The sequence below is a fragment of the Anoplopoma fimbria genome, chromosome 21, assembly GCF_027596085.1.
Source record: "Anoplopoma fimbria isolate UVic2021 breed Golden Eagle Sablefish chromosome 21, Afim_UVic_2022, whole genome shotgun sequence".
NCBI classification, from domain to species: domain Eukaryota; kingdom Metazoa; phylum Chordata; class Actinopteri; order Perciformes; family Anoplopomatidae; genus Anoplopoma; species Anoplopoma fimbria.
Window position 1 is genome coordinate 17,561,410 of NC_072469.1, and position 72,089 is coordinate 17,633,498.

General features: G+C 41.5%; 2 protein-coding genes across 2 annotated transcripts; both read right to left on the bottom strand.

Moving 5' to 3' along the window:
* Positions 1–1,439: 1,439 nt before the first annotated feature.
* bloc1s5 (biogenesis of lysosomal organelles complex-1, subunit 5, muted) lies at positions 1,440–4,853 on the bottom strand. The gene is made up of 5 exons (XM_054623259.1): positions 4,634–4,853; positions 4,239–4,321; positions 3,340–3,460; positions 2,045–2,103; positions 1,440–1,799 (listed from the first exon to the last, which is right to left on the bottom strand). Exons 1-5 carry the CDS (start codon positions 4,650–4,652, stop codon positions 1,626–1,628), a joined length of 456 nt encoding a protein of 151 aa, XP_054479234.1. The 5' UTR covers positions 4,653–4,853; the 3' UTR covers positions 1,440–1,625.
* An 18,505-nt stretch (positions 4,854–23,358) lies between these two features.
* Positions 23,359–30,395, bottom strand: eef1e1 (eukaryotic translation elongation factor 1 epsilon 1). Its single transcript, XM_054623148.1, has 4 exons — positions 30,282–30,395; positions 29,253–29,450; positions 26,338–26,433; positions 23,359–24,698 (listed from the first exon to the last, which is right to left on the bottom strand). Exons 1-4 carry the CDS (start codon positions 30,363–30,365, stop codon positions 24,555–24,557), a joined length of 522 nt encoding a protein of 173 aa, XP_054479123.1. The 5' UTR covers positions 30,366–30,395; the 3' UTR covers positions 23,359–24,554.
* Positions 30,396–72,089: the final 41,694 nt, after the last annotated feature.

The following is a 72,089-nucleotide window of genomic DNA, read 5'->3' on the forward strand; positions in this document are numbered from 1 at the left end:
ACACACACACACACACACACACACACACACGCAGACGGTCATCTTGCTGGCATGTCCGTGCCCTCTCTGATCTCTGACGCCAGCCATCACCGACTCACACACATGGACGCACAGGCAGAGCAGAGGAGGGGGGACAGGTCGTTGCTAGCCAAATGGAAAAAAAGCTGCAGTTTCTGTGAAAGGGGATACAGAAACGAGTTTGCTTCAGCTGCATTGCCCCACAGTGGAGGGACTCATCTGCTGGCTTGTTTTGTTTTATTCTGCATTGCCCCACAGTGGAGGGACTCATCTGCTGGCTTGTTTTGTTTTATTCTTATTTTTCTCACAGGAACAGTTTTACTCGCTGATAGATGAGGCGAAGTCCAAATCTGCTATTTCAGATGAGACATTCGACAGCTGAGGTGTCTGGGCAGTTTTAAAGGAGTGAGTGTGTGGTGGTGAACTGGGGGGGGGGGGCATGAATAATATTTGCTTTATTACGTTGTTTGAGATTAATTCTGTTCTCAGCCATTCCAGGAATGTGCTCAGTGTGTCCGCCAATCCATTAACCTGTCCAAGAATCCACCATTGTTTGAGCAAAAACAAAACACTTCATTAAAAGTGCAACGAGTCTCACATCAGCCTCAGAGGTTCTCGACTTCAGGGACAAGACCCACACTGACGATTTACATGTAACAGCTTTTATATATTATTTGCTTTATAACTGATAAATACTTAAAATGTAAGCATTTCCACTGTAGCATATGCCTCTGTGTGCAATTAATATGATAAACGGAGAAGCAAAAAGTAAATGAACACCTTGAGTTTGTGTTTATCAATCTTTTTTTATGTAAACATGACCAGAAAAATAATTAAAACTAGAAAGTTATAATCTGATTTATGTTTTTTTTCTGTTTAAACAAGTTGGATTTGTGACTCATTTAAATCAGATTTGAGTTGGCAAAGCAAACAAAAAACAGCTGCAGCTGATCAATCATTATTGGTTTCAGCAAAGACCTTTTATTATGAAAGCTACTTCATAGACAGTTGGTTTACTTGAAGTTAATGTCAGAGGTCAAATGTTCCAAACACGGGCGAGCTGGTGAGGGATGACTTGTTCTGGAAACTGTTTTGTTTGAGCTCGTTTCTACAACACTTGACTTTAAACACACCTGCTCAGAAGGGCTTTTCTAACATTTAATGATCTGGCTTCCAGTGCGTAAAAAATATCTCGCCTTGGTGCCAAACTCCAGGTTCCTTTCAACTTGAGGCCTACGCAAATTTATCATCAGCACCCTTCAGGCAGGCATCCATTTAAATCTTGAAATGTTGAAAACTTCACGGCCAAGGAACAATCAAATGATTGCTTGTATAAAAATGACATATTCCAGACCTTTTATGTAACCGTGAAAATTCCATGTGCTAAAGACAGAAACTTGTGAGTTTGATGGCCTGCGAAATTCCACGTTGTTAATCACACTTTAATATTTACGATTTGGAAAATGTTGAGTCTTGTGCAAAACCTTTACATTTTATGCCAACCAAGTTCATCAATCAAAGCCAACTGCTTTGTTTTGCACGAGCAGAACATACGTCTGTGTGCATGGAATAAGAGAGGTTTGTTCACTCACACCTTCACAAACTAATTAGAGGGGTGAAAACTTGGACAAGTCGTTCTTCTTTTCGCTGTACTGGGTGCTGAGTTGTCCTACAGTCTTGGCGTGCTCCTCATCCACCTCCTCCTTTAATCTCTGCTGCTCCTTCAGAAACTCTGCCCACTCATCTTTCAGACGCTCCATGTTCCCCTGCAGCGTGGTGCTCTGGAAGGACACAAGAAGACGAGAATGATGATGTTTGTGTCAATTTTCCCTCTTGTACAACTTTAGCTGTCACACCCTCTTGCATTCATACACTAAACTGAAGATGCTGATAATATAAGGCAGTGTAAACAGTCTCAGTGTGGTGTGTGGTTAGCATTCATCCTAAATTTGCTGTTTATACTCAGAGAGCACACAATATCATAAATTCCTGTACAGTCTGCAATTGAGCTTTGAGTGGTTTTTACCTGCTGTGCCTCTATCTCCCTCTGCTGGACTCTCTCTGCCATGTGATTAGCAGCCTCCACTGTGGGAGTGAAGCAAAAAAACATAAATAAAAATAAATATTCATATTGAAATTTTACTCTAATACAACAAACAGACATATAACATTTTTAAATTGCCATTGTTTGTCAAAGTAGATTTATTTTATCATTGTACCATCATAGGAATTCAGAATATAGCACACTTACATGAAACACAGTGTGTTGTTGAATGTCTTCAAATTAAAGTTTACATACATTGTGGCTAAGATGCCTTTGCAGTAGCAATAGACACGGCAATCAGCATATTATTTGATAATGGTACAGACTTGTGGGAATTTTTAAACTGACAAACACAAAATAAACTTTATTGCAATGTTTGGTAATACTTTCTGCGATGCCAATGTCTATTATGCATTATAAACATACTTAAAGTGCGTTATAATTTGCTCATAGCAGTGTATAATTTGGTTATTATCACTCAAAAATTGCTATTTTGCTTTATAAGAATAATAATCATAACACATCATAAAGTATTTTATAATGACTTATAAGCTCAAGTATCATAAAACTTCATAACTGCTGCTCACTTGAAAGGATCATCATTTATTATAATTTCCATAGTTGTAATACATTATAATACATTGATAATTCATTATAATCACTGTTTTAATCCATTATAATATAAATATAAGTTAGTCTTAGTGGCCACTGTTTGCTTTAAGTAAAGTGAAAAATGATATCAATAACCATTTGGAAGAAAAACACAGAATTAAAAAAAAATGTTTTACCTTTTCTTAGAGCAACCAGTGGCCACAAGTATAATAACTATTATAATGCATTTGCATAGTGACGATAATGCATTATAAAAAAGATTATAATGTATTACAACTATGGAAATGATTATGCACAATGATCCTTGCAAAAAAGGCAGTGAGTGATCAGCAGTTATGAAGGCTCATGCTACTTGACCTTATAAGTAACTATAAAATGCTTACATTTAATAGTTGCTTAATCCTTATTGATATTTGATAGTAAACAGAACTATATTTATACAGTTCCATAAGAAGGGTATAACACATTATAAGTCTGTTTATGATGCATTTCAGACATGGGCGTCATGGAAAGAGTTTTGCCCAACATTTTTCTAAAGAAATGGCAACAAATCATAGTGTCTGATTAGATGTAAGGTCAAGCATTAAATGTCACAATCTTAGCACAATCATGTGTGTATAAGTGTGTTACTTCTATAAAGTGTGAATCTGAGAAAGGAGACTTACAACGTTCAACAATATCAGACAGCATGCCCTCTAGATCTGTCGGCAGCATTTGCTCATTTGTTTCCGGGACCACTTTATTGAGGTTCTTCAGCAGTCTGCTCTCCCTGTGTCCACGTTTTTCCTAAACAGCAGCAGATGAAAGCTCAGTGTTACCACAGGCATACCACCAATAAGACTGAAAACATCTAGCACTGGGTCATAATATAGTGTTTCCATTAAAATGAGTACGAAAAATTAAATCATTTCCGGCATTGTCTTTTCAAGAACAAGAGAAAATACTGTATTTTTAAAGGATATCGATCACTAAATGGAGCAGCAGAGATGTTTACTGGTTTGGGCTATTTCTGTCAATTGCACTAAAACATTAGATAGATTCTCGTTCTTAATGGCAAATACAAAATTCTGTTAGTCATGAAAGTCATGGTAGTGAAAATAAATACACTACACAATGTTTTTTTGGGGTACAGTGTTAAAAGAGGATGAGGAAATACTTCAATGTGTCAGATTGGTGTTTGCACATCTATTGTGTTCCCTGCCCATCCACAATTTTTCTGTTTAGGCACATTTTTGTATGTATTCATAACAGGCATTCTGATGATGACTTTATGCACTGACAGGATTTGTGGTTGATTATTTTCTTATCACTGGCAAAATAGTCTCGGCACATAACTTAGTGTGAATTGTCTTGATTGTCTTATGTAGATTCTGAGTTTCTAATGTTCAGTGACAGCAGTGTTGAAGGTTAAAATCGAAATGATGGTCACCAGTGGCACTGAAACCATAAATCAAAAAGCCAAGACACAGTTGTTGCTTAGTCATCACATCAGTCAGCAATGCTAGAGTTTTTAAAAGGTTCGTAGCCTGATGATTGAGACACATCTGTGCATCCTGCTCAGTACCTCAAACTCTCTCACAAAGTAGCGGACCTCTGCAGTGATGACCGGTCTGTGGTCCAGCAGTCGCGAGTGGATGTCACCCACATCTGCAGCACCAAACACAGCACACGTGATACAACATTTATTACAACATTACTATGACAAGCAAAGTATCACGTTTTAATAAATAAACTATAAGCACACCTTGACTGTAATGTTAGTTTTTTACACCTCATTCACTCGTTACATGTTTATAAAAACGAACAAATCCTATTGTCTTTTACCCTGTCAATCAAACTGAATGACATTTGTGAATGATCCTCGTATCTAGCTGTGCCTTAGCTGCAACCTGACAGTGAGCCAAACACGCCAACATGCAGACAAAGACAATGCATTTTCCTGCAGTGGATTTCACTCACCTTTCGCAATCTTGTCCATTTTTTACAAACACAACTTGACACGTTAATTGTTAAGAGTTAAATCAAAGCTCAACCAGCTCAACCAGCTACTTACTGCTGTTCACTTGCTAGGCCTTAATGTCCCAAATGTTCATTGTGAAAGCGAAAGAGCTGTTTAGCTGACCTACACCACCCGTTATTAACGTAGCCTAGATATGAATCATTTGGTGACAATATAGGGGGAAAAATGTAGTGGTATTTTGCTAATTGCAGTCATGTGAATGGAAGTCAGCTGATTGTAAAGTAAATATTTACTACTACTTCCGGGTACGAGGCTGTGGACTGAACCAAGTGGCTGGGAGAGGGGTGTGACGTCCACCTTAATAAGAGAGAGGAGAGAGGGCCTCTCATGGTATTTTTATTTTGTTTTTATCAGTCCACTTAAAATGACGTCTTCTGTAGTCTCGGAGTAAGCTAAAGCGACGTGCTTTTTACTCTGGAGGTTGTAAAAGTCTCCAAAAGCTTGTGTGACAGTCTGAGGACAGCAGATGTCAGTCTTGCTCTGTGGTTGAACAACGTGACTTCAGAACCTACTTTTTAAACTTGCTTCCACACATTGTTTGTTTATTTAGAATACATCCAACAGAGCAATCATATATATATATATATATATATATATATATATGATTGCTTAAAAATATATCTTTAAAATATATCACTATATATATATATATATATATATATATATATATATATATATATATATGATTGCTTAAAAATATATCTTTAAAAATATATCACTATATATATATATATATATATATATATATATATATAAATATATATGATTTTAAAAATATATCTTTAAAAATATATCACTATATATATATATATATATAGTGATATATTTTTAAATATAGGCCCTACATTTTATCCTGACTATGTGACTTAAAAACAAATAGTAGGCTATAAGATAGTCTGTTTGCAATCTTCCCTCAATTGGTTCATTTAAATCATACCACAACTTTATAATATTTAAATACATGGCAACTAATGGTCTAGTCATGGTTGAGAACTCATTTACTTATGCTTTATCAATTATAGCCATTAATAAGAATATTTTAGAGATTGCCAGATTTTGAAAAATCCCTGTAGAATTTTTGTTATAACTCTAGACTTGTCTTATTAGAAGGTTTTAAAACCCACACGTATATATAAATACATTTCCTACACTTCTAATTGCATTATTACCAAGCACCAACCAGAGGGATTGCTTCACAACCAGGCAACCCCAAAGTGGGGCTATTCATTTCTTATAACTCATATGTAAAGCATAAATTGATGATTATTTACCACCTATATAGCCACTTGTCTGTTAGAAACCCCAAATAAAGGGTAAAAATATAATCATATGATAATAGGGGTAGACTGTGTTATATCCATAACACCTATTAGTTCCTTTTGGAATAGAAAAGGCATTATTGTATGTAGTGATAATACAGGCAAAAAATATACCATATCTTCTAACTAGACACAGGAGAAGGCTAAGTTCCCAAAACATTTACAATTTATCGAGATTTCTCTATAGTGAAATTAGCTATAGATATCAAATACAAGAACATTTATATTATGTTTCTATAAAAACACCACAGTCACCACAAGATGGCACCGAATCTCTCACATGAGTTTTGTAAATCCAGGGCTGGTTAAGCCTCTGTAACTGAATTATGTTGGTTGGCAAAAGCTTTCATTACATTTTATGGAATGCAAATATATTGGCATAAATGTTTTAATAAAAAACACCACCAGCAAAGTAGATGCAAATATTCAGTGAGAGTGAGAAGAGGCATTGTTTGGGGCAAACATTGCATATTAGTTGTCAAAAGTTTGTTTGCGAGCCCTAAATTCATTAGGACTGTCATGCTCAGTTAAGAGAAAATCATTAAAGCACCACTTAAGTCCCCCAATGTCCACATTGTTTAGTTAAACACTTATTACATGCACCATTAGTTTTGATTTGGTCCTATTAAGGAGATTAAATGATTGATCAACAGCCGAGGGATAAAAACAAGCCCTTCACTGCAGCCTCGTGTTTGTCTGAAGAAGCACGAGAGGATCTCTGACAACAAAACATGTCAGATCCAGCAAAGACCTCTGTGACAGGAACGAGCATCCTGTTGTTTTGTTTATTCATGATTCTGCAGGGTGAAATTAAAAACATTTAGATCAACCCTGAGAGTGGTAGAGAGTCTAGTTAAATGCAACATTTATTATCATGTTTAGATGGAAATAGAAAAGCAGAGTAACAATTGTAGTTTTCAATATTAACTGATAAAAGAAAAGATATCAAAGAGATACTTACTATACATTTTATCATATATTTTGTAGATCATTAAAAGTGTCATAGTTTAAGAACTAAAAATTTTAACATTTACAAATTCTAAAATTATGTAAAAATTATAAATGTCAATGATGATGATAATAATAATATTATATTATTATTATTATTATTATTATTAATAATAATACAATTATATTTATTATATACTACTACTACTACTACTACTACTACTAACTAATAATAATAATAATAAATCGGTACTTAAATATTCTATCATATGTATTACTCCAAAAAGCAAAAAATAAATGCACTTTAAGTAAGATTTTGCACATTTACCTTGGGTTGGAATTAATACATTTTACATAGTATTTTTGAAGAGGTTTAAACATCAACTACTCTGAAACTCATCCAAAGTTGAGATTTCCACAGCATTATAGAATTTGGAAGGCAAAGCCAACATCAACATAACGAGGAAATATCTGTCCTTCTGCATCATTATCTCCAAGCGTTCTGATGCGTGGCTGCAGTTTGCATGCGAGAGCTTTTTTGCATGAGAGCAGATCATGTATTTATCTGTTTTTGTGTCCCACTGGTCTATTAAGTGAATTCTACTTTTTTATTTGACACCCCTGCGCAGAGCACAAAATCTTTCTGGGACACTCCAAAATTGTCACTAAAAAAGAAAAAGACAATTTTCAAAGTTATAAAAAAGAATTGAAATATACATGGTAAATAGGCCATTGTTTAATATCAGTAGCTGTCTACATTAGATGAGATAAGATCAATTAAATTGTTGTAACTTAAAAAGCATTTCATGATAATTTTATTGAGTTCGGTTCAGTTAATTACAATGCAGCAATAGTTCATTACTTTATTATAGAGCATGATACAATTTACATTACCCTATTTCTATGTAAATGCCCAAATTAATATATTATCATGTATTTTAAACATGTAATCATATAAATGCTAGTATGAAGTTCAGACTTTTTTGAGCTCTGCAAATGAGATTACATTTTTTTAGTTGGAAAATATGAATGAAGCTAAATAATCAATAATATATATATATATATACATATATATATCATTTCCTAATGCAGATTCTGTATCAGCTTGAAACAGCTGTAGGTTAGTACTGAAGCCAACCCACTGAAGATTTTTATTGTGGCCGATGTACCTGAGCATACACAATACCCGCTACATCTTTTTCCTTATCATATAAGATACACTATTTCTCCCTCATCTTTTTATTACACTTAAACATTAGATCTATACACAGTATGAAGGACCAAAGCAGCAGTGTTCACCCCCCTGTGAGCACATGCTCGCCAGCATCCAGATGATCTCCTGCAGCACTTCCACATACGGAGCTCCAGCAGTGCAGTGGGAGGTCTGTGATTGTGGTTTACCAAACATGCCCACTGGCCCTGCGAGCTCGCCCCGGTGACGCTCCTGCCTCCGTGTCTCTCTCCTCCCCGGCCCGACCACACCGCCCCTGAACCGACGGCGCTCACATTACCCACTGGGTATAATTATTCTGCATTTCGCTGCCCTCTATTCTCTCTCTCTCACATGTTTGCTATGCCTCTCTCTCTCTCGGCTTGGCTGGGTCTTGACACTGAGGTCCAGGCGGAGGGCCGCAGGGCCGCTGCTTTGTGTTCACAACACGCTGAACGCCACTCACTGCACCGTGGCTCTGAACAGGTGGGGGTGGTGATGGGAAAGGGGAAAGCGAAGGGAAGGAGGGGGTGTTACTCACTGGATGCCAAGGCCTCTGGGCCTGAGTGGTGGTGGGGATGGAGGGGGGGGATAAGAAGACCTGCTGCCCAGCAACCCACCTACCCGCTTCTGCCCTTCTCTCTCTCTCTCCATATCCAGTTTCTTATTTAATTTACCGTCTCTCTCTCTCTCTCAGTCCCTGGGCTGCAAGCAGGTCGTTTGTCCCGGCGCCACCACGTTCTTGTCCCTCCGCCTGCTGGAGGCGGGATGCTTCAGAGCTGTCCACCACCGAGAGAAGAGGTGGAGGGGGTGAAAGCAGAAAATAGAATAAAAGTCAGTAAACACATGAAGAATGGAGTACAGCAGGAAGGTAGAGACCCAAATAAACACACTGAAGGCCTTTATGCAGTGGCACTTTACAAGTCACTGTGTAGCGTGACACTATCCTGCTGTCACTCTGTCCCAAGGCCTGATGGGAAGACACAGTGGCGGAACATGGCTCACAGCCTGAAAATCAACATATGTACTCATCATCCTGCGCTTTTCAGGGAAGGGAAGATATTTTGTCTTTCACAGCAAAACAGGACGAAACCTTGTCAGGCTCGTCTTGCGATGACTGGCCCTTTTCCTTGGAGCTTGAGATCGGCACTGAGGCATTGAGGGAGGACTGGAAGTGTATGTGCAGGGGGAGACCAGTGTGTCGGCTACAATTAGCGTTCGCGGCGGGCCCCTGCCGCCATTTCGGGGCTCGTCCCGGAAATTAGCGGGAACCGGGCTGTCATTTCTCCCATGGGGGTCTGTCCCCCTGTCCTCTCCCGTCCGAACACGGGGAGGGATTGCCTCTTTCTCCAAGAGGCGGTGTCAAAGTCGACTGAGGGCAACAGGCTGGGGGAGGCTACGAACCTGTTGAGGCAGAGCGTCCCGCAAAGTGCCCACAATCAAAGTGACAGATGTGGGGTGGAGGGAGCGCTGAACGCGGATATCTCTCTGTTTGTGGTGAGCAAAAATTGCTTCTCCTGGCTGTAGTATTTCAAACCTACACACATGCACTTAAATAACACACACACATACATGCACACACACTACAACTTGAGCACAGAGGAGGAGTTGAGACTGTGAGGTGGAGGGAAGCTGCGACTGAGCTCAACTTGATGGTTTTTGAAGTTTTTCCTCAGTTTGTGTGTGTGTTCGGTGATGTTTGACGTGGGACGGAGCAGAGGAGAAAGGCAAGGAGTAAAGGAGTAGGAAAAAAGGGGGTCTGCCCTGAGGTCACACACACACACACACACACACACACACACACACACACACACACACACACACACACACACACACACACACACACACACACACACACACACACACACACACACACACACACACACACTTCTCGGGCTGCTGTGGCATGTTTGGAGCAGTGCCTCGTCAGATTAGGGCCATGCTGGCTGTGTTTGATGGCCAACCTGGACAGACAAGGCCTGCCAGGCACAAACTGCTCAGGCACATGATGTCAGGGCGGACACACACACACACACACATACACACACACACATGCACGCATACACAAAAATTATCCCGCGCCAGACCAAAGAGACAGATGACACCCAGCATGAAGCTAAAGCCAAATCTGTAAGCATCCGCTGCGATCCAGCTGGCTAGCCCTAGGGTACCTGTCTCTGCGAAGTGGAATCAGCGTCACCCCGTGAGCTGTCAAATTAGCTCACAGGGCTGGAAATGCTGAAGAGATTTGGCCCCTCGTTGTGGAAGAGCAAAAAAGAGGGGAGGGGGAGGGAGGGAGGGAGGGTAGCGTTAAGAAATGTTATTAATTCATCTTCCAGTTGGTAAAAAATGGTTAAAACTCCCAACAACATGAATCCAGGAAGGTAGACTTATTAGTGTGAACCTCATGAAGACACACACAGGACACATGCATACATACACACACACACACACACACACACACACACACACACACACACACACACACACACACACACACACACACACACACACACACACACACACACACACACACACACACACACTGTGTTCCAACACCAACGGACACACACATACATGCTGATACTAGCAGATGCACATGCTCAGACACAGGGAAAAAAAGGCAGTTATTGCATGCACACATGCCTCATGACTTGCACTCACATACACACGTATGCACCCCACATGCTCACACACACACACACACACACACACACACACACACACACACACACACACACACACACACTAACACACACACACACACACACACACACACACACACACACACACAGTGCCAGGGGCAAGTTTTCAATTACTGCCAGTGCTAAGCAGTCACCTGGGAGAGACGTACCATGTTTGAGTGGAAAGGCATTTCCACCAAGATTCTTTTTTTTTTTTTACCTCTCCTTGTCCCAGTTGTGAGACAGCTGTGAATGTCAGGCACATGATCAAAAATGACATTAAACAAAACATTAAATGTTTCCTCAGTGAGCATTTACATCACAGGAAATGATCAAGGAGGGCCTGCCTGAAAAGTGAGATTTGAAACAACTGTTGAATGTGTATGATTGAAAGCCCTGAGGATTAAGTTGTCAATCTAGTCAAAATTAGATCACGTATTTGACATGAAAAACTGAAAACACAGTTCATTTAGTTTCTAAGTTGTGCAGCGACATGAAGGGAGACATCACACGCTAAATGAACTTAGATACACAAAAGATGTAAATGAATAAAATACTTATAAAACTACAACTTTTCTAAGTAAGAGCTGTTGCTGTGTTCACCTCATCGCTAAGGTTTAATGTACTTAATGCTTTTAAAAGCATTAAGTACATTAGCACATGGATTGTGCTAATGTTTTATTATTTTCTTTAATTACAAAATTGGTACGATTATTTTTGCCATTGATACCTCAAAGTGCATTGCAAATATAGTAATCTAATTAAATTTTAATATGTCAATAGATAATCCTTTTCACACAGCCATTGGTTGTAAATTGCTTTTGTGGCCCTCAAAAAAGACAATTCTTATGAGAACTTTTAAAGAAAATTTTGCATTAAATCTCTCAAGGGAGAAATTAAATAACATATCTTGTATGAGTCCTTGGCAGCAGCTGAGTTATATTTTCTATAATTAATAACAAATTACATAGTACAGATTAACGAAGAAAGCTCCAAAATGAATAGCCTGTTATGATTTTCATTGTACTTCGTTATGTAAGTATGCACTGTGGGCCTGTTTTGTACCAATTTTTGTACCATTAGTACAAAAAATGTTTTCTTCATTTTTGTCCCTGAGTATTTTTTATGCACTGCCTGCAAACTGGGCAGGAAAAGGACCTGCTCACGTATTCTAACAAACATATAAAGACGGATGACTCATTTTAGCCAAGGTGAAGCCCTTCTGGGCCCAAAGTGTCCCTGCCATGCTCGCACGCTAATAGCCACAGCAGGTTTTCTGTGTGTCAGGTGACATGGACAATAGTGAGGAGGAGGGGACTGCCAACAACAACACTGCTCCCTGGTGTGTGTGACAACACGTTGACCCCTTTGGAGAGCCTGTCCTGCCCTGAGAAAGACCAGTGTGTGTGTGTGTGTGTGTGTGTGTGTGTGTGTGTGTGTTAGGGTGTAAGATGGAACCTGACAGGAGTTTAGCGCTGATGACCACCACGGCGAGAGATGGCAGCACTCTTCCTTCAGGGAGATACTGTCACTCTTCTCTGTTTGTATGAGTGTGGGTGTGTGATTGTTCTTACTTGCAGAGCTTCTTCAGGCTTGAAAAGTGAGTTCTTGTTTCTCAATTTGTCTGTTTTTCTTGTCACTTGAGTAGAGTTGAAGTGGAGGTTTTTTTTTCTTCAGGACATTACCTGGCATTACAGCTTGGAAATGTAAAATATCACACCAAATATAAAAGTGAACATTGGGTGGAAAAACCTTCCCCAGTCTAAAAATATATATATTTTTTTCTCTACAACCATCTGTCGACCCCCCTGAAATTGTGTCATGACCCCTTTAGAGGTCCCGACCCCCATGTTGATGATGATATGATATGACAATTAACAAACTCTGTGACAACTGAGCAAACTCCAACCAATGATGAAGACTATGCGATGCAGTTGAATCTTGTATTAAGACTTTTAGCCATGCTGTCAGCAATGGTAGTTGGTCCGTCCACAACTTTTGTCCAGACTGAATTATCTCAACCACTGTTTTACACTATGGAAACAACGATAATATTTCTTACCTGGTTTCTCCATCATTTCTCTCTGAAAGATCAAAAAATAGAAGTTATATACTGTAACTCTGGCAATTCAAAGGTTTTTTTTCTTTCATTGAATTAATTTAACCTGTAGTTCCACTGAAGTTGGAAACCTCTTTTGCAAAGGAACCCTGTTCTTGATGGCGGCGCAAAAACGTTTTGCAAAAACACAAAAAAGAAAACTAAAGCAGACAACCAATAAAACACTAAAACAGACAATGACACTCCAATAAGGCTAGAAGTAGTCTATGAACAGACTAAATTAAGAATAAAAACAGATAATAACCTTCTCTTCTGTCTGTGAAATCTCAGAAAACATCTCTTTCTTAACTTCTTCCTATCATTGCAGGAATGCCACTGGACACATTTTGTAGATGTCAGTGTCAGGATCAATGTTTAAGTTAGCTATCTAACTTCATAATTTCAAGAAATAGAAATATCTGCATTCATTTTCTCTGCTTGTATTATTTTTCATTGCATACTAAGAACGCCATGTTGAAACAGCTTCACAAAAGGCACACTAGACACTGTCATCTTTGAACGTGACCAAAGTTATGGAGTGCAGCTATAGGGCACTTTTGCATTGCCATCTTCGCTCTTCTGTCCTCCTCTCCTCTCCTCTCCTCTCCTCTCCTCTCCTCTCCTCTCCTCTCCTCTCCTCTCTGCTGATGTTTTGCCCCTGGAGGAGCTCTCTTAATGTCTTTGACTAAACTTCAGCCAGTCTTGGCAGTGACGGTGCCCCATAGGAACACAGTTGAGAGGAGACCAATATGATTGTAATGGAGGGTTTGAGGGCAGGGTCTATCACACTGTGTCACCTATAAAAAGCACAAAAGCCAACTGGCGGGGTGCTCAACACTCCTGGCTACAGAGATAAAAAAGTCATATCATCCACTGAACAGTACTATTGAGCTGCTGTAGAGAGAGGGGACATTTTCCTTTTGGTCTTGCTGTTGTGTCACACTCACCAATGGAGCATTGAAGGGGATTTTATTTTTCTTAAATCAAAACCTTGTGGAAAAGTGACTCTATTTTATTTTTGTGTCATAATGAAGAATGTACTACTTTTGAAAGCGTGCAAGGATGATTTAATTTGATGAAATCCTTTCCCCTAATGAATGCATTGCCTTTATTTGCAGTGACTAAAACCCTTCAGACACACATGATTGATTTTGTTCAGATTGAACTGCATCAGAAAGGATCTAATTTGCGTTATTGACATTTTACAGACAAAGTTTCCCACCATAATCATGCAATTAAACCCATTTTTGATCAAACTTTCTTTTCAAAATAGACCTATTTCTCCCACAGCATCAATATTGATACAAACCCTGATATAATTAGCGCTAACACACAAGAAGGTACTTGATAACCATATAATTAGCATTGCACTGGCTGAACAGTGTGAAATGACATTAGGACTAATAACACACCACATTAACACCATGTCAGCACTTGGCGAGTCTCTTAACTCTTTGCTTGTATCTATGCATCTGTGTACATTAAGTATGTGTGTTTGTTTTGTGTGTGTGTGTGTGTGTGTGTGAGAGGCATCGTCACATGCTCCTGTCCCTGAGGTTAGTAGATGAATGAAGGCTGTAAAGAGGAGCATGACAGCTGTGAAAGTCACAAGGGGAGTCCACCACCGCCGTAAAGAAGGCAAAGTTTCCCTCCCTCTGGGCATGACCTGAGTCTTTGCGGACATACATGTATATATCTCTGTGAGAAAGCATAATCGTCATACTGTATGTGTGCATGTTTACAAAAATAAGCCAGTCTGAATATATGTACGTGTTTGCGAGTGCTTCTGTTTGCATGTGCGAAGCCGATCCTGAAGCTAAATGCCACACACTGGAGTCCATTGTACCTCCTATCATCACTCTATCAGTGCCCGGCATCCTCAACAGCATCTTTCATTGCCGGCTCACCCTCCCACCTTCACCCTGGAGGCAGGCAGTGTGTGTGTGTGTGTGTGTGTGTGTGTGTGTGTGTGACGGCGTGTTTGTATCCTCAGGATTTTACTTCAAAGACTGGTGGTTTTGGATAGCTGAGGCCTCTTTGAGATGAATTGATAGTTCACACTATGTACGTGTGTGTGTTTGTGTTTGTGTGTGTGTAAACCTCAGCAGCACAACTTTAGATGATCAGGAGGTACAGAGATGACTTTGTGTTTTCCTGTCCAAAAGTCCGTCCCCCCCGTTTGCGGCTGCTTTTCATAGAGGCCAGTGATCAGCTGTGTGTCATGTGCTGTTAAATTTAGCCGGAATGAGGAGTGTTTTTTTGGTTTTCCCGCAAGATCAAATGCTATTAAAACACGCTGAGCACAAATCAGTGCCTGTCCCTCTGGATCACTAACTTGAGGCAGGATCTTAACCTTTTGTTAGTGCATAAATTCTCTTTACGACATTTGAACTTAATCAGTAATGCGTATTTATCCTACCACCGTGCCATTCACTGACTGTCTATTTCTGAGATGCAACTGCCACTTGGATTTGACGGTTTGGAGTCGAAGCCCCTGGACCTTCACTTTGACGGAACAAGGCCCACTGGCTATTGTACTGTACACACATGCTGTAATTCATTTCATGGGACACAACCAGTGAAAATAAAAGCGGCCCTTAACAGCGCACACTGTGAATTGTAGAATAAGCTTGTCTTTTACCTTTCAGCAATCTGTTTGTCTTCTGCTTAGCCATGGCTGTCACTGTTAAACACACATGCCTGCATGCTCAAAACACTCAATCTACCCTTAAGCTGAAGGTTTATGGCATGCAATACATTTGTACTGAATAAGCTTTTTATTATGTAACAAATCAATGAATTTACAATGATTTGTGTTGCTTCACCTGCTGGAGCTATTAATGAAAACCTTAACTTAACTTTGACGGACATGAAACAAAGAGATGAATATGAAGGAAAACTTCCTCTCTGCTGCAACTTAATTTAAACATTCGGTCTCACTTTACAATTCAGCAGACAAATTGAGAGTAGTGTCTAAGGAAAGAGTGAAACTTGATTCAGGGTCGACCTTAATTAATTTTTAATCTGAACAACTTGAAAAATTCTAAATTGTTCTAGTGTGTTAAGTTTCAACTAACGCAACACATGGGTTAAATATGTCTCTCATTCTTTGAGAAATGTATTTTAATTCACTTCATTACAAATAATTCCACAAGAATATATATATGTCCCAGCAAAATTTTGTATTGCATATTTATCATAAAGGAATACTTTATATCTCCAGAAATTCATAATGGCATGTGTGTGTGTGTGTGTGTGTGTGTGTGTGTGTGTGTGTGTGTGTGTGTGTGTGTGTGTGTTGGCGGGGCTCTGTCAGATTGTAGCTTCATGCCCTTAGTCCAATAGATAACCAGCAGTGGAGCCACCCTCTTAACACAACACACACACACACACACACACACACACACACACACACACACACACACACACACACACACACACACACACACACACACACACACACACACACACACACTTGCAAACATAAAGAAGAGTAAAATGTGTGTCTCTGCTTCATAATCACGTCCCCTTAAGAGCATTCGGCGTAAAAGTTATGCCAAATCAAATTTGCAGAACATAAAAATCAGATTTTCATATGGATAGGTTGAGGCCAGGGTTACCAGCTAGATGGAAATAGATAACGGGAACAGACGGAAGAAGAAGAAACTTTAATCATATCAAGTTTACCATCATAAATATCTGTTTCTGTCTCTGGGTGTTTGATAAACATTCTCTTGCTGGTTCTATGCAGCTGTAGATAAAGACAATATCATCCCTCATTAATTTCCCTATTACATTTAAAATGAGTTACAGTCTCAGACAAGTCACTGGATGATCATGAAGTGTCAGAAAGATGGTCCTAATATTTGCATCTGAGAGTTTGAACTTAAGCTCTCTGCTCACTTTTGAATTATTTACAATTATTTTTGTCACTTTTCATTAGCACAAACAAGCCTAACTACACTTTCAGGATACACAGTCAAAAAGGTTGCTCCATTATCTTTATATTAAAACGATTATCATGCCTTGGTCTTCTCTATGACGGCAGGCTTTTTTTGGATAAGGCGTTTGGAAAAGCTTTAAATTCCTCTCATGTCTATAAAAAACAAGAAATGTAATAGTGGTTAGATTCATCTTCAAATGGAACAAAGGTTTATACAACATTGTTAAGAAAAATACTTTGTATCTGTGCTGCTGGATTAATCCCTGCAAAGGGCAAACTGGTGACTTTTGAGGGAAAGTTTACATTTAAATTACAGGAACTTAAGCGCTTCCCTGAATTGTCTTCAGATGGACTTTCTTCTCTTTTTGGGGTAAAGCAAAATCTATTGTTTTCATGGTGAAAATGATTGTGCCAGGTCATTCCTTACAGCCTTCCTCTGTGTCAGCCGTAATAACCAGGCACCACATCCATGTCCTCATTAAAAAATAACTAGCTGGTTTTCACACAAAAATAATAATATAAGGGAGGGGGTCATTAAATTAACAACTCATATTCAAAGTTAATGATATGGAGCCTTGTTTATGTTCCTTGTTCGTTGTCATCAGCCCCTTGTTTTTTTTAATCATTAGGGAAATGAGCTGCGTTACAAAGAGAAAGTGCTCTACATTTAACTCCGGGTTTAAATAAATTAGTCATCTCAAATTCAAACCAAACTGTTATAATAATAAAAGACGGATGATAAAAAAAAAAAAATGCACCGTCCTGGTGACGTATGCAGATGAGTTTGAGAAATATGCAAATAGGGATACTGTTGCTGTTCTTTTTTTTCCCATAGAGGTCGAATTACAGTAAATGGCTGAGGGCAGTGCTCTTTGCTCTCTGCCCACCCAGGAGTCTGTCTATTAGCTCCTCTACACCCCCTCCCCCCAGCCCCCCACCCCTCCAAATATCCTCTATGCTTATTCCAAATGCCATCATCCCTGTGCTTTTTTTTTCTTCTTCCTCAGAGTACAGCCCCCTGTCACAGGGTTTCAGCTGCAATTACTTTTAGTATCACTTCTCAGTGAGAAGTCAACTTCCCTGGAGGCTTTCTATCAGAACCTATTACAGCAGGGGGGCAGGCTGAAGTTAAGTGGCATGACCTGTGGGTTGGATGGAGCAGGAGGGGGGGAATTAATGTATGGCTAATTTGTGGAACATTTGAATAAAGGGACGAGGATTGTGACAGGACCACTCGATGGGACGGCACGGCAAATGAGAAGTCACTTGAAGGCCAAGAGTACCGTATCATGGAACCATTTTAATAGCAAATTTAAAAAATATATATTTTTAAACATTTTCCAACTACCACAGGCCCGTTTTTCTAAACTCATGCAGCTGAGTGGGTCTACTCTCTTCTTGGCTTCTTTTTTTTTTTTTTTTTACTCTTTCACCCCTAATTCACTTCTTACCCCCAGGCCAAAACCATAACTCCATGAATGACCACACACACACGCAGAAATGTGAAGAAGCTGCAGCTGAGGTAGATCAGCAGAAGGGGTGAGGAGCAATCGAGGCGGTTAATTCAACAATAGTAATCCTTGTGTGTGTGTGTGTGTGTGTTTGAATGTGTGTGTGTGTGTGTGTGTGTGTGTGTGTGTGTGTGTGTGTGTGTGTGTGTGTGTGTGTGTGTGTGTGTGTGTGTGCAGAGAGGAACTTAAGGTGCAATCTTGTGCAATCTCCTTGCCCCAGGTTACACATATGTACTTTAGCACCAACGTGCCGAATCAGCCACCCATCTCTCTGATTGATGAGCTGAGTGGTTGCATCTCGTAAAACTCGCTGCACACCTGGGATCCTTACCTTATGCAATCCAAGGTGAGGCTGTGTCTTGCAAGAGATAGAGAGAGAAAGGCGGAATAAAAACAATCGAGGAAGTTCTCTTGGCATAAATGCATACATATGGCAAACTGGTATTTGCAGATTCACAATAGTGGTATAAAAGCCTTTGAGGAAAGCAATCAAACAGATGTCCAATTCAGTTGTTAAAATAATGAAGTGCTTTCCCACAGATGGTGAAGAAAGAAAGGATCATCAGCATATACATACATCCATAGGATGCTGAGATAGGTGTCGAATCAAAAAGTTAAAAGAGCATTCTACTTTACATGTGCGTTTACACTGTTCCCTGCTATATTCGATTCATACAGTCTTAGCAAGCTGTGTGATCCTGTAAGGTGAAAATATTTTTTTTAACATACCTCATTAACTCTCATCAAAACTTGTTGGAGAAAACACAAGCAGCCAATGATGGAGTCCATACATGGTATCTGTGTAGCCGCTGTAGCTCGAAGTACGTTTTTTAATTTTTGACGCACATCTGCTTGCTTCAGATCCTCCAGCAGATATGGCATAACCCCTTATCACAGAGGAATAAAGATGTAAAACAAATATCACTTCACTGCATTATTAAGGTTGTCAATTCATCCCTTTACATTATAGATGTTTTATTAATGCACGTTCAGAATTATAGCAGGAAGGCCTGGCATCCTAGTTTAATACTTAGCATCAATCAATGTGTTTGACACTAACACTACCCAGTATATTTATAATGTGATTACACAAATCGCATCAGAAAAAAAACAACAACTGAGAACTGTGTATATTTGCTCATTTTTATGAAGCTTGCCTTTTTGCGCATAAGTTTTGTAAGATATTCTGCACTGGAGTATTGGACTTTTTTAAGGGTGTTATGTGAACAGAAAGTTTGAGCATACACATTCCTACTCCATGAGAGGTAAAGACACACTTCTGTCCTTCACATTCTCAGGAAGAACTTTACTGTTAGAGCATGTTGAGGAAAAAACACATGCCCCCCCTCCCTCCTTGTGTCCATCAGAGCTGCATCCATTGTTCATACACTCATGTAATTGCAGTAGACAATCAGATGCCATCTTTATAGGCGCATGGTACAACTGTCACAAAGTGTAAGGCCGCGATAAAGCGCAGGCCGATAAGTCCTGTCAAAAGAGCTTACGCCGCGCTAACGCTGCCCTCACCACCACGCGGCGTCGATTGTTCCACTGAATCAGTCAGCGAGAGACACGGAGGCCCCGTTCCCAGCAGATGTCGCGACCAATGCGCTTCCCTCTCCCTGACGTTGTTAATAAGAATTAATGAAGGGTGGTGGCACGGCTGTTTGTTGTTGCGTGGGCGGATTGGATTGGGGGGGGGGGGGGGGTTGTCTTTCTGATATGGTTAGTAAACTCAAGGTGACAAAAGTGTTGGGAGACGATGAGGAGGTGACGTGGGTAAAAGCTGAACGCTTGACCCCTTTGGAAACAGTGACGCCTGCTTGAGGTGAATCCTGCAGCAGCATGATCCCAGTGATTCTCTGAGTCCTAGCTCAGTAAAATCTTTACACTTTACATTGCGTAGTGTTACTAGAGGCTCTTTTCAGATTATTTAATGGCATTTTAAAAAGCTTTTGAAAGTTCAGTGGGTGCCGGGAAAAGATCGGAAGTTGACATGTGATGATGACATGCAACAAGGGATCTTCGTTGAAGTGAAATTCCAGTTCCATGGGTCCCCACACACTGTGCGATAACAGCCATCCATAAGTTGATTTCATGTTACAGTGTGCAAGACTGGTTTCGGAAATTATTGGTTGCAAGCTGCAAACAGTATGATATTGATTCCAAGGCATGCCTTAATGCAGTAAATTGCTGTCAATCAATGCTGTGTTGTCCAGTGTGTTGTGCATGTAGCGGATCGTAGCAGCAATCACAACCCACATCCTGAAACTATGACGCTGTCTTTAGTTTGGCTGTTTTTACTTCGGCTGTCTTTGGTCACCAAGATTTGGTTGTTAAACCATCGTTATGGTTTAACAACCAAATCTTTCACTTCGTATCGCTCCCTTTTAATCACAGTCACCCTCCCCATAGGCCTCTGTTAATACAAGTAGGTTGACCTACTGACCAGCAAGTGATGGTAGTAGTGATGTAGTATCCCGCCCATTTCATCATGTGTTATAATAAATTCTCTATTACAAGGATTGTGCATATGCCCGGGCCTGTACTCCTGGTATTTTTGTTGCTGCTGATTTGTTAATTAACATGGGCTTTCATGGGCCTCTGTAGACAATGCAACTGTGTAAAATACTATTGTCATGTTAAACTTTTTGGTCACATTAGAAAAAGCCCCAAATCACATTGTTTAGTGGCCTTAAAAGCATCAACACCTTATGTGGGTCTTTCTAAAGTCTGTATTGTAGGAGTAAATAATAAAGACTGTATGAACACTTCACGCATCAACTACAATATGATTTAAGTAAGTAAATCTACCAAAGTGTAATATTCTTAAGGAAGTTTTCACAGCTTTTTCCAACTCTATGCCGTGCTCTGTGTGAGAGAGTGAGGCGTCAGCACCGCTTCCTGCCACAGCTCCACAGTTTGAGATCAGGTCATCAGCAGATAGTGACGATCATCCCACCTTATTGACCTTATTGACCTCCACCTCACCAGGCGGAAAGGGGCAGGTCAAAGGTCAGTATGCTGCTGTGGGGCGGGACACAGTTGGTAAAATGGGTGGGTCTTGAGCGTATCCATTTAGGGGCCACCCCTGCAGAGTGGTGCTCCTCTCGCCTTCAGAAGTTGGTGGAAGGTCGCCTCTAATTGGCGCCCGTGTCCTGGTTACCTGCTGTGGCCTCATCACTGCGTCTGGCTTCGACTGCTCTCAGGTTTGATCAGGGAGGACTCTGACTGTGTGAGACTGTACCACACTAGCATTTTGAGATTCTGCCAACGGTCAGCACAGAGCCACACAAAAGAAAACGAGTTGTTTCAAAATGACTAATAATCTCTGTATATTGTATAGTTGGAGTCATTGTCAAGCACTTCAAAAGTCGTGTTGGAATATAATAAATAATCTAAAAGGAAATCATGAACACTCAGCAAATTCATGTCGGAAATTTTTATGTTAGGATTTAATCTGGTGTAAATACACTATAGGGGCTGATGGATATTGAAGCAGTGCTGGAAAATAAAGTAAAAAAGTGAAATGATGAAGCTAGTTTAATCATAGGAGATTGAATAACCAAATGTTGACAATGTTAAGAAAACTAAATAAGAAAAAGGAATTTCATATACTTTATATAACTAATGTTCAGCTGTGATACTTTAATCAGTTTATTTGAGTGCAGGTCAATTTGCCATCACATTTTCCAGTTTACTTTAAATCTTTTGAGTTTAGCAAAATCTAACCTTTACAATTATTTTTTACAAAATTATCAACATGTTAACTTCTTGAAGGATATTTTTGGCTGTGCATAAACGGTCAGAACAATCTGATTAACGCCTGACACTCAAAAAGTACTTATTGAAAATATTGTCAAATTCAAAAGCATTCCAAAGGACTGCCAACCAATTGAGTTTATTAATGTAAAAGTTATTTTAAGTATCTTTTTTATGGTGTTCAGTTGTACTTAATTAACAATGGAAGAATTGAAAGAATTTGTCATGGGTATATTTTTTATTTTGGACGTAAAAAAGTTTTCCACTTAAATCCATAAATATACAGGTATTTTTAACTTTGCATGGTCTGCAACCATGGCAACGACACAAATACAAGTGGATAAAGAACAATTTGTCCTGCTGTGGGCCAAGCTTCATTAAATACTCCTCAGACTGTGCAACCATCTGATGCTGCACATTTCAAACAGCGTTGCAACCAAATGTTAACATAACCGAGCGGACAATGGCTTCTTTAATGGAGGACCACACCATAAAGCGCCCCAACTAGTCACAAGGCTTGCTCAAATGACTGTGAGCTGTTTTTATCCTTCCCATCTTCACATGCAAACACACAGCAGAACCACAGAACTGGTCTGAACTCTTGTCAAATTTGACTTATCCACATTTGACAAATCTGCAGAGGTCAGGGGTCATGAGCTTTGCATCTTTTTTTGATGTATTGGCAGAGGATGAACATCGTGGTGACATAAGTTAGGAAAAAACACAGATGCATTAAACAACAGACACAAAGCATTTTAAGTGAAGACAGTAAAGTACAACAGAAACATTGATGCAAACACAAAAGCACCCAGTACCGTAAGATTTAGACTAGAACTGCAGGGTACAAGTGTTTCTTTTAAAATATTTCCTAGTGTTCTTTGTCTATTTATCATAAACTTCATAATGTTAATTTACAGGATCTGCCGCCACATCCAAGACGAGGCCCGTTAATGGTGCTAATAGTAAACATCCAGCCAGCAGTAGTAAGGCTTTATCGGAGGCACGGATCATTGTTCACATGTCACAAAAAGATCCCTCGGCCTCTGGGTGCTCTTTTTCCTCTCTCCGTGGCCTCCCTCCCTCCCCTCCCCTCACCTCCCCTCCCTCGCCGCCTCCCTTCGTCCTTCTCTCTCAAGCAGCCCCTTGGGAGCGCGAGGGTTGAAATGACACACAGTGGCTGACTGTCGCCCAGGGGCCCCGGTTCTGGCCTTGGCTGGCTGGATCTGTGTGGCAGCTGGTGAGCCCGCTGCCCTCTCTCTGGCCTGCAGCATCAACAGTGGTGGTAGTGGGACTGATTGGAGCCTCACTCTGATCTCTGACTCCGAGGCTGACGCTCAACTGCTCACTGCTGCCCACACGGCTGGTGGTGTGGAAGTGGATGCAATCAGGAATACACACACACACACACACACACACATGCTGAACTGTCCAGTGAAATGGCTGAGAGTTGCATGCGAAAAACATAAAATCCTAAGAAAAACAAACCAACGCCACAGTCATGATAGGGATGAGAGCTGAGAGGGACCTCTTTAATCATCAGGGCAGAGAGATGGCAGAGTGACTGTGGTCATTACGGGGTCATGATGTTGAACCAGCAACCACATGTATTTGGATAAACTGGTGTTGAAAACGCTTTCATATGGCCTAAAGGAGGCTGCTTGCGCTTGGGACATAATGTACTGTCAGTTAAGTAACATCTCTGAAGGCTTCTTTTAATACTTGTAATCGCATGTTCATAGTTCAGATTAGACAAAATAAATCACCATTCAACCACCATTTATAAATAGAAACAAGCTAGCAGCAGTTTTCCCCGCAAACCCGTACAGACTTCCCTTTGCAAGGCAACCAAACAAACGAGACTTCCAAAAGTGAAAAACGCACGCAAAAAAAATGACAAACAAAAAGCATATAAGAGCAACGTAACATTTTTGCTCCCAAATGCAGAATAAGGGTTAAGACACCAAACTTCTTGTGAAAAGTGTTGAATGATTAAGTTAAAGTCAACAGCCAATGGCACTGGGCATGAAATTATTAAAAACACTGACATTTCTTTTTGAATATGAACTGATTTGGCTTTTATTAGTTAGCAATCCTTTAATGGAGTTTCAGTACCGCCTACACTAAAACAGCTCTTTACTGATTTTCAAGGTTAAACACCTATTGTAGAAGATCCAAACAGCAAACAGGCAGAGGTCATGTATGTCACCAGGACAAAACATAAAGGCAGGAATCATGATATGAACAACAGAAATACAAATCTTGGATAACCATGACTATGTGGAAACGTGATGATTTTAGGAGACTTTTAGCCCGGGTCCGGTCCAAAAGACGGATGAGATTGTGACTAGTCAGGTTTGGGGGAGAGGGGGGTGGGGGTGTCAGGTCTCAGTGGTGTTTGCTGGTGTAAATTCTGTTCTTGAGCACAACTACGGGAGGAAGGGGGTGCCGGATGCCGGGGTAGTGCTGAATGTGGTCGAACCATCGTGTCACATTCACATACTGCTCCTTCTCCTGGACGGCCAAGTCCACCTGAGGGAGAGAGGAGAGGTTCATCTGATTATAGACACAGAAACATCAGCCTCCACATGTGGAAGCCGGTGAGGTTGACAGTAAAGAATCCATTTCATACAACATGCTTTTATATTTTTATGTAATTAAACAATGTCCTGTCCAGACAGTGCTCCCGGATTATTGGAAAACAGTAAATGTCATTTGGACCAGTGGAAATTATGTTAATGGAATGAGATAATAAATAAATGTTCTTTTGCTGTTAAACAAAATTACTTTTATTTTGTTCCGACTATTCTGAAATTTTATCTTAGTTCCTGGCAAATACTGGATGCTTTGACTTTTTCAGGGCTTTAAAAAACAACCTAAGAAGGAAAATGTGTTCTTTCTTAAGTCAAACTGATCACAACTCATGACCACTCAGAAACCAGAACCTGTTGGTCACAAGTTAACAGTGTTTCATTTAATAGGGTCACAAGCAAAGTATGTGTCAAACATATTCCCCTGTTATTTGTCAATGCAGGTGGCAAACTACAACACAAAAATCCTTATAACAGAACACATCAGGACGTAGTTGGAAAAAAAATAAAAAATTAGACGTGTGCCTTTTCATTCTCTCATTAACTGGAATGTGGAAATTCGCCACACAGACAACAATCTCGCCTAAAAGCATTCTAGCATCAGTCAGGTTTAATGTTTGTGTCATGTTGATCTCCATGAATTGAACATCAGGACAAGCTGTGGTTTAGGGTTGGGCTAGCTGACCCCTTGTCCCCGAGGTTAAAAACCACACTGATTGCGAACCAAAGTGACGCTCTTCTGCCTGGTGGCGGGGGGCAACCTTCCATCTCCGCCACAACCACTGACATCTCTCAACATGTGATCTCTCCCTCCCTCCATCTCATTCCGTCTTCCTCGTTTCTGAACTCGCTTTTTTTCTTCTCAATACTGGGAGGCATAACAAACTTACGTGTCCCCTGGTCTGAGGCTAAAGACATCACTTTGTGCCACATCGCTTTAGTTCTCTGAAGAGAAGTGAGAAGTGTGTTTATAACCCGTGTGCTCATTGCCAACTTGTTCTGGATGCCCTTTGGCCATATGACTGGTCTAATTGTGTGTTATGCACTGTGACAAATTGCTTATTTAAGTTGTGGTTTGATTGAAGTGAGCGCTGATCGGGAGGGAAAAGGAAGGGTGAAGGGATGGATGGGTGGAGTCCTTGGAAAATGGTGGTGATAATGGTACAGAGAAACAACAAACCAATCACATGTAACCCTGAAAGTGAGATGCCACACAACTTTGGAAAAGTTTTCTCAAATGTTTAGTCATTATTATTTACAAAAAGCTTCAAATGTGTCCTAGTAGTGCAACTTAATGAGAAACAGTAAATCTGTAACTAGATTTTTTTACTTTGTATTTTTTTTTTTAAAGTAATTGTTTATTGGATTAAAATTAATCTTTTTAGTTTAAAGTCACAAGTTATGCAACATCAACCCTGACCCTAATTTAACCTCATCCGAATCCAAGTTTCTTTTCACAAACTTGCATCACTTGAAACTCAGTAGATTTATTAGCGACACATTGTAGTTAAAGGGATAACAAGCACTTGGGAATCTGAATGGCGTGAAACCTAAAATGTGAGGAAAAAAAGGTAACTTACTATGAGCGGATGGATTCCATAGAACATGAAAGTGTCAGCTAAGGTGAACTGGTTGCCGGCCATGTAGACCTTGTCCTGCAGGTAGAGGTTGAGGTCCTGAAGGAAAATAATGCAAATTAGGTCAATTTATGCCTTATGGCATGTATTTTTATGTAAACACACTCGTCTTCACACGACAGAAGAATACATTATACATTACTTGGGACAAAATGTAATTTATATAAATATAGAGCTTATAAAGCCTCCTTTAAGAGAGATGCTGTTGCTGTTGGTCACGACTTGTTCTGTTTTTCACTATACGGATTTAACGAACCGACTCTTTTGTGTTTTGCTGAAAAACAAAAGGAAAAAAAAGGAAAAGCGAAGTAGTATGCAGCTCTGTAAAATAAGACTTTAATGTAATTTTTGTTATTCTTTACAAAATGTTCCTCTCTTGATTGACCCTACAGACCTAAAGGGGCCCATGTATGACAGCCGGTTCGTTAACCTATATATCTGTGGGTGCGTGAGGTACACGAGTCTGGCTCCTAGCTTGCTTGCGTGTGTGTGTGTGTCTGCTTACTGTGCTATGTGGGTAGGAATAATATGTAACCTGAGGGGGTTTAGCATCTCTCCCTATGACTGGGGACTTAGCACAGATGCTGTACAAAACAGGCTATTTGTTTACTTCGCTACCAAATGACTACAACGCTCGCTTGCAAATCTAATGAAGCTGTCCTAAACTTGGGCATCATGATGTGTGTTTCTCAGTCCGTGGCTGTGTGTGCAAAGTCGTGCATGGAAGTGCTGGTCCCAGGGGAAGGGACCATCTTTAGCACTTGTACATTGTGCGAAGGGAACACGCCACGCACACGGAGCATCTTGGGGGCAAACGGAGTTATTGTGCGGCAAGAGTGGGTGATGCCAAACAAGGCATGAAGACTGCAGACTTCAATCGGATCCGTGCTTTTCTTAGCCTACAGCCATGGAGCTGAAGCCCAGTCGAGCATCAGAGGAGAGGCATCTCTCCTGCCCCCCCCCCCCATACCCACCCACCCAGCCAGCACATGGAGCTCCAAACCTGGGTACCTCTCTACCTGCCCCCACCTCAACTAAACCTAAGCAAAGTTTATAAGAGAATTAAGACAATGTACATTTTTACAACAACAGAGTTAGGGGCAAACACTTTGAGAAGTTCAAGACAATATAAGAAAACTGTGCAAGAATTTGTCTAATTGTTTTTTTGCCCATTGGGTTGTTCATGTACAGGCCAGAAAAGCCCAGATGTTAATTTTTATATTAAACGGAAATTGAACTTTTAAATAGCTAAGATTACCGCACAGGATATATTTACATTACTACTGCAATTCCTTGTATGTCTTCGAGAGTACTTTTCTATTTTCTTTTCTATTTTTTGTGCTTCTGCACTATACTTTTGCTCTGGTTTATGCTTTAGATGCTTGTTTAAGAAAGGAGATGCACTTATGACTTCTGGTGACTAGTAGTTCTCTTGAATACCTATGTTGAATACACTTCCTGTAAGTCGCTTTGGATAAAAGCGTCTGCTAAATGACTGTAATGTAATGTAAATGTAATGTTGCTCCAGACACCGTTTTCTATTGTTGCTGCTTTTTTACCCAGACTTGATCCAGACAGAGTGACCCCACAGAGAATTTACAGTCCCAACACAACTGTTTAGAGGCCCTGGGCCTTCAGGCATCCATTACTGTTAATAGATCAGAGCTTTCAGAATTAAATCCTGAATACCAATAGAATCTTGAGGAAAATCTCAAATTAAATTAATTATTTTTCTATATCTTTCACAATAGTGGTGCAAAAACAAAGAGCAGTCATAAGTCAGAAATCCAGCATTTAATGCAGTACATGGAGTTCAAGATATTGGTCGTCTCCTTTGACTTAAGAAAAGTGGGAACTGACCTAGGTGTAATTGCCTGTATGTTAGAGCATTTGCTTCGTAAAAAACAAAGTTTTATGAACCAACTTCTGTCGCGGCAGGAAGGACTAAGTACTAGCCTAACTGGTTTAAGGTGGGGTGACAGACTTTCCCCGATATTCAGCTATCCAGAGGTCCATAGCCAAATTGGCCTTCAGTGTATATTATCACATTACATGAGAGACAAGATGTTCTCTTCAGAAACAGGTCTCAGCTTGAAAAACCATGAGTTTCTTATCTGCATCCTGGGGTGAGAAAGTTTAAGAAGTCTTGCAGTTGACAGTTGTTTTTTTCAATTTTTTTTATCTGGGGATAATTTAATGGGAGATGACTAGGACAGGGGGCCACCGGGCAGGCACCAGAACTGAGCTGCTCAGGGCGACTTCCTTCTGTAAGTGGCACCATTAAAATATTTAAGAGGCCTGTCCAGATAACACGCTGCTGCACAGCGTGACTCCTCAGCCATGCCACAACAGTGTGTCACGCTGTGAAATGCGCAGACACACAAAGAGACAAACAAACACACACTTCATGCTGACATGACAGTGCCAAGAGGCGCCTAGCGTCCTGCAGACCAGCGGCTGCCGATCCATTTCACGCTGACTGGCGTCAGGCACATTAAAGCATTTTTCCTCTGCTGTGTGGGGCCATGTCACAGAAGGGCCGTACATCAGTCTGTATTCCTGTCGGTTGCACTTTAACTACAAACACACACGCACAGTGGCCTAGCTGGTGGACAGAGAGAGAGAGAGGGAATGTGAGAGAATCTAAGATGCTGTGGCGCCTCTCAAAGGTAAAGGAGAATGACTTGAAAAAAATATTTACAATCATTAAAAAAAAAAAAATTCTAACAGAATTAGCACTGACAAGCTAGAAGCAAAAGACAATTATTAGAACAGATACATTTGGGTCTAAAAATGCAATACAATTTGGAAGAAGATGAAAATATTTCAAAGACTTCCTTGAATATCCGCTTCTCTACCTTCAGTATGGTCTTGATGTCTTCCTTTGTGCAGCCATCCAGCTTGGTGACTCTGTACTCCAGCCACTGCTGCACCACGGCCCTGCTCTCTGCAGAGTCTCCCAGCAGCTCTGGGCGCTTGGCCTCTTTCACCAGGTGACAGGCGATGGTCACCAAGCCTACCAGTGGAGGAACATTAGTATTCTGTAGCACAGGGACCTGCATGGAGACGTGAGACAGGGAGAGAACAGTGAGATGGTGATAACAGGGGCGCGAGAAAAAGTGAATTCTATTTCATTTCATTCAAATTCAGTCGTCAGCTCTCCCTGTATTTTGCTTACATCTCCTTAAAGCACATGTTGGTTCAGCTCAAAAGACGAAGAAAAAAAAAATGCACCCTTGATACCTTTAGATATTCATGAATTAAACTGTTTGGCTCTTAGAGAGTCTTTAAATGCATTTGATTATCAACATTTCACATGATAAAATAAATAAATGAAATGAGGTTAAGTATTTAGGTTAATATCCACTGGAGTTTTCAATGTGGTTATCCAAAAATAATTGTTTGAAACATTTTCCATAAATATTAGGCTTGTTATCTTCCCGTAAAGGGGACTTGAAGATACATTTTGAGTTTTGCCTTTCTCCCTGTCTTTCACTGATCTCCTCCCTCTCTCAGTCATCAATAGAGGAATCTATAGCAGACATGACGTCCCACTCCTCCCTCACTTTACTTCAGCTGACGGGCATGCGCACAGCATGGGGCTATTTCCATTGTGCTGAGTTGTAGAAATGAGACAACTGGCATTACATGGTGCTGCCCCGGTTTGATATATCAGCCTGACCGATGAAAAAGATCACTGACAATAAACTGGCAACACAAGGTTGAAATGCCACGAACATGCCTGTATTTTCAACACACATGACTTGCTGTTAGCATTATCTAGCTAGCTACTGTGTCCTAATTACAGTAGTGTGCAAGCTTCCCATTTAATTAAATAGCGTTTTAATGCCCAAAATGGGTTCCACAAAGAAGTATGGTCATGTCACCTTTTTGTCCCCCTGTGTACTGTACTTGTTCGGCTTTTTCAATCCTAAATATTTCTCCAGCGATGATATTTCCCGCAACGCCATGTTTCTGACTGTCGGAGGGGCAGTGCAGGGTGCGTGTGACCCGATTGGGTAAAATTCTCAACTCCCGCCCACTATGGTTTGACTGACGGAAGAGTTAACCAATTAAACACAGCGTCCAAGTCCTTACGCTACGTTGCTTCAGTGAATGAGCCATCATGAAATAAAAATAAAATAAAATAAAATAAAAAAATAAAATAAAATAAAATAAAATAAAATAAAATAAAATAAAATAAAATAAAATAAAATAAAATAAAATAAAATAAAATAAAATAAAATAAAATAAAATAAAATAAAATAAAATAAAATAAAATAAAATAAAATAAAATAAAATAAAAACAGTGGGTAAACTAGAATTGTAGAAAATTATATCTGAAATGTAACACTATGAAGGGAATTCATCTCTTCCCTTTAAATGTATACATAATACTTTAGGTCATCAGTAGTGATTTGATCTGCTAGACTGATTTGTGAGTATGTTTGACCACATACCAAAATAAACTGCAACTACTTATTGAACACACCCTATCAGTACAGAATGCATTTATTGGATATGAACATTTCCCAGCATTCCATAGGTGGGCTCAAGTCGGTAATCCAAACCTCCCAAGCAGCGTGGGATGATCTGATAAAAAACGAGTGTTACGCAATGCTGCCCGTTCATAGTAACATGCCTCTTTTTTTGCAGAATTTCTTCATAAGGATTTGTGGTTGAATGGTATCAAAACGACAGTGGAAGGTCTGGACTTTCAGTCAGAAGTCCTGCAGCAAAGTGTCCCTGTCCTGTCTCTCTGTCCCTGCAGTGTGTAGTGGCTGTGACATTGTGTGTGTCCTGTCTGTGTGCATTAGCTCCATGCTTCTGTGATTTCTCCATAACGAAATGTCACCTGTCAGTCAAAATTGGTCCTATTAAGTATATACTGTCCAAGTGCGTGTGTATGTATGTACGTGTGTGTGTGTGTGTGTGTGTGTGTGTGTGTGTGTGTGTGTGTGTGTGTGTGTGTGTGTGTGATACCATAGAGAGTGACATCTGGGCTGAAGTGTCACACTACAAGCTTTTTGTGCATCTCCAGAAGTCCCCCTTTGTAACAGCTCACCTGGATGACAAGGCTCGAGGTGATGTCAGCCACTGCAGCAATACAAATCAAATTCATATTTTTTCTTTGGATTGTTATTGACATTATTCAGACTGCAATGAAATATAAAAAAACAGACTGTGGCTTAGACCTGTGGTTTTGCTACTGTGACATGTCAAAATGCCTTCTGTGAAAAAGGCCTGTTAGGGCCAACGGCAATATCCATTTATACATATTCCTTTTTTTTTTCAAAACGAGGAGGGAAAAGATGAATACAATGTCCATATTCCACATCATGGTATTAAAATGAACTTTTTTAGCTAGAGCATACAAGACCACACAGTTCTTTTCAGCTTGTAATTACAAGACGGCCACAGGAAATATAGAGTCCTAAAATATTACATTTCTTAATGCTCAGCTACATTGCTTGGACTAAACTTTGGTGCTCTGGTTTGCAGTTCCAGTGCTGTTATACTTCTTGACATACCTCTTCACAACAGCATATTTAATAAATCATGTCAATTATGAAAATCAAGCTCACTTTGCATTACAACATATTATGATAACTATGAATACCTGGTGAATAATCTAGTCCTGCACAGCAGTGTAAAGTTGAGTATCCAGGATCTGTTGATTCTGACATGGGCATCAATTGTGCTTCATGTGAACTATTTCCACCCATGAATCCACATCTTTCCCTTTTACCATGTGTACTTAATATAAAAGAACATATGATATTTTTAAACCCAATTTGTTCAGAAGAAGCTGTCCCAGAAAACAGATTAATTATAAAAATGAGTACACAGACTATCACAAATGATTAGATGCCATGAAACAAGGTAAGGCTAATTTCAGTATTTTCATCTAACCTTCCATTGTTGCTGTTTGTTTATAGGCTCCAGAACGTCATACACTTTTACCCTAGTGGGGCTTCCATAAATGAATGCCTGCAGCGTTAAAGTGCGTCTCCTTTAACTAAATGCCTCCAAGCTGCCACATCCTGTCTGTACTCAGGCGGGCTGAGGACAACGATCCCCAGTGCCCAGGACTAACTGTAGCCTGTGGGAGTTTCTCATGCCGATTGTGATACACAATCTGGGGTCACATTAGTAAGGAAATCTACTATGGGGGTCACCGATAGTGCCGTGGGGCTTCCTAAGGCAGGCATAGCCATAAACACAGCCTCAGTCCTGTTAGATATATCCCCCTCTGCCCAGTCTGTAACTTACAATATGCCGTTACACTGATTTGTCTAGCTGGGATGCAGGGCCACAGCCCCGCCTGTCTCCTCTGTTACCTTTCATGACCTGTGAAAGCTCTCTGACTTAATACTGTATTTTAACCGCACAGATGCTCGCAGAAGGAGAGGGGAGGGATTGGTTGTGAGTAGTCGACATGAACGCTGTCAGCACAGATTGGTGAAATTGCATATTGGTGCTAAGTCGGATCCCCGGCTTGGAGTGAACATGGGGACGGGCTCCAGGAGGCGGGGTGACAGTTTGGGAGAAGGCCACGAGTTGTGAGATGAAGACAGACAGATGTATGTGGGGCGGCGTGCTGCCCGTACCTTCCGCTCCTGTCAGGTATTATGTTTGATTTTATTTTGTCCAAAGAGCTTTATGCATGTTTGACTTTTTCAAGAAACTACCATGAAAAATCAGATTTTTGGTAAACGGATGATGGTTTGTATAGTACACAGAGTGGGCTTTAAGTTATGAGTTAAAAAATACTTTTTTTGAAGAATTGCTTTTTGTTATAGCTGTAAATTACAAATTCTTGCAAGTTTTTTTTAATCACATGAAGCTTCTTTGAACTAAGAAACTGGCACATAGAATAAAAGTCAACCATCGTCAACAACAACATTTCTGGTATGAGTATATTTGTGTGTTTATTTTCATGATCAATGTACATTGTCAGAAAATAGTAAAAATAAATAAGATAAAAAAAGTAGTGGATCAACTAATCTATGACTTGTTTCATCTCCAGTTTTAATGTTCCTATATGGAGACCTAATTCAGGACAAAACCTAAACCTCATCTCCATGACATGTTTCTATTTCACTTCCCAGCCAGGCCTACTATACAGTGACTTTCAGCCAGTATAGTATGTGACTAGTGGTAGTCCACACAGTGTGTCTTTTGGCTCCGCAGTTGTTGGCTCTTGTAGCAGAGGAGAGTCAGAGGATGCCAGAAATGTCGCACCTCCAGGCGGGACCTTTGGGCCTTTGTGACGACAACGGTGATGGGATTATAGGAACCACCCTGCTGCTTCATGCAGAAACAGGCACCCAAAGGCTAAAAACAACAAGCTGGTCCCCCACTCCATCACACACAAACACACGCACGCATGCAAATGAGTCTATGTTAGAATATGTTTACAAGGGGGATGGAAGGGTTGGATGAGCCAGTGACAGGAGTTGAATGATGACATTTTTGTGGCATTTCACGTCTTTCCCTTAACATTTGTGACTCGAGATTAGCATTGGAGGGCATGCTCATAAGTGTGTGTGTTTGTGCGTGTGTGTAGAAGGAGGGTGGTTGAGTCTCCGGCTGATCAGGAGAGGCCCCCAAGATAAACGAACGTAGTAATAAAGGCAGTTTCTCCATTTCCTCCTCCTCGACTTACATGCCAACCCACAATGCTGTGGGACATGCTGGGGGACACAGTACCAGCTCACAGTAACCCTGTCCCTGCCTCCCATCCAGCAGCAGTCACTTAGGACTATTAATTACCGCTCTGAATTTCCTCCTCTTTACCCGTAGCCATCCGTGTCCCCCTCAGACAAACAACCACGGTGGGAGGATCTTGATTATTATAGCTTCTGAAAAGTCAGATTGTCTTTTATTGAAGTTGCCCACTGGCCATGCAGGTCCCTCTCTCTCTCTATCTTTCTCTCTCTCATTCTCTCTCTCTCTGTCTCACTCTGGTTCGGTGTCTCTCGTCTGTGATTCAGACAAAATCTTGGAGGAAGCTGTAATGCCGGAGCTCTCGCTGTGGCCGGGAGGTTGATGAGGGAGACTCCAATGTTGGTGGAGGTTTTGAACTTTGAAGCATGCACACAACACACATGTTAATGCACTGGCTTTAAGCTGAAGCGTCTGTATGCAGCGTCAGAACTATTTTGCTGTTTTGTCCTTCACCAGCAGGGAGCACTGTGGGTCTTTCAAAAATCACAAAGGCCAGTTCTCTTCCCAGTTCAGTTGCATCTAAACCTGGACTGTGAACTTTTTTTTAAAAATGTGAAATAAGAAAGTGACTAATAAAAAAAGATGGGATCATATGGAACTTATAGGAGAATTGAAACGCCTGTATCTTGTAAAATAATGAAACCAATATGTTCAGCTTAACAGTGAGCAGACAACGGAGCACTTTTAAGAGCAGTTTTCACAATGATTATAATTCTACATTAGAAAGTAAAGACTTAAATCTATTTGTTAAAATGTTCCATGCATGAACGTATATATCTAGTCCGTGTAAATAGAATAGTTTGGTAACTTCATCTTTCATAATATCAGATGAGGAACAGTTTCAGTTGAGGTGTTCAGTGCCTTACAGGGGCCTGTTTTGTTAAAGTGCGGTGCTCGGGGGCACATTCTGACTTTTTTTTTTTGTTGCAGTTTCCAAAAGGTTAAAATGAAACTCCATCTTTTTGATTGCAAGGTTTGAAATGTTTAAGAATCACAGGCGTATGAGAACGCATTTGGGAAACCTTCGCCCGGGTCCTAATCCACCCGCCCATCCGTCTTCATGTCTTTAACCCATTAGTTTGATTCACTACCTCTGGAGCGGGAAAGTGAAAGCTCAGGCCGGCACTTGTCTCTCCTATGACTGTGTCCACTATATCCCTTTCGCGTGGCACTTTATGGCCTACTGAAGAAGGGCGGAAGGGGCATGTACGTGTGTGTGTGTGTGTGTGACTGAGAAAGAAGACGGAGTGTGGAGGGGTGAGGGCAGGAGAGATAGATATAGGGAGATTCAGAGGGTTATTTGTCCCTCTTCCCCTCTCTGAGAGCTAGGAATCATGGTCTGCATGACAGGTCGCCAGCCCCCGTCGGGGGTGATCTATATGAGACCATCTTTATTGGCAATTTCAACCCAGGGACAGATGAGACTGCAGCCAGCCAGCCGGACAGCCAGACTATGATGAAAGCGCCCAGGACTCACCTGTGACTCCCGCACTGAAGGCTAGAGAAATAATGCATCAGAGGTTATATGTGGAGCTATGTGTGGTGTGTAGATGTATGAGCCATGAGTGTGTGTGTGTGTGTGTGTGTGTGTGTGTGTGTGTGTGCGGTAGAAATAATGTATGGCTGCTGTCATGCCCAGAGGTCTCTGTTTAGTATGGAGAAAATCACTGAGCTGTGTTGCAGGCAGATTTGGATTGAGATGGTTTGGATACTTTACATATTGTTGGAGTGTAGGGTAAATAATTCAACTCAGAGCAACAGTCAAGGATCTGTCCGTGACTTATTGCTTTTGGCTTCCTGGGAGTAACACGACTGTTGAACATGCGTATCCCATAACAAAGCCATACTGCACTGTATGCGAACCACATAAACTCTTTGAGCTCTGTATATGGGCTGAATATTGTTCTGCCTGAGCGCCGAACATTAAAAAGCATTTTAAAACCTGGATGTGACGGTGATTGTAATAAAACATTAAAACCACCATAAGTACTGAAACATTACTTGAAGATTCTGATTGAACTGAAACATAACTCCATTCTCCCACAGACTTTTCTTAACATCCTGCACTGGGTAACACTGATATCACATTCAGCCCCGCACTCCCAAGTCTGCAAAACACATTTTCCCATTTTTCAAAGTCTTGAATCGCACGAGGCAAATCACTGGGAACTAGCATGACAACATTCAAGCTCTGAGCAGACAATATATCCCGGGGCCATTCCTCCATCCAACGCGCTGCTGAATGAAAGACAGAAGCTCGCAAAATGACGAACACCATGAAATAGCCCTGTAATGAACAATTGCTCTCATATGAGAAGGCCTTTTCTGTCAGGACCAGCCATTAGACCCGTCTCTCTCTGTTCAGTCCTAATCGATTAGTACAGTCGGCAAAGCATTGATCAGCAGGTCGCTTTCAAGTGTCGCGATGGTGGAGAGGTTTAGAAAATACAGATTTAAGGGCATTGGACAGATTTGGAAAGAAGATTAATAATATCTCTATTTGTGGGTTTGAATATAGTAAAGCAGAAGAGCATTAGAATACAATTGGAGTTATCAAGCATTATAATTTTGAGAAAAGAGAATAATATACGCACACATTTACTCCTTCCTATTGGTGTCCGAATAGATCTTTTAAGGTCATATTATCTTAACCCTAATGTTCCGCTTTGTGAGAATTAGAATTTTATGAGCTTATAAGCTTATTTTCTAATAAATACGATTTTGACTCATTGGTTTAGCTTAGAGCATAAGTAATTTAATATGTTCTATAGCTGTTATTGGTGTTGACAGTACTTGTTATGCAGCACTACCCTTCACAAATTGGAGTTTTATAACATATCTTTTCAGTAACTGGGAGTCAGATCTCTCTTGCATCTAATTGACCCCAAACACCGGCAACATAACATACTGTACATTCCTTTGTCTATAAATGACTTTTTGGCAAAAAAACAAATGAGAATCTGTTTGTTCACGCATAGCCCATATATTGTATAATACTTGCAATGTTTTACAGTTATTTCTCCACTTTCTTAAAATGTGTAGCCCAGTTTATGGCAAATGGAAGGAAAACAAATTAAATACTTTATTACATTTAACATTTTTATAAGATTAGAGAAAATTAAATATGTATTAAGAGGAAATGTGCTTTTTTTTATTGATTATTTTAACATAAAGCAGTGAGTGGACTCCAAATAATGAGGAAGTTAAGTTAAAGTTAACAAAACACAAGTGCCCTTTTGGAGGTGCCGTCATGGATTTCTATCATGAAAAATACCTATCAATCGTTGGATATACTGATTTTAACAACTGTGCTCGTGCTGTTTAAACATATTATTCTAAGCTGTAAGAGTAAAAGTAAAATCAAAGTTAGACAGGAAGTTTCATGAGGTTGTTTTATGAGCTTGTAAATCCTTTAAACTTAACCTTATGGATTGCTTGGGTGTCATACTGTGCATGTACTGGTGATATATTGCAAATGTTTTACCCTTTGTGGTGTTTATTGCTATTGGCCAGATCTATCGCAATATGCAGTCAATTATGATTTCACTTCCACATGTGCAGTGATGACAGACATGCAGGTGCACAGGCTTATGGTATTTAATTTCAGTGGACTGTATTTAAGTAATAAGCTATTACATAACACAATTTCATGTGTGGAGGTGCCTGTGAGTATCTGCCTCATTGCACAAATAGTACCGCACATATGTGTGACTGTTAATTTGCACAGTACAATGCATGTCAATGCATGTATATACGTATACTATATTTCTATATATAATTCTGTGTGTTTGGCTCTTGTGCATCGTGTTGTATATTCTGCAGTGGCTGTCAGCGCTCCTCAGTGTTTGTCATTCTGTCTGTCCGTGTTTGTCGTCCTGTGCCGGCCTCCATGTACACTCGGCCTCTAATTAACTTAATAAAGTGTAGCAATTTTGACATTTAGGGGCCTAATTTGCTCCACAGTTGCGGATAGGCTGACCAGCATTGCTGATAACGCGGGCTGACAGGATCAGAGAAAAGTCTGTTTATCTGGGCAATTAAAGGATAAAAAGAGGCCTGGCTTGTTGATAGGTGCTCTCCTGTACTGTGTGTGTGTGTGTGTGTGTGTGTGTGTGTGTGTGTGTGTGTGTGTGTGTGTGTGTGTGTGTGTGTGTGTGTGTGTTTGTGTGAAGAGAGAAGTTTTGCTCTTGCCTGTGTGTGTGAACTTTGGTTTCTGCATTTGTGTGTTTGTGTGTGTAAGTGAGAGACAGGCCCATTTATTACTTAAATGGCTTATGATATAGGCCGATACGGAGCGTCCGCTTGTTTAGGCCTATCAACATTGTCCATCCCAAAATTGTCCATTTAAAGTGTTGTGACCTTTGCCTCAGGTTGCTCTGGGCTTGCTGGTGGCGCTTCACATGCCCTGTGTTCTGTCTTTGCAAATCTCCCTCTTAATAAAGCTATCAGATCTCCCAATAGACAGAGAAACAGAGACACACAAACACACACATCAGTGCTCTGTTTGCAGATACAGCCAAAGACAATCTTCCCATCTACCTGGGGGGACCTGCTAGCACTGGAGCTTGCGGCTATACACATCCTCCATCAAAACATCACTGACAGAGAAGTCAAGTCGCTCTCTCTCGCTCCCCTCCTGCCGCCTCCGACCCGTAACCCATTTATCTTGAGATAACTTTGTCAGATTGTCAACCAAACTCTCCGGTGGGAGCCGAGCCCAAAGCCTATTACGGGGGAATCAGCGCAGGCCGCGGCTGGTCACTGCTAAACGGATACTCCCTCCGAGCTCCCCCTGCCTCGACTGCATTATTGGGGCCGCTGTTCCCACATCCGCCCAAGTCAGGCAGCCGGGCAGCCGGTAATCATGTTGCTGAAGTCCCTCATCGTTTGAAACTACGTTGGGGTATTGATTACATAAACAGAGATTGGCTTTCAGTGAGCAGATGTACTGCTTGTAAAAATGGAAGTATAACCACATTCTGTGTTGTTGACCTCTGGTGTCACCCACACCTGTTCTACCTTCCTGCCTTCCCTCTGGCTGTTTGGAACAAAATGTGTGTAAATGGTGAATAACCAAAACACTTCATTGCGTTGGTGGCAGCAGTATTATCAGAGAGATGTGTGTTTGAGTGTGTGTGTGTGTGTGTGTGTGTGTGTGTGTGTGTGTGTGTTGTGTGAGTGCCCTTTCTTCTTTAACCCGATGCTTTGTGACATGTCGCCCAGGCCACTCCCTCTGTGCTATTCCAGGAGATCTTGGGTTCATGAATAATTTGCCACCGTTAATCTTGACTGATCTTGATTTACTCTGGGATGCTTTTAACGCACCAACATGCTGAGGGCTTTATAGGGACAGCTACCAAACTAAGGAGACTAACAACAGCAATAAAGAGAAGTGAAGGAGGGCGACACACTGCGAGAGGGGAACGAGGGGAATCTATTCTTCTTGGAAAGTTGCTGCTCGGTTTTTAAGGGATATGTTTTTAAAAGCACTCAGAGGCTTTTTTCACACGCAGAAGCAGTTATTTGTTATGTGTTATATAATGACTAAGAGTGAAATGTAGTTTTTGACACTGCAATAAGGTGAAGTTAGTGTGACTTATTGATTTTTCATCTGACTTTAAGATACCAAAGTTCTCTTGGCTGACTGGAACAGAACATTTCATTACAAACAAATTTAAAGTGAAAATATGTTGGTGCTGACAGTATGGACATGTACATCAATGGACCTAACTACAATAACAACACAAGTTAAAATGGATGAAATTTGCATGACTCAATGTCTTGAATGTGAAACATTTAATTTTCAGATTCGTCCGGTAAGAAACAACAAATTGAGAGAAAAACATCCAAAATGAACCAGACTGAACAACCAAAAGACAAAGGATCTATATAGCAACTCTTTAAATTTACTGAAACTAGCTTGCTAGTTAGCTAGAAACAGGTAGCTAGGTAGCTAGACACATATGTATAACCTATAGATAGAAGAATAAAGACAGATAGATACATAAATATGGGCGTAGAGTGACCGTGAAAGAGAGACGTCCACCCATGTCATCTCCCCTATAGCCCTCTGTGTGACACCCCAGTTTAGCAGTGTAATGACCCGGCACTAACAACTTTCATTTGACTCTATCAGGGTCAAACGTCAGCCCTTGTACTCCAAACCAATGTCCATTAATGGACACAAAGACAGGTGTACCATGATTAATACATTTTAAATAGAGGGATTAATTAATTCCTCACTTTGAAAGAGGATTTAATAAGAAAACAAACATTATTAAGGGCTCAATGATTTTTTTAAATTGAATTAGCAATGTAGAGCAGGCCTTCAGTATACACATTTATTTTATTTTATAAATGCTTATCCCTTTACACATAGTTTGTATTATTTTACATTAGTGTACCCAGTACTTTGTTTCATAACTCTGGTTTAGAATTCAGTTTTCTTTATACCAAATGCCAGCTGCACTCGTGTGACTTGAAAAAAATGGGATGGCTTTTGTAATACAATGAAAAAGCAGCAAATTGTAGCAAGCTTTATTGAAAGTTGATTTACATCGGAACGACTGGTAAAACAACATTGTTAAGCTGGTACTTGATTTAAATGCTGATGGATGAACTCTGATGTCTACTTTCTCAAGTCCAACCAGCCTCACTTGTTAGAAGAATGATGATAAACAACCACTTTGACAAATAAAGTGACCTACTCTGGAAACGCAGTCTCCCTGCATGTGTGTCAGTGTTGACCCTTGTTAACATGTTGTGTGTGTGTTGATGTTATAAGCTGTCAGGGTACAGAGTGCGGTCCCAGGTGCTCTCCTCCTTGTTTTGGGACCAAGCCCCTGAAGGCCACGATGAGGGCCCGATGTTTGGGCTCGGGGGCTGAGCACTGTGATTTATTCTGTGGTGGAATCACTACACTCGTCACTCTCAATAGGATGTAGAGGTGTTTACCGAACATACCTGCGGCAAAACATGGCAAACTGTTTGTTGAACCAGATCCAAACACTAATGTGGTGCACATTCATGGTTTTCTAACTTTTTCTTGGGAGGTACTTCAGGCCAACTTAGTTTAACACGCTAGGCTGTTGTGCATACAAAGTTAATACGTATTGTGATGGTTTACCCTGCTGGACTGCCTTGTCCTTTATTTCTCTGGTCAAAACTTCTCCCTACTGTCAAAATCTCCAGCTAACTAAAACAAAAATAAAGAAATAACTGCCAGTGTCACCACCTACATTATTTGTACAACCCTCAGGCATTGTTATTTAAAAGCTATTGTGGCAATAGCTTGACATTGTGAGAAAAACACTTACTTGTTGTCTTACCGAGAGTTAGATGAACGGATTGATACCATTCTGATGCATGCTAAATATGAAGCTACTGTCAGCCTAGCTTAGCTTAGCATTAAGACAGGGGGAAACAGTTAGCCTGGCTCACGAGGTAACAAATTACACCGAGCAGCATTTTCAAACCTCCCTTATTCTGTTTTTACCAATTTTAGTATGCTAAACAAATGTGATGTAATGTGGTAATTAGATGTGGTTCAAGGGGGATTTTGTTTTATTTTACCTTTGGACAGAGCCAGGCTAGCTGCCTCCAGCCTTTGTGCTAGGATAATGGTCTTCTGGCTGTAGGTTCATAGTTAATAGACAAAAATGGCATTGATCTTAACTCTCGCTAAAATTGAAAATCAGCAGCATAGCTGGAGTACCAAATCATCTTTTATCTACTTTTTGGGGAGTTTCTGTGGTATTTATAAAGTTTTATAAATAAAACTGCTAAACTATACTAATTGTGCTCTATTTGTCTTTCACTCTCAATCCATCCTGGTACAAACAATACAAAACAAGGCACAGTAACGAACAGAGTCTGAAAGTGTACAGTAGGTTATACAGTATAATGGTGCATTATTGATTTTGAGTAACTTAAACTTTTTGGGGCTCTATGGTGGTGGAGCCCTGAGGGGACCAGACAGAGAAACAACACAGCTTAAAAACCCAAACACATATGCATTTAATGTATCTGCCTCTGTTAATTTCCCATCTGCCTTATCCACTTACAGACAGGAGAGTGGCTGAGATGTGTATCACCCAAGATATAAATTCACTTCCTGGAAACACTTAACCAGGATGTCCTGTTTATTAGTATTGTCACTCATCTTTCTTATACCCTTTCTGTTGTCTGTAAATTGGGAATTGTACAGGAGTCATCTCTTTGAATATTCAACCTTTCACTTGCTATGTTTTGATACATTTAGAAAAAGAAAAGTGCAGTTTAATCTAACAATTTATTAAGGTTTAATTATTGTTCGAACCTTTTTCTTGGTTGGATAAATACAGGATTATTCTGAGATGATTATCTGTCTGTCCTGGGTCATTCAGGCTTTTTCTAAACTACCCGGTTATTGCTTGTTTAACTGATAGGCCCAACATGTGGTGTATGTAACAAGGCAGAGACTAACAAACAATAATAATGATAACCTCTATGTTTTTTAGAAGCAATAAAGCAATAACAGACCGGAAAACCCAACATAATAGCCAGTATGACCTGTCTGAAGACAACCAGACTATGTGTGCAGTGGCCGTGACTAAGTACACATAAATCATCAGCGAATGAAAAAAATGGGGAAAAAAAGAAATGGGGATGCATTATATCGATTTCCTTTTTTTGGGTTCTTCTGTTTTGAAGGCGAGCGATAACTGACCGAGACGGACAGCCCCATCATTACCCAGAGTAACAGCAGGGAGCCTCCACCTCACCTTCCCAGTCGACTGGCCCAGTCAGGCCAGGGACAATGGCACCGGAGCGGGGGAGGTGGGTGGGATGGGATGGAGGACTCGCCGCTGCTGCAGAACGGGTAGCCTGCCTGTCATCTCTGTCTCGTCCACGCTCGCCAATCTCACTAACTATACTCTCCCACGGCCGAGGCTCTCTCTCTCTCTCTCTCTCTCTCACTCACAGGCCGGGGTTTTCTACCAGTGCTGACAACCCACATATAATTAAGGGCCATGAATGCAGCGCTACCTATGAGTGGAGATGACAGCGAGAGGCCTACCTATAGCTTCTCTCCTCCTCCTCCTTCTTCTCCTCCATCTTCCCTGCGACCGGTTGAGCAGCAGCTCAGTGGAGCGGTGGGGAGGCTGAGGGACGGTCGCGGACCCACTGGCCCTAATTGATGGTCTCTTATTCCGGGGAGGGTGGGTCTGGGTGGGCGTGAGGAGGCGTGGGGGTGGCTGCTCTTGGATTGGGGGGTGGTTGATATCTAGACGTCCCCCTTTCCCCATTCCCTTCACCCCACCCCCCTTCTTGGTGCATCTCCTGGCATGCTTCTCTGCAAAGTCTGGCACGTTTACTACAGAGTATGCCTCTCTTACTGTTTCTACCTCCGTTCTTGTCGTAATGTGCTTTGTGGAATAAAGACTAGGTTATCCTGACCCCAGAGAATAAGAGACACCAGAGATCACCGGAGAGGGGAAAAAAGCAGGAATTGACATGTAGACTGAAAAGAGAAGAGAAGGAGAGATGTAACGAGTAGAGAGAAAGATGGACGGAGAAGAAAAGAGAGTGACAGGGGAAGGCGGAGGGTGAAAAAAGTGGGGAGCTCGCTCAGCGCCATACCACAGGAGATCACATTTGCTGTAGACGCTTGTGTATATCTGTCAACGCTGAAGCCTTAATAATCGCAGGACAACTCAAGAAGAGCCATCCCTGCACCGCTGGTGCATCCGCCCACACCACGGTGTTGTTAGCACGCCGACGAGCAAACGAACGGCGTGGGGTGAGATGCGGATAGAGATGGAGGGGGTGTTTCAGTCGTGGGCCGTCGAGTGATTAGAGCAATTACTCGTCAAGGATCTGTCACAGCCAATCACATCTGTCCCTTCCGTCTCCGCGGAGACAGGCGAGGGGGTGACCCAGACCTGCCTGCATCGGACCGACCACAGCCTTCACTGAGAGAGTGTGTGTGTGTGCTGCTAGTGATATTAGGTTATGCAGGCCCGCCATGCCTTGACACACATTATCTCTTGCTAATGATTTCACAGTGCAGAGGTGGGAGTGGTGTTGGGTGTGTCGGCATGTGTGCACCTGAAAGTGTGCTCACAAGATATTTTATCACAAAAAATGTCCACGTTTTTGGAAATGAACAGTCAGTAACATTTAGGGGATCAATTAGCAGAAATGGAAATTAACATTATAAAGTATGTTTTCCTTGGTGTATAATCACCTGAAAATTGTGTTTTCTTTACCTTAGACTTAGCCGTTAACCGTTAATATCTACATACAGAGCCTGTATGCTGCCAGATCCTACACACTAGACCTTTAATTTAGCCTGGGCTTGTGGAAAAGAGACACCTCACAGCAGTTGCTGATTATTTGACATTAACAATGAAAACATTTCTTTGTGATTTTAATCTCTCGTCTATTATGTTGATATATTGCTGATCAATGTTTTTTCTTATTATAAAATCACACAATGTGAGAACTTCTGGTTTTGTGTGATTTTTGATAACAGAGCAACCAGGCGAGTTTAATATTACTCCAAATAAAAGATAAGAATCACAACCAAAGAATATCACATTGAAATCAACTATAAGTTAGCATTTATATGTCTTTGTGTTATCACCACAAGTTCACTATTAGACTTCAGTTGTTCTTGTTTTTTATTCCTTTCCTTCTGTTTGTTCTCTCTCCTCTCCTCCCTTCCTCTCCTGCCTGTTTGACTCTGCTAAATTCAGAGCTGTGACACGAAACGAAAGCTTTTTGGCAGCGCAGCACTGTTATGGAGGACTGACTGGCCCTGTAGATCCCCTGCTGCGAGAACCCTGGCCACACAGCTCCGAGATCGCTGCAGATGACCTGCGTTGTTGCTGAGCCCCGTGTGTTTACACGCACGCTTCTGTGTTGTTGTGCCTGTGTATCTGCCTCACCTTCCCTGCTGCAAGTGCACAAATATGTTATTTCAGTGTTGGGTTAGAAAGCGTCTCCGAGGTTGATCCGATTCCAATGTTTCAGCTATTTATTCCTCTTACATCTATCTAGTAACCTAGTCACATGTGAGTTACAGCAGCAAACAAGAGAAGTACTTGAAATTATGCAAAATCCCAACATTGACTGGCATATACACATGACATGTATTAGAACTCTGATGATTCTTTAAAGCGTATTGTTTCATATGGAAGATGACAGTATACAAGTAGGTTCTGTGTAGTATTCAAATATTGTACATTTTAATATCCGTGTCAGAAAATCTGTTGTTTGACATTTGTACTTATATGTTTTTGTGTACATTTTTAGTCCCACGTATGTGCATATCTGTATGTGTTTTTGTGTGCATACTTGTGTGTCATTGGCTCCTGACCTCCCCCTTTGTGCCGTGAATGCTCGCTGTTTTAAGTGATTGTAAATTCACGGGTGCTACAGTCTTACTGTTAGCATAAATGCACAATGCGGGGTTCCGAGCTCTCTGATACATGAGCATGAATAATTTCAGGTTGTATATATATCACACCCCATGTTTTGCAAATGGGGGTGATTATGAGTGATTATCCTCAAAAATCCCTGCATGTAGCACATGTATGTCATATCTGCGCGATTACATATGTGCATAAGTACAAGGATTACATGTGTGATGCTGTAGTAGGCCTTTGCGGTTTTAAGTGCACGGGCACGCTGCCATTTTGTTCAAACTCTGAACTTTCTCTTGTTTTTTTGACCAAAGCATGAAAGAAGAGAGAATAGCACATGACAATATTTGCACGGTGTATTTAGTTACAGATCTATTTTTGTATGCTTGTTTGGTGCGAGGACTGTGCTTTAATTAACGCTTTTAAATGTAGTAATTTGTTCATCTGCAGATCCATGTCTGTTTGTTAAGTGGGCTAATCTTCCTTTTAGAGAAGCGACCACTAAGAATAGCAAACAGTGACAATCTGCCAGGAGCTGTGACTGGCTGGGGCTGGGAAATATGTGCTCCAGGCGTTTTCCAGCCCTATCTCCAAACCTTACATCATCTATTATTCTCCTGCTCATATTGATATGTAATTTTTTCTTTTATCCATGTACAAATTCAACACGACAGACGCAGAAGAGCAAAGAAGAACAAAAGAACTCAATTTGTAATTTCCCCCTTCCATCCTTCCTCGACTCAAAACAGACACACACATATTTCTGCGAGTGTTGTTTTTTCTGGGTTTTTTTTTATCATTCGCTATCTTTGGTATAATTTTTTGAAGTCCAAGTCAGATATATTGTTTGTGATGTCTCCATGCAGGCCGGCTGTCACCAGCCCCCAATGTCTACATTCTAGATATTATTTCTGGCTGTCCGTACTCCATCTTGGGGCACAATGGAGCCTCTTTCATTTTCTGTGTCATAATGCGATAGCACAAATTTCCCTGCGAGGCATCACACTATTGGAAAAGCGAATAACATATGTTGTGTCTCAGACTCACCCTTCTTCCCCTTATCCCACTGGTGCAGATGACCAGTGAGTCTGCCAGTGCCACGGGCTGAGGACGAAGAGGGAAGGCAGGAGGAAGAAGAGGGTGTTCTGGAAACATGTCACATGGACTATCATTCATCTCCAGAGTGAGGAGCAAAATAATATGAATCCTCCCTATCAAAACCCAGAAGAGGAGCCGTAATGCATTAAATTCAGAGTACTCCCGCCACCAAACATGGCTCTGTAATGTATTGCCTGTATGTTTTATTGATATCGGAGGAGAATGGTCTTTGCGCTGCCTTGAGGAACCTTCACAAAGCAGATTATCTTTTCCTTGGCATGTACTCTGACTTGGTACTCCATTCCAGGAGGGTGTGTGTTTTTATCTTTCTTTTTTTTGTTGCATCGTATCATGTTTCACTAGATGGCTTGGCCATGCTAATCTTTCACTCAACACCAAGCTTGCAGGGCACGCTAGCAGCTTTGTTCTGGAGAGAAAAAAAAAAAGCAGAGGAGGATAAATAAGCGCAAACCTAGAAGAACGATATATAGCGAGCAGCATATCTTGACTGCAGGGGCCACTCTAATGCGCCTATGAGTAGCGTTTCCACATACATCTGTGAGATGGATAGCGATGGCTTTGACAGCCAGGTAACTTCAGATGGCTCGGCTATCCCTTGATTGGAATATGAGGGGCGGTCATTAAAGCGAGATAAAGAGAAAGTGAAATGGAGCCAGTGAGCGTGGAAAGAAGCAGAGTTGGTGAGAGTGTGAGTGGGTTCAGATGAGGCGAGAGAGATGATGAAAAGAGTAGCCACTTGGTCCTTTGAGAGTCCTTTTCTTCCCTTGCTGCCAAATTAGCCCAATTAGTCAGAGTGGCCTCTGTTCAGGCTGCTGTCAAACCCCGACACCATACAGCAGCGCCAGCGGTCATTCTCTCTCATTTAAGTCAGGCTTTTGACTCTCTCCTCTGCCTCCTCTCCTGAGCCACCTGCACATGTCTCTGCTGAATGATTACCGCGAGTGTGTGTGTGTGTGTGTGTGTGTGTGTGTGTGTGTGTGTGTGTGTGTGTGTGTGTGTGTGTGTGTGTGTGTGTGTGAAGTGAGAGACTGTGTGTGTGTGTGTGTGTGTGTGTGTTTGCATGTGTTTGTGGAAGAAAGCTTGAAAGGGAGACGTTCCCTTCAAATCAATCCCCACCTCGCCAGCATGGTGCCAGCGTGTCCTTCTTATAGCTGCAGCTTCCAACGCTGAGGTGTGAGAAATCTCTTCATTCCTCAGGTAAAATCTACCAAGTCTCTTTAAAGCTGGCTATCCCCGTAACTCTTTTATCTTAACACATCTGAAGAACCAAACTTTTACACAGTGCAAAGGAAAAGATTTGAGAAAAAGAGGGTGTTGAGGATGAGTAAAGTCTAGGAAAAATGCCCTGAGCTCGGGTGAATGTATGTGCTGATTTGGCAACACAATAACAAAGCCTCACCTCCCTCTCAAAAAATAAACTACTACAATTGTTTAGTCTGCCATGCTATAACAAAAAAAGCTCCTGAAAAGACTAATGGGCACCTTCACCCTTAAGCATCTTCCATGACATCAGTCCCTCCTAGCAAACATAAATGCACACAAAAGTCCCTATAAAACAGCCACCGCTTGTTTCCGAGATGAAGGAATCACTTATAACTTGATAGCCACAGTCATCTTTCATTTCAAATCTCTGGAATTGAAGGAAGAACTGGTCTCTGATAATCACCTGCCCACGGGCCTCGGGAGAACAGAGGGAGAAGAAGTGGGAGAGAGGTGGAGGCAGATACAGAGATGGAGAGAGAGGGCTAATTGGACGACCCCGTTGCATGAACAAACACACTTTAAGCCACCACATGAATGGTGGCAGCGAGACGGGGGGAAGTCACAGAGTGAGCCAAAGCGCGCGCATTCATCTCGTTAATTTACCTCACCGGCGTTGTATTTCACCCTGGGCCCCGTCACGTGAAAAGCCACACACAGTTCTGACCGGCTGAGATGAAGGAGGAAGTCTGTTTACCTGTGTGAGTGTGTGTATCTAATAATTTGCCAAGGCTCAGAGGCCTTCTAGTGTATGACAAATGCACATAGTGCCACTCAGATGCTCCTACCTAACTCGCTGAGAATAACAGGTCTGCTTTGTCTGCATCATATAGAGCTGAATGAGTTTGAGCTGCTAGTGCATCATCATGTATCTACAATTAAACATATTATGTTTTGTATTTCATACATGTCAGATGTGTGTCATGTCATGTGTTTTCCTCTAGACGTCCTGTATCTGTACATGTACTGTATCAAATATAATGAATTGGCTTTCACATCTTGTGTTTTTCAGATCACTGCATACTGTCAGTACAGAATAATTTTGACTGACGTCATCAAAGGACTTTCATGGAGTGTACTTCCCTTTATTAATGTATATCTTTATATCCTACTACTGTAAATACAGTAATATTTCTCCTATAGTTTTATCACGGTAATCATTTTCCATCAAGTCTGCTGACATGGCCTGTCAAGATCTTGTCTAAACAAGGTATCATTGTTGAAGGCTAATGATGATGCTGTTGGATTTGTGTCAAAACCTGTTTACAAAAATGTTCTGATGGGAGTGGATGCAAATCTGCACCCTCTTTGTCAAAAAAAAAGAAGAAGAAAAAACCGCACAGACACTGATTATCTTTTGGAAAGGTAAGCTAGTGTGATTGGCTGTGCCCACATCACGTTAGAGGTGTGGTTGGTTATGTGGGTTGTCTCATTCAGGGGCTGTGATGTGACCTGATGAGAGGGGAATGACAGCCTTGTAATAACCTCCCACTCTTTGTAATGTCAATACTTCATACCCACACTCATGAAGATGTATAAACACTCATGCCGTTGAACACAACGTGACCCCAAAACCCCTTTTCATACAACATGTCACTAAAGTGACCTACTTGTTTGAGTGAGGTCTTCATTCCATGCCTCCTCCTCCTCCTTTCCTCTCCTCTTTTTGAAAGCTCTCCCATAATCCTTTTATTGCTCCTAATTCCTCCTCCCCCTTTTCCTCTTCTTCACTATAATTGCTCCTCCACTCTATTCCCAACCCCTCCCGTCCTCCCTTTTTCCTTCTCCCAGTAGATTCTTACCGCTCATCTGTCGTCACCTTGTCGGTTTCAAGTAGCTCATTGTTCTGCCTGACGCAAATATGGTAACTAACAGGAAGATGCAGCATGCTAAAGGTGTGTGTAAGTAGTTCAAGTCCATGACCTTTGACCTCAGAGCACTGACCCCTCGATTTGGCGCCAGTTCATCAGCACCAGTCGATGTAGAAAACTGCAATGAACATACTTTATTTTATTTTTTTTCTCAAAGTGAATAATTTATATTTAATGGTGTTTACGGTGATTTTTCTTGCAACTCAGTACCCACCATGACACCTAACTTTCAAGACAAATTCTATTCCCTCTGAAACACGACTCCATTATTTCCTTGATTTCTAGGCCTAGATTTCTTTATCTACCTGTATGTGACATCATAGTAAATCAAAGTTTCTATGATCCTTTACAAAACAGACTCACACACTAAAATAATGTAGTTCCTTAAAATGACATTACATTACATTACAGTCATTTAGCAGACACTTTTATCCAAAGCGACTTACAATCAGTAGTATATTACATATCATTCACCCATGTGACATGTTGGTGTTACAAAGATCCTGTTGCTGTTGGTTTAAAAAGCAACATTCCAAAGAGAGATAAACTGCTCGCTGACATTTTGTCATACTTTCAACACATTTCCAATATGCTGTGTTGGCTCCAGGGCAATGAAACATGTTGTTTGTGCTGCGGACAATGTCAGCTCCCGATTACAGCACAGTAGCCAAAACAGAATCTACAGCAATGACAAATATTGGACCAATGAGAGGACACTTTGACACCACTGTCTTTCATTATCAAACATTGGAATATTCAAGCTCCCCATATCAATCTGCTCCACTCCCATTCTGCTTTGCTGGAGGGGATGGAGCGGACCACCTCTTAGGCCCTGCTGGCCACCTCTTAACCCTAGCTACCGCGTATGTCAGACCCGCCAGGCACTTCAAAAGCCCACCGACTAATTAGGCCCTCCGCATGGGTCTGATAAGAAGAGCTCTCCAGCGATGGAGAAATCGACACAGTCCTACTGAGCGGCCAAATGAGCCGGGCACGGAAACGGATGAACAGACAGATGGCTGCTGGCAGACTGGTGTGAAGGGGCTGCGTAGGGCTGTAGAGGAGACCCAGGGGCCACCAGGGCTGGGTATACGGGGTCGAGACAAAAAAACGTCTGGTGCCGTCCAAATACGAAAAGAAGGGGAGAGATTGAAATGCATAGATGGAGCATAGATGGAGCAACATGACGTCATCTGGGGATGTTTCAGGACACGGAAGGAGTAAATGTTGGCATTGAAAATAGTGGTCATGGGGGTCTTCTCATTAACCCTTTGTTTACCCTTTATATAATGTTGTTTACTAGTTTTACCTGAGGCATCTTTGAGTGCAGAGACCTCTGACTTTGAAAGCCTTTTGGTTCATGTTACATCTTGACATGATTAATTACAATTATTCACTGGAGAATTACATTGTCATGATGTACGGAGCTGGCTTTAAAAGGTGAATACTTGTAGCTAAGACTTTATTTGAATGAAATAACTTCCTGTGACATATTAATTTCAAGTGATTTAACCAAAATAAAATTGTATCACAGGCCAAAAACCCTCACACATGTTGTACCCACACAAACATACTAATACAGTTTCTTTGCCTCAGCAGATTCCCTCCTAGCCACATAGAGCTCAGTGACAGAAAGATTCAAACGTGGTCCTTAGTGTAGAGGGCTTTGTCTGTCATACAGCCTGCAGATATAAGCAGAGAGGGCATGAGCCTGGTCTGTGTGTGTTTATGTGTGACAGCTAACGTCCACCCTGGTGACATGCTAGCAGCTATCCCCTCGGCCGTGCTTTGACATACCTTCAACAGAGGGGATCATAAAAAAGTACAGAGGTGTGCTCTGTACTTTACAGTGCTTATGTGTTATTTCATGTGTCAGATCGGCGATGTTCAGCACTTTCAAGGTGGCTGAAAGCCTCGACAGCAGCCCCCGAATCTAAGAAAGACAAACCAATTCCCCATGTTGACATGCCCTCAGTTGCACCGAGACACACATTCAACATGAGGGACTGAGGAAGAGATGAGGAGGTGAATGTGCGTCTGTGTTTATGTGTTAGCTGTAGCTGCTCTCGGCCTTTATGCTAAGCTAAGCTCTCACATTAAGCATCCAGGGTTCAGCAACAATAATGCCACTTTTTAAATCCATGCTGTATAATTCCAGATCTTGAAATGACAGACAGCGATTGATTTCTATTTATTTTTGCACAATTTAAAAATCACAAGACGACTCTTGTAAGAACTGTGCAGAAACTTTGTCAGTCATTTATATCTTTCCTGTGCAGCTGTGGCAGCTCTCTTTTATTTACGAAGCTACTTTTCAGTGTTTGACTGCTAAACCGTGAGGCACTGTTTGTGTGTGTGTGTGTGTGTGTGTGTGTGTGTGTGTGCGCGCGTGCGTGGGATGCACGTAAACCTCCCCATTAGAGGCTCTCAGTGCTACACCCACCCAGACAACCCACAGTTCACAATTTCAGAAATAGAATAGGTTCAACCTCTCTCAAATTCGACTCACGGAGCAGATGCACATGCCCTTTGTTGGGCGGTTTTATCCACAGTCCCTACAACACAGTAAGCATAGGTGGGCCCAGAGGGAATCACACGTTTCTCTTTTTCTCTCTGTCTCCTTTTCTTTATTTTTTCCTTGTTTTGAGGTGAGTGACTGAAGATCTGTATCGGCTTGTGAATGATCAGAGTTCAGATACTCAGCAGTCTGTCTGAATATACTCACAACAAAAGGAAGATGCTCAGGGGAAATTATTTCAGGTGCTGTAGTTTGGTAAATGTGTTGTATTAATCCAAAAAAATCATACTGTGGATGTATGAACCTTTATATTTTACACTAAAATGGCATATTATTAACATAAAAACATGTGAATATACACGTTTACTTTAACATCATCGACACAGATGTGCACCGACATGGCATAATGATGTGTCTATTGATGTGCATATTGTGCACTTGTCATGTAGGCTTGCTGTGCGTGTGGTCTATGTGTGTGTTTTTTGTGCGCACACTCCATTCCACCTCTCCCAGGAGACCTGCTGGTCCAGGTCCTTTAAATTGGAGCTGCTGAAAGGCCCTTGGCACAAATGTCACCAGGCCTGAGTCTTTTCTAGGCTTATCAGATCATGTTCCACTTTTTGGACGCTTGTTTTGCGTCTCCCCACCTTCCCGGCCCTTTCCATCCAACAGGCTCTACCTGTCTTGGAACCAAAGCAGCTGCCAGTTATCCGTCTCACGACCATTTCAAGTCCGGCCAGCATTCATTCGCTGCCTAGCCTGCCATCTCCTGCAATTTGTGTCTCTCAAAGGCAGCTTGATTTCTAAGTAGCGGACCTGATGCCAGCTATTCTTTCATATTGAGGCTAAAGGACATCTCTGGTTCCAAATAATCTTGTTTCTGTACATAAAGGGTCTTTGTTGCCACCTGAGTGTGCAATTTGTCTTCAAAATCCCCAAAATACACTGAAATAGATCCCAACTAAACTTTTGATTCTCATATAGCAGATTTAAACCAAAAACACAGGCTGCTGGATTGGAAAGGCATGACACAATACTGGAGTTAGTTATTAAAAGTAATACGGAAGAATGGAGCGTAATAAAGGAGAAGTTACTGCTCCAATTTGAGGCGCAATCCTGAATGAATAAAGACTCCTAGTGCGAGATTTACAGCGGGACAGTCGTATAGCCTGAATATATTAAGATTTATTCATTTCAAATAAGCACAACATTTCAATTTTTCCACTTTTCTCAGACTTCATGCTTACAAAGTGTTAAAAGTTTGACCTCTGGCATGCTACTGCATGAAAACATCAATCTAAACCTAGTCCATTTCTGACAATGGGTAAGTGCTGCACATTTCATATAAATAAACACATACCCGCCCCACTAAGTGCTTATAAAGATGTAAAAATACCACAAAAAAAACCATTGCACATTAAGTACACAGTTGTTTGGAATTTTACCCTTGCCACATATGAAAAATGAGGCTTGTGCATGAATTTACAATTCAGATGGGTTTCCTTAGGGATGCCCATTTAAGATGCATTGGTATAATATATTTGTTGTCTTTACCGCTCACCACTGCCATTGAACATCATTAGGTAATGCGCACTCACTGGTAGAAGGGGAGGGTTGTGTTTATCATCATTTAGTTGGCACGGAGTCGTTAGCCAAGGCCTTGGGTCGACTCTGTTGTGAACCGGGCTTAGTGTATTACCACCACCACTGTGTTTCAGCCTGCTCCGTGTCTCCTATGATCATCTATCACATCAGTTTTACATACTAAAGACCAAGGAGAAGAATACCATTAGCAGCATGTTAAGAGGGGTGTGAGTGTGTGTGTGTGTATGAAGTGGGTTTAGCGGTGAACAAAACGCATGTTTCTGTGTGTATGTTCATACATCTGCCTAACAGATATGAATACTAGAAGATCATTTATGAGTCTGTTGGAAAATGCGGATTGATAAATAAACAGAGAAAGTCAGGGCGGCCATGTTGGTTCAGGAAACGACAAGTCCACACTGAGTGCGTCCCTCCTGCCTGCTGTGAAGGATTATGAGAGTCATTTTCTAGGGACTTGAGAAGAGGTCTATATGGGACTCAACAATCCCTGTTTTAACTCCATTATACATCTCCCTGTGGGGTGCAGAGAAAAACCATCCATCATGTTTTGGGGGGAGGGAAATGAGGAATGGCCATAACAATATACTTGCATATTTTTCCTGGCCTTTTTGGACTTATTTATGTTTAATTTCAGACCTACAATTAGATTTCTGTCTTTGTTAATGTATTGTAATTCATATACTTACTATACAAGGAGTAGCATTAATTGCCATGCATATTTTTCTCCTTAACATTATTTATATTTACATGCTTCATATTTTTTCCTCCCTTCCCAATACATCATGTCCGTCATCGCCCTAGTTTTGATTGATACATCTTTTTATTGTTGTCTGTTCATACCAGCAAAAAAAATGGAGTGACATTTGAGAACAAATAGACATGGATGGATTTGTATTCATGAGGGAAATAACGTTGACTAATATCTTTGGTTTTCGTATAGAGGAACTGCAATTCTGCTTATGCAGGATTATGATGATTGAGGCTAGCAAGCTACCTACAAGGCTTTGGAGTCTAACAATGCCCTGGAGCAAACAAGGCTCTTTTTTTACCAATTCTTTTTTTTTAAACTGGGGCCGGCTGGAAATACTTTCTGACTCTGGATAATGGGGAGACTCATTTGACATGGCACGGCATGTTCAATGAGATTTCTCTCCCCCCTCTACTCTTCTTTTAACACCACTTGTGTTGATAATTGAATTAGACGTTTAAGACTATCGCGATACTGCAATTAGAGATTATTTAATTCCCTTTAATCAGAGGGCTCTTTAAATTAAGCAGCGCACTGTCATTATGATCCAAACAGAGAGAGAATGCCATTAGTGGGGCCCGCATCTCTTAATCCATAATATTTTTGGTAGCCACTAATTGCACCGTAAATTGCATTTTCTCCCCTTTTTCATGTGATGTTTTCCACATTATTTGATTGTAATAATGAAGGTGTCTCTTCAGCTTATTTTTTTTTATCTGGATATAATTAGATGGGGAGTTAACCAGAAAAGAGGCAAGTTTTTACGCTCATACATGAAATAATTATTGCTGGTTTATTATTAGGCTACTTAAAGGGGATTAGAAAATAAAGGGGAATAAGCAGACTTGGAGGAGAAGAGTGATAATACTCTCATGTCAGTGGAAAATGTGAAGCTACCTCCAGCTTAGTTTAGAAGGGACTGTATCTTTAACAGTTTGGTTATGATTAAAATATGATTTTTTTTCAGTATCCAGCATGTTAGGATGAAAAAAACAGTTTCTCTCTAAATACTTTGTTCTTTTAGAAACCTTTGACTCTCTTTGTACCTCAGCAAGTTCTATACGTCTTTCTTCACACACATACAAACACACTTTCTTCCCCGTCTTCCTCTCCCCTCCCCTCCCTATCCCCAGTCCCCTGGCTCGCCATGCAGCTTCTCCACGCAGTGGGTAATGTGAATGGACTCAGTCTCCTGGGTGTCGTGGCCCCCTCTCTAGCCTCCCAGGCAAATCTGCGGCAGCCGCTCAGACGGGAGCAGCACACACGGAGTCTGCAGCACTCTGTCGGGGCAAAGAACAGACCGATGTGAAAGGACGATGATGGGTCTCGTCTTGGACTTGGAGGATTGTATCGCCCGCCGCATGCCGAGCACAGCAGAGCAGGGAGCAGGCTGCCCGGCCAAGGCAGAGCGTTCCTGACAGTGCTTTGTTTTGAATCCACAAGGACTTGACATATGCCTCAAATCGTTTGCTCTCACCACGCTGCAGATCCATGCTCCGCCGTGATCGGAGACAAGGCCCTGCTGTCTGCTGCTGAGCGTGTGTGTGTATGTGTGTGTGTGTGTGTGTGTCACCAACATGTGTGTGTGCCAAGAAGATGTGCATTCCACTTCTGAGTGCATGTGTGTGTTGGTGTGTTTGCAGTGCATGTGTGTGTTTGGTGTGTGCGTGATGGGGAGCATAAACAGCAACATCCGACAGTGCTGTTGCCTGCTTCACTGCATATCTGTCTTTGTTCAGTTTCCTCTTCATGGGGCAGACTCGGCTCTCTAAAGTGAAGCACAGTAAACATCCACTTGACAAATAAAAACATCCAAATCAACAAACCCTTGACCTTTTTCAGTCTAACTGTTCCCCTTTAGAGCATTCGGAGTCTTTTCCAATTCAGTTCACTGTGAGCTCTTGCATACGAAGCAGACGGTTTATCCCCTCAGATGATTTTACCTATTGACACAGGGTCTGTTACAATAATGGCATGATGCTGCAAAGACGCTTTTTGATTTTCATCGATGAACTTTCTTACATTGCTTTATATTAGAAATTGTATCATACTTTGTCCGTTTCTTTGCCATTTTTTGGAAATTTAAATGTTTGAGTGGGGTATTGTTCCCCCTCTTCTTTTCAAAAATAAAAGCATTTTCCTCTTCTGTCGTTAAAAAAGCTACAGAATCCTAATGTTCTGTATATGTATATTACATTTGTTTGTGTGCATATAGGATACATGCATATATGTGAACATGTTTCTGAAAAAGACATATGATGAAACATACTACATCCATGTGTGTATGTGAATATGTGTTGAGACTTTACATGCAGCCCTGTATAAAATGGGTCAGTTCTCAGAGCTTCTGATCGCTAGAGCATGGCCGCAGCATTTCATGCTACATTAGTCTGGTTTTAAGACCTAATCTGCCTCTATTCATTTTTTATGCTTAATTTCATGGAGGTGAGGACAGACTGATGCTGCTTGGGCAGCAGAACTATTACCTGGTGGCTGTGGGTGGCATGGGTGAGTGACCATAGAGTAGTGCAGGTTCAAACCTGAATGAGACACAACAACCTGCAATACATGAGAAATATTATAACTTTTTAATTAAAAAAAATGAATGTGTTCTGTTTACAGTACATTACTGTCATTAAACATATGTTAATGGTAACGGAATGATACCACTTTGAAAAATAGGTGCCTGTTGTCTATTCTACTTTGATGACAAACTGTCATGGTCCCAGGGTTTTAGTAATAGTTGGTTTCCTGCTTTCGTTTGTGAGTCCTCTCCTCTTGTGTCTTGTCTTGCTTTACCTCCTGCTTTTGTTATTTTCCCGCCCGTGTGATTGGCCGCCCCGTCTTTATGAGTTTCACCTGTTGCTCGTTAGCCCCACTGTCACCTGTCCCTCGTTATCTCCCTGCTTTCCTTAGTCTCTGTGCTCCCCCTTGTCTTTTGTCAGTTCATCACGAGTTTTGTTTGTCTGTATTTGCCTACTGTTTCTGCCAGTGCTTTAGACTCTTTATTAATTATTATTATTATATTCCTTTATTGATCCCCATGGGGGAAATTCGGGTGTTGCAGCAGCTCAACTACACAGAAACAGATAATAAATACACATATTATACAATAAAATAAAAATAGAATAAAATAAAAAATAAGAATACAAATAAAAAATGTACAGTATATCCACATGGGGGGCTGGTCAGCATGATGACAGACTGCTTTATTAATTATAGTTTTTTCTATGTATCAGCCCATTTCAGTCAGCAGTTGGGTCCGATTTTCCTGTGCTGCTCCCTGCACCACAACACATACTGATGAAAAACTGAAATTTCTTGGTAACAGGGAAAAAAAGAAAGGACAAGACTACATTATTTTAACAAGTCTGGGGATATGAGGAAAAAGAAAATTGGGTGACACTCTACACTTGGTGAAGCCAAAGTTAAATGAAATCTGAGGTTGGCTGTAATTGATGGCAAAATTGGCAAAATTGCATTCCTTTCATATTGCCTGAAACCGTTGCATGACCTAGACATTTCAGGTTCAATTTTGGCTTGTTTGGTTTTCTAGCATTGACAGCTCCATAAACACACTATCGTTAAAAACCAAGTATACTCAGCTAGAAGAACAGAATAGCTACACAGATGACAAAATAATCCTAGAAGAATTGTTGGAAGTTCCTGTGTAGCAACTAAAAGTGAAGTGATCACCCAAATAAAACACATTTAACTTGCGTGCCGTGAAGTTCACGTTGCTGCTGTCACTGTGTATCAAGGTACCCTGGCTCAGCGTTGCATAATAAATGACTTGCGTTGCCCTCGAGCGAAGTGCTAATCAAGGCTGTCCCCTAACTCCAATCTAATTGTCCACATCCAACTGATCAGGCATAGGAGGCCTTTTTACCGAGCACTTACTGAGATCATTGATTTGAGAAATGATCCAGTGGACTGTACTAACTCAGATATGATTGGGTGGGCATATAATAGCATTTGGGGGATGGTCTTGTCGATGTCTGCTGCAGCGCTAATTGTAGCTAATTTACTGTGAAGCTTATCCCAAGCTGCAGTTGTTGGGGGAGCACCCATAATGGTTTTTATGCTTGCTATTTATCGATGTAAGTAGGAGAGAGAGGAAAGCAGAGGAAAGAAGGCTAATATCTACATTAATGAGTTGACAAGGTTAGGTCAATTTTTATAGTTTAAGGAAAATGTATGGAAAATCGAATAAACTTAGGTTGTCAATTCCTAGCTTAATTAAAGTCATGCAAAAGGCAAATATCCAAGACACGCAAAGTCCCAGCTTCCACCTTAGAATTATCGCACAAATTAAATGCTGAAAAAAATGCAACAATCAGACAAAGATGGTTAATCCAATTAAGTTAAGGTAAGCTATTATCCCACATTAATTCAACCATTGCTCCGTATCGTGTTGCCCATGTTTTTTTGCCATATCTGGCTGTGCTGTGCGGATAATTAATAATTGTCTGCATCCGTCCCAATGCAAGGCAGGAAATAAGGAAGCACATGCCACAATTAGTGCAGTCATAAGTGATATATAGAGAGAAAGTCCCTTCCCTTAAGGTGAATCACCATGCAACATTATTTTGCTTAAAACTGTATACAAAACGGCGAAAGACAAATCATTTTTTGTTCCTGTTTGAATTGTGCCAGGAATCACACATGTTATTTATCAATTTAAAAGATAATTTCGCATCAAGTCAACAAAGCTCTTTCTTTCCTGCATTAAACACATCAGGTAAGATAACGATGATTAAATACGCACGATTCAATTTGTGCGTGGAACATATAAGTTACCTAGCTAACTAGTGTTGGTGACGGACATTGTTCAAGACGACAGATAAAGTATAATTCATGCAAATGTTACACAAACATCCTGCAAATGGCCTTCTTGTTGGATACTTATTAATCTTCTCCGTGCCCATGCCGTCAGCTTTAAGGCTGTCTAATGACTCGTAACGAAGGCAGTGCTCTGTTCTTAATGTGGGCCTACTGGGATCACCCCCATACCCGAACACCAGGCTGTCCACTCATCAGTTCCAGAGGACAACCCTTCCTTTCGCTTTCAAAACATGTTAGTTATGCTACAATTATTTTCCTTTGTCCGTTTCTTGTCTATAGTGATCCCTATTGGGTAAAACTGAAGAATACAGAATCTGAGTGAAACATGTCAAACACACTAATTTAATTTGTTTGCGAGAGCTAAAGGCAACAATCCTCATCTGCATACCTGACTGTACCATCGTATCATCTTCTAAGTTTGTACCAAGCACCTGTTTCTTCTCACTTCCATCCATCCCAAAAAAAGAAACTCCTATTATTGCTCCAGTCGCTCTCCAAGCGAACTCGTCACCTCTGCGTTACCTCTGGGTTCACCCCCACTCCAGGCCCTAGCTCTTTTCCAGCCCGCATTATTCCATTTAAGCTTCAATCCTATTTACGGCCTATCCTTTCCCCTCGCCCGCCCGGGGCTATCAAACTATTCATCCAGCGGACTCCATGTCACCGGGCCCTGTCATAAAAGCCTCTGTTGGGATATGTGTGCTGGAGACGTGTGTGTTTGCACGGGTGATTCAGGTGAAGGGTGTGTATGTGTGAGTTTTATGGTAGAGAGGTATGAGTGTGCAAGTTACTGACAGTTACTGTAGTAGAAACAAAGCCTTTTGTATATAGTATTATAGTAGTAAGTATATATTTGTGGTATCAGAAATAAGATCGGTGAGTAAGTATGTGTATGCTTTGCCTATATCTTTACATACAGCGCCTTCTCATTCAGGTGTTCCTCTTTGACTTTACATCAGGTGTACTTTTGTGTTTCTTCATTTTGACAGACTCAAACAATGCTCACGTTGCACTAAAGAAAAGGCATGCTTGTGTGGCAATATTTGGATACTTGTCTCATAACTACACATGTTGCATAGTATCACCAATTATCGTCCTGTTATAAGGAAAGCTACCTCGCCGACAAGTCAGACGCTTTGTCACGTGAAAGGTAGACATGAGGCAACAGATGGCGTGTTTGAGCGTAGACACCTTCGAGGGATTCGATGCAGAAGAAACGGCGGTAGACGGGGGGGGGTAGAGAGTCCAAAGCCGATAGACGGAGAGAGGTTAAGACAAAAGTGTGAGGGTACAGGGGAGATTGACAAGGACAGAAACGGAAAGAAAAACGCAACAGAAAGAGCTTGAACATGAGCTGTCAATTTATGGCTGAACGGATTCTCCCCTTTTGACTTCCTCCCTCATCCCAATTTGTGCCCCGGTGGAACCACTCGGATCAGCAGAAAGAGGAAGTTTGGGAAGATGCAGGATAAAAGATATGCCCATCACCGTCCTCTTCTCCCCTGTTTTTGTTGTTGCTTGTTGTTGTTGTTTCCTCCTCGTCTTTTACGTGGTGTCTCCCCACCAATTAGTCTAGAGGATGCTCCTAATGGGCCGCTGCAGCTATGTTTCAGGCGAGGCTCTTTGCTCTTTGGTGTGCCGGAGTCAAGGGGGTGCGGGTGATACAGCGAGACAGGCGAGATGAGGGATAATGTGAGATAGATTGACAACCACAAGAAGGCATTAGGCAAATGGCATCATTAAAAAGTGCAGTTACCTGCGCCAGGCTTCATGTGGCGTCAGATGAGAGGGGGAAACACATGGGTGCTTTGCGCCCGCAGCTTTGCTGCTCTGGAAAAATGCGATTTTCTTGCTCTTCTTCTCCAGTTTTAATATCCTCCACCACTTGGCTTTCAGGCTTGCTCATGAGCCAGAGACCAAAGGAGAGGTGCTGCGTTAGGGGCGTCCCTCTTTGATGCTGTGTGCTCGCATGTGTCTGTGTGTGTGTGTGTGTGTGTGTGTGTGTGTGTGTGTGTGTGTGTGTGTGTGTGTGTGTGTGTGTGTGTGTGTGTGTGTGTGTGTGCATGTGTGTGTGTGGTGTAGTGAAATACAGTGATCCTAATGAAACAGATTAAACAATTTAAGCAAACAGATAAAGGTGTTGCAAAGAGATATAAAGCTTTATAGGCTGTGCTCATGTTGGCAGAGGAAACCATGACTTTTGGCGGATGATTTTTAATTATGGTAAAAGTCATTATTTTACTCTTATTTTGTCACATAATGTCTGGACATGGCGAAATTGAATTCGTTTATTCGTGAAACTGTGGACTGACTGCCACAAGGCCTCTGACAATACAATCAAAGACAACTGTGCCTGTGTGTATCTTCTGCCTTCTGTGTGTGTGTGTGTGTGTGTGTATGTGTGTGTGTGTGTGTGTGTGTGTGTGTGTGTGTGTGTGTGTGTGTGTGTGTGTGTGTGTTGTAGGCACATATGACCGTCCTCTGTTGGTGCTCTTTGTAAATGGCAGCACAGGCAGCCAAGGAGAAAAGGGAATGTGAAATCATTTGACTGCAGAGATTCCTGCTGGGGAGCCTCTGGCAGCCAGTCACACACACACACACACACACACACACACACACACACACACACACACACACACACACACACACACACACACACATTGTATTTTATGTTCAGACCACTGTGTTATTGAAATATTATCTCTCTAACCCAGTTTTCTTTACAGGTCCACAATATACACTGTAGTGGCAGCTGGTGTAGAAACTCATATCTTGCATAAAAAGGCCTACTGCAACAGGAACGACTGCACCTTATCTTATTTCCTCAATTGCTGTATAGCTGAAAAGGCATATTACATTTTGAAAGTAGTGTAGTTCAACCTGTTGTTAGACCCTTCCTTGTGCTTTCCAGATGCTAAAAAACGACTTGACTGCAAAATGCAACTCTGAGGAGCAACATTTGATTCCTTATTTGATTTTACACAGCTACGATATAATGAATGAATGGTGGATACTTAGAATCTTAATCCTTACTGTGAAAACTTATTTTTTTAAATCTTCTGTTAGCGTAAGTGGACTGCCAACATTGTCCTTTTAGCCATGATATCAGCATGACTCCAGGGATGGCAATGCCGGTCACTTTGGTCCACTATTGGATGGATTTCCATGAAAATTGGTGCAGACATTCATGGTCCCAAGAGGATGAATGCTAAAGAATTTGGTGCTCTCCTGGCTTTTTACCTCGTGCCATCAGCAAGTCAATGTTCTCACTTACACTATGCAATATCTCAAAATCTATCACAAGGATTGGCACAAAACCTAAACATGAATGACATTCCCAGCAGACTCAGCTGCACTTTCTGTGTGCTTAATTGGTAAATGTTAGCATGCTAACATGCTAAAATAAGATGGTGATGGTTGTAAACATTAAACCTTCTTAACATCAGCATGTTTGGATTGTCATTATGTGTGTGTTAGCATGCTGACATTAGCATTAAGCTAAAACTGCCTAACAGCCTCATAGAGCTGCTAACTGTAGATACAGTCTTGTTTTAGCTGTTTCCCAGCAGCAGGAAAACATAGTAGCAGATGATAACAACATCAATACAGATAAATCAAAAGAATCTTAAGGGTCGTAAAAAGAGGAGATAGATTACAAGTCAAAAAGGGAGGTACTGAAAAATAGGAAGCAAAATGATCAAACTCTAGTCCTTATCTGTTATCGCATGTTATAGCAAGAGTGCCCATTAAAATGTGCACATAACATAGGTGTAAAAATGACTAATGAATAATATTGATGTCGCGTGTGCACAAGTCCCTATGCTTGTGTTTATGTGTATCTGTGTCACTTTCAGAGGTCTGCACCTGCAGATGAAACAGTTGTCTCATTCCAAACACAAATTGGATTCTGGCACTAAGCGTAGTCCAGGACGGGAGAAATGCTCCCCTCATGATTGTCACAGGCCGACAACTTGCTTGTTCCCGGGTGCAATAGACCAATGAATGAATAATGAAATAAATAAAATCAATGCCGCGCACATGTTTCAAATCCATAAACCTATCTAATCGGCTCGGCGGAGAAATGGAAAGCAGTTGAGGCCTCACTTTCTCAGCGTTCCACCATTATGTAAATTGAAGCCAATCAAACTGCCGCCATGGAGAAGCGTTGTAATAGAGCGTTGATTAGCTAGGCGGCTTTGAATCAGCCATAAAAAGAGTCATATAAATGGGTAAATTCAGCCTGGCATAATTTAGCCCAGTGAACTTAATTTGACTCTGAAGTCACACTGTGTTATACATATGAACATTATGGTAACCGTCGATGTTCAGGGGAAATTTATCTTTCATCTTTGATGTTATTAATGGATTTGATGCTAATTCAGCTTAACTTGAGACTTTTACATCAGTCTCCAGTACGTCTGTATAACCAAAGAGTCCCCTTGACATTTTTGGGTAGAACTAATGAGTAGTGAGCCCCTTAGACTCATAAATAATCACGTATTAGGTGTATGCGGGGACCTTTTAAGTTTTGTGACCATATTAGTGCAATGACTCTCTTCTACATGTTACTTATTATCATCAACATGTCAATAGAGCTAGTAACCAATCTAAAAGATCTGTCAGTAACTATTGGACTCCAACTTTTACCTCTTATTTATAATTATTATAATATAATAATAAAATATAATAATAATTACATTAATAAGAATAAATGTAGTTTCTTGCTTTCCCCACTTCCACTCCTTGTGTACCAAACTCTGCCACACACCCTCTCTCCTCTCTGCCCTTGTTTGTTTTATGCCGTCCCTTCCAGAGTCAAAGATAGGTCTGGCCTGTTTGTGTGTCCTTGTGTGTCCCTCCGTCTCTGCCAAAGACGTGTCCGTGATTAGAAATAGGTGAGTGAGCACTTCCTCTAGTTGTGTCCCCTCTGACTTGCTGTTGTCCTATTTAGCGTTGCTAGCCGGCGATACCGCTCCGACGTTTCCCCTCGGTGACAGTTAACTGCTGTTTCGGCCGACCTTGTTGCACACAGAGCCAGGTTGCAGTTTATAGTTTGGTCTTCTGTGGACGCGCCCTTCTGTGTAGAGGAGGCATTGAGGTTACCGGGAGTTTGTGCATATGAGTTAGAATGCCAAATCACAGTATAGATGTACAAAATATGGAGAAACCTCATAAAAAAAGAATATTGTCATTCTGTAAAGAAGCATCAATTGGGTCATTCTTGTATTTTATTAACATGTTCTTCTCTGCAACTAAAGCGCACCTTATGAAACAAACTCCTGAAAACATGCCATGAACAGATCTTTGTTTATGGTCCCCTGCATGGCTTTTTTATTAACTGACTTCTTATTTTCTTGCCCATGGACTGAGGCGATCATGTGTGTATTCCATTACTCCTTGACTGAAGCTGGCTGGTAGGTAGGGCAGTGACAGTGCATATCTATTTTAGTGAGTCCTTGCCTCCTTTCACCTCGCATCTGGAGAGCTCTGTCTCATGCCTATATATAAAGCCACTTTGTATGGCTTGTGCATATCTGCGGGCGGCACACCTTGCTGTACACATATCATTTGGTCTAGTGGCAACAGACCCAGAAGACACACACAAACACACTGATACATATTTGCCTCCTGAGGTCCCCTTTCCTCTCTTTCATCTTTTATTCAAAAGTGCTGAGTAGGAATAAAAAGGAATAAAACGGCAAAAGAATTGGACAATCCAGTCAGAATGATGAGAGGGAGGCGAGGGCGATGTATCTGTGGGTGGTGGTGAAGACACATTTGCGTACTCATCTTTTTTTCTCTCTCTTCCACGCCTGCTGTCTGCAGGGGGTCTATCTAATCAGGTTTTTTAGAAGTGTTTACTAATGTTTCATTCATTAAGCGTCAGCCGGCATGCGAGAGGCATCATCCATCCGCCAAAGTGGAGGTTATTATCGCCTTAAATCATCTCACGGTGTACCTGTTTGGTTGGCTGTCAGCGGCCGAGGGAGGCCAGCAGCCCCTGTTGGGGGAGAGGCTGTCTATTGCCTCACTCTCTCTCTTTCTATCCTTCTTCCTCCCTCCCTCTTGTTGCACCTATTTATTTTTTTCTTGCTTTCCTAACAAACCAATTGTAGCTGTCACAGAAACTCATAGATAACAGAGCAGTGCTTGGACTTTGGCTAAAAATCTTCCACCAAAAAATCTAAATAACATAAACTACTTTTAAAAACGTCACATATGTATAATATCCTCCATTAAAGCACTATTACCTGTCTACGCATTAGGGCCGACAATTGTCCTTGCAGCGCTAGTCTGAGCTGAATCTGCCCTCTAGCAGCCTCACACACACACACACACACACACACACACACACTCTCACTTTCTCTCCATCTCTATTCTGTTCTCTCATCCTCCCGCTCTCCCTTTCTTCTATCCACCTCTGCCTCCCTCTCCCTCTTTCTCTCCCTGCAATCCTTCACTTTTTGCTGCTCAGCACAGCAATTATCGCCCCACCTCGCTTTGCGGTGACCTCTGAGATGATTAAGTGAGATTACCTGTACAGTACTTGTGGCGAGAAGCATGCTGTGAGACATTTCATATATGTGCGTGCGTGTGTGTGTGTGTGTTTATGTGTGTGTGTGCAGGATACAGTAGCTACAGTCGTATTTAGCCACAGGGCAGGTGAGCCCCTACAGTGTCTGTATGGCTGGCTGGCTGCTTACTGTATGTAACAGTGATTTGTAGCCTGGCACACAAATGCAGCGCTTATCATCCGAGGTCTAAATGAATAGATAGGAGTGAAAGAGGAAGAAAAAGTGACAAAGTAGAATAGAATAGTCTCTTGTGCTCACTTTCCTCCGACAGATCATCACATAACACGATCCGAATGCACTGATGCACATTTAAATGTGGCAAGTCTTTAGAAGTGAGGATATTCCCAAAAGCTGTCATTTTATACCAGCTCCTTGAATGCGACACAAAGTATATAACCTACAGAGACAGAAATCTATACATTGTGCAGTACGTATCAGAAGTCTTACACACCCCAATTTGGGAGCCCCTGCCTGTATCTGGGCGGTTGTTGGTACCCCGCTTTCATTACAATATGCGTCTCATTAGGTGTTCGTTGCTCAGCACCACCTCCGGGTGGAACTTACACTAATGAGGACACTACATCTAACGAACATCTTCCTCCCTCTGTCCTTAATTACAGCGCCGTGACTCTCCCCGAGCCAACACGGCACCCAGAGTTGCAGCACAAAAACACCCCGGCTGAAACTCAAGCGCCACAAACCTCCTCGGCCCCGAGAGCCGAAATATAAGACACATGTCCGTGTCCGCTCCGCGCCATGTTTGAAGGGTGTAGCAAGCGAGGCTGTGTGTGTGTGTGTGTCTTTGTGTGGGGAAGCGGGTGTTTGTTCATTACACGGTGAGCTGTGCTATTATTTGATATTAGCCGAAACAAGCTGTAGGCTCCTGGGTAGATTGGTGATTAAACATGTAGTTACACGTCCATGCGTGTCGCGCGGTGCGTCAGTGGATAATAGCTTAACAAGGAATATAATGACTGATCCTCTCGCTATTAACATACTGATGTAACCACTGTAAACATGCCTGGTTTAACTGTACAGTAAACAAAGTTTGATTTTCTTCTTTAAAGGGGAAACAAAAGATTTTGCTCACAGTTGTCTTTCAGAAAGTGCAAAACATGGAGCTGTAATTAGAGAGACACAAGTTTTGCTATTTTGATGTAATAATATTTTTTTGTAAATGACAAAAATCATGTCATGTTACTCTGCTAACAAGTATTAAAAGGCCTAAAACATATGGGATGACTTCAGACAGAACCGCATCATCCAGGGCTCTTGCCTCGTGTAAATTTGGGTATAAAAAAACGCTGTAAAGTAAATGCACACTGGCACTTATATGACAGTGAAGGAGGTAAACTCAGAACAATATATCACAGTGCCTAATAATACCTTCAGTGGAGGCATGACGGCTCTGTCAGTTTTCCATTTTAACTTGATTCCCAGAGCGTTGTCTTATGAAAATCAAAGTAGAACACGTGCCTGTTGACCTAAATGTTACACAAAAGTACGTACATTTTCACACTTTCTACTTTTTTCTGACTAAAGACAATTCCTTTGAATCGGTGCAGTAATTACAATTCATGCCTTGTGAATCAATGAATCATTTAACTGCATGTTACTGCTGAGCCCTTGAAAGGATGAGTGCGGCTAATCCTCAGTAATGGTCATAAATTATGAACAGAAGATGTTGACCGATTCCTGCGTAATCTCTGGCCAAAATAAGAAGGCCTAATTGGTCATTTTTGATCTTCTGAAGACCTCCAGTACCGTTCTACACAAACCTGCTTCCGGGCCTACATTTCCCATGAGCACCGGGGGTTATTGTTTGCCGATTCATAACAATTTCTTAAAGATTGACCCATGGTTGTGGCTGCTGGCTTCTCCTCCCTCTCAGGCTCAGTGAGAATGTGAGGCCACTAATTAGAGCAAAGGGGAGATCCAAGTATGCCTCAAACTTTTAGACCCATTTTCCTCTCTCTCTTCTTACTCTCTGGGGATGTTCTCTCATGGCTGAATTAAGCTGGGCCGAGTTCAGCCGGCCATGTGCAGTTAAATCCTTCCTGTGTCTTCATATCCCCCTCCGTTTATTCATTTGGTTTGTGGGCAAAGACCGGCCTAGGTTATTATTCCTCCTTCCATCCTTGACTTCACTCTTCTCTCGCTGCTCCATATCTGCCTTTATTCCCTCTTCCTTGCTGTGTCTCTGGCACCAACGGCGCCCACAGCTTATAATAAAAGGCATAGGATTTTAAATTAGAAATTAATTTGGAAAATTCGTCTCCAACGAGCACCCTCCTCCTGCTGTTCCTGCCAGAAATATGTTAATATATCATATTAAGTAATTTCTGGGCCCAGAAACACGTGCTTATGGGGGGAAAAAAGAGTGTGAGATTGTGTGTGTGTGGGAGAGAAAGAGAGAGAGCACTCATCAAGGTTGGATCTCTAATTAGTAAGGTTGGCTCTCTGGGCATGCTCAGTGCAGACCCTGCTAGCACCATAGCACTGCCTCCACTTAGAGCACCTTGGAACCAGGGATGACAAGCTCAATATAGGAGACGGTGGTGGAAGGAAAGGGGGAGGTAAAGACACCACAGAGAGGTGGAGGATGGGAGAAGTAGAGAGCAAGTTACTTAACACCCTTAACACCCATATCTTTTTTTGCTGAGCTCCAGTGGTTTAGCTTCTCATCTTTCTGGAGTGATGTACAAGTGCACTGCTGGGTGTGGTCAGTACACAGTGACATCACTGTTGGGTGTGGTTATAAAGGTGCACACCCTGAGGTACAACAAGCTTGAATCTTTCAACTAAGAGGGCAGCAAATTGTTTTGCCTTACAAATTCCAAAAAGAAAGCAAGACAGGCCGCCCTAAACGATGAATTTTAAGTTAACTAGCTCCACCATGTTAACCAGGCATTTGGTGCTGGTAGAGTACAGTCGGCTGTTCACACTCAAAAAACAGCCCAAAGCATGACAGTGACCCAAAAGTGACATTGCAAGTCGGAAACTTGGAACAATCAGCTGAAAGAAAGTTATAGAGCTCCGTAATGCTGAAGGGAACTGCAGAGAATTTTTCACAAATTGTTCTAACAAGAAACCCCTTTTATATAAAAGTAGTCATGTGACCTATTGCTCATATAAAAGTTATGGATAAAGTATAACAGTTTCTCTATTGTTGAATAAAAATGGGTGCAACGTGGCACAGATTAGCCTTTGATGGTAGTATTGATACTCAATAGAAGACTTATTGATACTTTAGAAATCAACATGCCCACAATTACAAGCCAGTCTGAAAGTTTTTACATGTGTAATGGTCAATACTGTAGCACCCACAAGTGTTCTGTGTGCTCAAGATAATAAAAGGTAAGGAAAGAGGAATCTGTAACTTGCGCTGTTCAACCTGCCTGTTTAATCAGCTTTACTAGCGTGTGTGTGTGTGTGTGTGTATGTGTGTGTATGTGTGTGTGAGTATATGCTCAGCTGTGTTAGCTCAGCTATGTGGCTTATATCATCTAATAAACCTGTGGTGGTCCGGTGTCTCTCTCTGTGTGTGTGTGTGTGTGTGTGTGTGTGTGTGTGTGTGTGTGTGTGTGTGTGTGTGTGTGTGTGTGTGTGTGTGTGTGTGTGCACTTTAGCCAAAGGTATAAAAGCGTATTTCCGTGCTCTGATGAACTGGATCATTCCCTCACTATGCAGAGAGAGAAGAAAGATGGACATAATACGCTTTGCTACTGCGGCACACGCTGGGAATTGAATGGGGAGAGAAATGTCATAGCAGCAATGGGGGTTGAGTGGAACCGGTGTGTGTGTGTGTGTGTGTGTGTGTGTGTGTGTGCATGTGTAAGCGACTACAACCTGAGATCAACTTCACATTAAGAAGTGCCCTCTGGGTAGTTTAACGATGAGAGAGCGGGCCGGCCGGGAAGAAATATGCATCGCAATGAGACAGAGAGAGTGGTGAGGTGATAGACGCACATATCACGCTGTGTGTTTTGACCAAACACTGTTTAATCTGTTATGGATTTCCTTCCTCGCCCTCTCTCCGTCTCTCTCTCTCTCTCTATCTCTCGCCCCGCATGCTTGACACTCTTTATGTGACTCTCCTCAGGTCTAGCGACTCTCCATGCCTCGTGGCCCCGTGATTAAACAGTGTGTCATGATTCAAAGTCAAATCTACCTCCGCCGTGCAGCGGGAAGCTGTCATCCTGCATGTTTTAGGAATCAAATTAGTTTCCAGAGTCTTGAATAGATGTTCCCACCGACCCCCCCCCCCCAATCCCCAACACCGCACTCGCCACCAAATCTTTGCAGTTCGTCAAATGTTTTCAAGAGGCACCCAGAGGACTCTAGTTGAAGGGGCAGAAACACAGCAATCCCAATTACACATTTTCTTTGAATCCTCAATTGTGGAAAGACAAACTGCAGTTAAAAGGGACTCCAAAGCATCTTTTGCATTATTAACAACCATGATGTAACCACAAAACAACTTTTTTGGGGGGGGGGACAACGACAATAAACAGACAATTAGGCAACCGTGGCTCATCATGAAAAAAAACAAAAAAAAACAAAAATCCATGCAGATAATGCATTTTACAAATGTTTAATTAGGCCGTATTAATCAAAGGCTTTCCTCTTCCCTTTCTCTCTCTTTTCTATCTTTTCCCTCCCCCTTTCTCTCTCTCTCTTCCTTTTTTGTGATAGATCTGCAGCGTGACCCCCAGTTAATTGAAACCCAGGAGACTCTTCTTGCATAAAATCAGATTTATCTATCCATAAAAGGATTTCGTTAAAAATAGTCCAAATCCAGTGGCTCACAACTAAAAGCCTGCAGCTACCGAGGCGAGCCCGGCTCCAACCCCTTTCGCCCTCTCTCAGTCGCCACAGTGAAACAAGTGCTGCCTACTGCTAACTAGCTGGGGACCCATTAATTAATTGCAGGAAAACACAGACATTATGTCTGTGGGGCACGTTTCTTTTTTTCTCCCCAAAAAGAAAGAAATGACTGTGTGTGTGTCTATATGTGTGTGTGTGTGTGTGTGTGTGTGTGTGTGTGTGTGTGTGTGTGTGTGTGTGTGTGTGTGTGTGTTGTCCCTCATCCACAGCTCTTCTGAACTGTCTCCAATGTCCCCCAGACTATAATAAGAGGAAAGTAATGATGGGCCATAGTGATAATGAAAAACCATGCATCAAACAAAACACTGATTCTATGAGACAGGTCAAATGAATAGCTGGGAGAGTGGCAGAGAGCCGGTCCAGTGTTGTAATTTTCTACCAGAAATGAGGAACTGTTCTTTCACTGGTAAACAGGAGCGTTCGTAGGGAAATATTGAAAAACTTTTTGTAAAAATGATTCTCTCTGCCACTGAGAAGGAAGTAGTGGCGTTTGTCCTGTGGGATAGGGAATACAAATTGTTCTTTATTGAAATTGAAGACACCCTCTGAAGGAATAACAGCATGAAGTTCACCAGCTATGATGTTTTTTTTTAAGATCATGTATTTATTGGCTGTGTTTATTGCCACCACAGTGGTCGTCTGGGACTGATGGTGGCCCGTGTCCAAATACCTCTGGATTTATAGCACCGTGGTCTCCCCCTCTTCCTGCCCCATGGTGAAAGTGGTGTCATAGTTTGGATCGGCGCCAGTGATATTGGTGCTGCCACGCCCTCTTAAGTTATTTGGGAAGCAGGGGAGGGGTCAGAAGCATGGGTACCTAATTAAAGCAGACTGGGATTTGCAGGGAAATGCATAGGAGAAGCAGGGACGTCCTGCCTGGGGGGGCCTGCTATTGATGCAAAGCCCTGAGGACAAGAGTCACATATGGGCCCCTCTATCTGTAGGCTTTCCTATTTAATTCACTATCATTAAGCATAGAGCGCCACCTCGCTCGCATTCATCCACTGACATTGTGGGAAACAACAGCATCGTTACGACTATGACGTGCAAGAGTTTGCTTGTGGGGATTCATGCGTGTGCGTGCGAGTGCACTTTTTTTCGCATTTATTTGCACGTGTGTGCCTTGTT

What these genes read in the sequence shown, in the direction of transcription:
- bloc1s5 (XM_054623259.1), bottom strand. An exon ending in ACTTTGTGAGAGAGTTTGAG is followed by an intron (nt 3,461 to 4,238) that starts GTACTGAGCAGG and finishes GCTGCTGTTTAG; the next exon opens with GAAAAACGTGGACACAGGGA. An exon ending in GTCTGATATTGTTGAACGTT is followed by an intron (nt 2,104 to 3,339) that starts GTAAGTCTCCTT and finishes TCACTCCCACAG; the next exon opens with TGGAGGCTGCTAATCACATG.
- eef1e1 (XM_054623148.1), bottom strand. Translation starts at nt 30,365, where the DNA reads ATGGCGTTGCGGGAAATATCATCGCTGGAGAAATATTTAGGATTGAAA. An exon ending in ACATCAAGACCATACTGAAG is followed by an intron (nt 26,434 to 29,252) that starts GTAGAGAAGCGG and finishes ATTTTCCTTCAG; the next exon opens with GACCTCAACCTCTACCTGCA. An exon ending in ATGGAATCCATCCGCTCATA is followed by an intron (nt 24,699 to 26,337) that starts GTAAGTTACCTT and finishes TCTCTCCCTCAG; the next exon opens with GTGGACTTGGCCGTCCAGGA.